At 39.4% G+C, this 60,948-nt stretch overlaps 1 long non-coding RNA gene across 1 annotated transcript; it reads left to right on the top strand.

Annotated features, from left to right (window-relative positions):
• Positions 1–1,367: 1,367 nt before the first annotated feature.
• LOC132686203 (uncharacterized) lies at positions 1,368–32,824 on the top strand. The gene is made up of 3 exons (XR_009613508.3): positions 1,368–1,455; positions 2,110–2,618; positions 32,682–32,824. It is a non-coding gene; the product is annotated as an uncharacterized LOC132686203 (long non-coding RNA).
• Positions 32,825–60,948: the final 28,124 nt, after the last annotated feature.

Below are 60,948 nucleotides of genomic sequence, written 5' to 3'. Positions count from 1 at the left end.
CATTCACAACTTTGTTTTTCTGGAAATATATATATTTTAAGCATCAGATTACCAGAAATTCATTTTTCTACACCTCAGCCATTTTCCAGTGTGACCCACTCTTCTCTTCCCCCCGATTTTGTGCTAGACGGGAATTGTCCAGTGATCTTGGGAGAGAGTAATGGGTGTGTAGATTTCTGTCCACCACATTTCTAACAGCCGCTGCTCCTGGTATGAAAGGGAAAGTGATTGATAGCTTTTAAGTCGGTTCTGACGCTGCAGGCAAGGTCTGTCCTGTGTAATGTTGGTGTATTTATGTGTGTAAATGTAAGTGATTTGTTCTATTGATGTTTTAGAAAATCACAAGGAAACACACATATCCCCAAACTTCATACATTTTTGTTAACTTGCAGCCCACAGAATTCTCGCCGGCTCCCTGCCCCCCCCCCCCACACGCCGCCCCCCAAAGAACGTGGCTGGTGAATAAGATTACTGTCCTTTGTTATTCCTCTCTTTTCTGGGGCACCTTGAGGGTAATGTTTATCTGCATAAAAATACTTTATTTGCCAAATTGAATCCTTGCAGTTCAAATGCCTTATCTCCTATGATATTTAATAATCCTGTGAAGTGGGTCCTATTTTACCACTCAAGAGACCTAAAGAGGTTATTAAGTTTGTGGGAAAACAAAACTAAGGCTCTGGTCTTGATCCCCAGTCCAAGATTGTCATAGATTATCACCCATCCCCAAGGAGAGAGTAAAAGGATTCAGGAGGCCAAGAAGCTAGACACTGGCCTGACAAGTTCTCTTCAGAATCCCCCCGGAACCCAATAGGGAAGTTTCCCTCTTTTGTGGCCTAGGACAACTCAGCACCTAAGGAAAAGTTGCTTATTTAACCTCATTTAACCCTTTGAGGTAGTCAGGGATTTGGCACTGGGGTTTCCAGCAAAACCTGCACTGTTATAATAATAGGGAATTTCTCTTCCGCTTTGGTTTTTCTCCCCCATTGGTGCATTTGCAAGGAGTCAGGAAAATGGCAGCTTCCCACAGTTACAGACTTTAGCGAAACACTGGGATATTCCTGAATTTTAAATGTGAACAGATCCTCTTGGTGTTGAAATCACAGCTGTGTTATCTAACTGAGCATTTGCTGGGCACATGCCCACTCCTTCCTGCTAGACCTTGGGCAGTCCACACGAGGGTGTTATCTGTCCTGAATGCCAGCTGCTTGTTTAATGGCCATATTCTTGGACCTAGGCCAGCAGAGGGTCATGAGGGTGCCCTGTGCTAGCCCACAATGCTTTGTCCCCTGTGTGGTCAGCCTCTATTGTACGCCCACACAACAGGCTGGTGGTCACTTTGCTTGAATCCTAGATATGTGGGGAAGGAACAAAGGGCCACCACTCTGATTTATAAACAGGTGTATTGAGTGTGGAGACGATTTTCCTTCTGAAACAGCCACAACTCAAAGCAGAGAGGTGAGTTTCATCTTGGCTCTGCCCAGCTAGTTTTTTCAGAGGCTGGGTATTCAATTTATGAGACGGTCAGGGTCTCCCTCCCTCCATGTGGAAATACCACACGAGCGTGGACTTGAATGTATCATAGTTTAATGGCATAGTTGAATTAATAAATGGAGGAAGCCCCTCATCGCTAGAATTTAAAGAATACGTATTCTTATTGAGAAGATTTACTGCAGATTCCACTTCCCAATCTGTTGTTATGAGAGCCAGAAGCCCAAATTAGCAACCTAAATCTTGTTCCAACATGTATCACAAAATTAGATTCTTCCCCCCTTGACGTGGTCACAAACTCTTTTAAGAAGAGAATATGTTGGTTCGGAGGAGTCTCACACTGATTTCCCAAATGTGGCATAGGTTGTAGTCAATGAAGAGTTATTTTTTAAACCAACGTCAGCCAATTTTTTTTTTTTTTAATCCCCAGATAGAAAATTTCTGTAGCTGTGGCAGAGATAGTTGACTGCTTACCCAACTGTTACTTCTTTCTTTCTTGCCTGGAGAACCCCACTTCTGTTCAGATGCTGGGTAGCGTTTGCTCAGGAAATATGGCCCCGCCCCCAGGGAAGGAATATAATTAGCATGAGTCAATCTGATGGTGCCCTTCTCTTTTGCCAGGGACTGTTGTGATAACCACTCTGCAGGGACCAATTCTGAGGCCGGAAATAAAGCACTTCCCAAACACAAGACTGTCAGATCAGAAAGATGGGTCCTCAATAACTTTGTTAAGCCTTCGAAGGGAACTTGTCATGTCAGAAAAAAACGAAAACAAACAAACAGGAACACATGATTCTTTTAAAGCAACCTCCAGTAGGAAATTCTTTTACTTCACCCACAAGCAAGCTGGTATAATTGCAAAGTCGGTTTTCCGATTTTTTGTTAGTCAACGTCTACACTCGTTACCCTCTCTCTGAGTTTGGCCTGCTACGTGAGCAAGAGAGCCCTTGGAAATCCATTCACTTAACCATCTTCTGTTCTACAGATCTGTCACAAAAAGCAATTCTGCTAAACTGGTACAGGACACCTGTCTAAAACCTAAGTTACGTGGGGAACGACATGAAAAAATTACATGGTTTTCTAATGCCTCTTGATGCAAATCTTTGAAGTCCTTCATTATTCTGCCTATGGTGAGTTCCCTAAACATCAGGTGATTTATAATAGCTGTAAGTACAAAATCAAATGACTTGTGGAGTATCCACAACTTCCGTTGTAACAACATGGTTTAATTATCTGGATTTTCGTACTCATCTTGAAGATGAAGAAATTGAGATCCTGGAGAAGAAACAGCTTGCTCTGCATCCCACGCTATGTCCTAAGACCTAGATTCCAGCTATTCAGAATGGTGCTTTCAAAAATTGAGCACGTGGCCAATTGAATATTTACACTTCTTCTTTTTTTTTTTTTTCTTTCTAGAAGTGATCATTCATGGCACTGAAAGGAATAGCAAGTTTGGATCACATCAAGAAAATTAGATCTTGTGTTCTGTGCAGACGGAATATTCCCCCCCTTCTGCCTTGGCCTTAAAGACCAGGGGATGTTACTAGGAAGCCCAGTAGGGAAACTATGATTAGGTTGCCAGCTGCACAGAGATGTCTGTGTGTGCATGTTAATGGAATAGCCATGGGGACAGACACCCAGGGCACGAACACCCAGCGTTTCTAGTGGCAGGACCAAAGAGCCTTAACACCTCCCTCGCCAGGCTTTTTCTGCAAGCCAAAGCTCACTTAACATGCTGCCTCTTTCTGTACCATGGGGCTTCTCTTTTAGGAGCTCTCCAACACAACTGTGTATGCCTTTTACACAATTTGGTTTTTAAATGAAAAAAATTGTTTTAGATACGACGTGTCCTCCTTTCTTCTCCCAGAATCCTACTTGAATTCGTTTCCATTTGTGAACACCAGAACAAAATCGGAGGATTAATATCAGCCTTTGCAAATTATTTCCAGGCATTTCCTTTACATAACGGTGGATGGGAGCCCCGCCATGTTACCTGAGAGACAATCAACCACTTGACAGAGAGATTGAGTTTTGGAGAGAAATTTAACCATAAGCTTAGTCTGAGTGTCATACCCAATGAAGATCAGATAGAAATACAGAGGAAGAGTCTCGGGTCATTAGAGAAGCAAAATATCTTTCAGTCAATATAATAATGACAGAGAATTTGGAAAATAGAAATTTTGTTTATAAACCCACCTTGGCTCAAAAATTATTTTTATCTGTAATAGTGATATGGAGAAAACATGGTTTTCTTATGTCACTTTTCATGACAGCAAAGAAGAGTTATCAACCACATACTCATATACTCATCCTATTTAGGTATTTACTAGAGTCTTCTCTGGACTCTCCCCCCGCTTTTTTGTTAATAAAGTAAAAAGGTAAACATTTTTAAAAGGCTTTTGTTTTCTGGGATCACATATTAAATCCTCCCTCTACCTGGTTTCTGGTCTCCAAAATATTTTTTTAAATTGTTGAGGTAAATGCCGGGCTTGTTAATGTTTATTTATTTATTTTGAGAGAAGGAGAGGAAGAGAGAGAGAGAGTGTGTGTGGGCAGGAGTAAGGGAGAGGCAGAGAGAATCCCAAGTAGGTTCCACACCCAGCAAAGCCCCAAGCAGGCTTGATCTCATGACCTGAGCGGATATCAAGAGTTGGTGGGTTAGCTTAACTGGCTGAGCCACCCAGGCGCCCCACCCCTGGGGGTTTTAAGACTGGTTGGCTCAGACACCATCATCATCTCACAGTCATTGACAATGGGTGGATGGTGATGTGTCAGGAAATGCTGACAGATGGACAGTGAGGGAAGGCACAGTGATCAGATGGGAAGAGGCATGGGAGGGAGAGGATTTCAAGGTTGAGATCTTGGCCCACAGGGGTCAGGCATTTCCTCTGTTGCAGTTTCAGCTCAAATGCAGGGAAGACCTGGTCCTGCCCCACAGCTATCCCTGCCGAGGTCCTTACAGCAGGACTGCAAACTCCGGGGCCCCTCCAGGGTTCCCCCACTATTTCACCAACGCCCACCTATTGTCCAGGCATAGTCATAAAGCCTCAACTTATTTAAAGAAGCTAGTAAAGAACTAAAAGTGGATTCCAACTCCAGCTCTGACTTCATTAACAATTTTAGCTTCTGCCACCACATTTTGGAGCAGGGATGCCTCCAGGATTGACCTGGACTGATGCAAGTTCCACAACCCCAGTCCTACTTAATCTTTTAAAAGTTCTTCTATTACCCTCTTCAGTCTGTCTTTATTCTGTTCAGCCTCCCATAGGCTGGGAGACCATTAGGAGGCAAATCATCAGATGCAGGAGACAGGTAACTTTTGTCACCTTAAAGTCAAATGTGTCATTTCTCTCTTTCACCTCCAATGGATTTCTCTCTCGTGTTCCTATTTCCATCCATTTCATTGCTTCTCTGCTGCTTCTGTGGGCAGAACTCCTCTGAATCACCTTGGATTCCACTCTTTTTCCCTCCCTTCCTTCTTCATATAATACCTTGTTTACACGCTTAAGGAGATATTTTGTGTAAAAGCTTTTGTCAGTGACTATTGTTCCCAATGGTCATTCTTCATTCCTTCTTCTTTTGTATTACAGAACTCCAATTTTTGGCTGGGCACTTTATTGCCATTATCAAAAATGTTTTACCTTCATTTCAATCTATAAAACACAGCAGACATCACTGCTTGAATCCCTCATTTTCTGTTCATCAGACATTGCTTTAAATTTTTAAATTTTTACTGTGTATCTTTTTCATGTTCACTCTCTCCAGATACAGCTTGCCAGAAAATTCTGTGTAAACTTGGTAAATCTGGCAAAGTGCCCTGCATGGAGAAAGCTTCGATAAGTAGTGGTTGATCAGCTTATAGCTGAATGATTAATTAAAATTAAAAGAAACCCTGAAATACAATTGCTCAGAATCTGAATATAGATTTTTTTTTTTCCAATCAGAGAATCAAGAATGTAATTGTGGTCTTTCGGATTTTTATAAAAAAGATGACTCCAGAGTTAAATGAGTTTGATTTTTAAGGCTGCAGTGGCCATGATCACCTCTCAAAACATTTTATTTCAGTATACCTCAGAACAAACATTCACTCCAGCCAAATTAGATGGCTAATGGTGTCCTAATTCACCCACTACTATTCTTGCTTCTAAACTATTTTTCACCATTCCTTGGGGTCATTCCCAATCCCTAGTTCTACCTAATCCTTCAAAACCAGGGTAAGCACCATCTTTTCTGTGCAGGCTTCTCTGACCACACACCTTGAGTATCACCTTCTTCTGGGAGTGACTAAGTGGCCTGTCATTAGGTTACCACCTCAATCACAAAAATGTAACTTATGCTATACTTTTATGTATATTCCTATTTCCTCATCTGAATTCTGTGACTCTTTGGGGACAGTAGAATATCCTATACCATTTTATACTCCCAGTTCAAACACAGGGCCCAGCCTATAAATACAAATACTTATTGATGATTATTGCCTTGATGACCATTGCCTTCTCTTTTTTATCAGGACACAAAAGGATGAGAAACTGACAGAGATGTATTGATTTCTCAGCCTTAGCCCTGGTTCATACTAAAAACCATCCTCTTGGTTTTGTTTTTGATAAAGCTAGACCAAAGTCTTCTTAGTCAGCAATCAGATGGGTTTGGTGAACATCTTACGCAAAATTCCCATGTGATTAATGTCTGTCCCAGAATCCACAGAGCTATTCCCATTGTCCAAGAGAATGGGAAACAGGAACTTTGCTCCCACTAGTTTGTTAACTATTTACACCCAGCACAGCTAACTGTCCATCTTTCTTTGAGAGGAATCAAAGCATATGGCTCAAGGATCCAATCACAGGGAAGTTAAGAAATTGAAGCCCAGGAGATTCGTATTCATTTCTCTTTTAACAAGATTACCTTATATGACTCTGCAAAGTACAGTAGAACTGAACGTATCCATTCCTCATACGTTTGAGATTTGTGAAAATGTCTTACATGCTTTAGATGGCCATCTGCTTGCGTTATCCAAGAATAGGTTTCTCAAATGAACTCTGAAAGATCTATAAGGTCTCAGGAGAATAGTTAATCCATGTAAATGTTAAAGTTCCTTTTGTAACATTCCCTTTTTTTTTTTTTTTTTTTTTTTTTTTTGCTTACAAAAAATGTCTTCCCTTTCATCAATGGTACTTTGTAGAAGTACCATTTATAGAGCAATTTTCCCTCCGCTTCAAACCTACCTTCCATATTCGCTTTGTGATGTTGCAAGCACTCTGGGACATATTTCTGCTTTGCCATCTGGCTCCCCGATAGGCCGTCCCAGGAATGGGTGTAGGAGGGCACTGGGGAGTTGGAGGAAGAGGGGAACTAGCTTCTTCTCGCTTGCTTCCTCTCAGCACTACCCTTAGCCTCACTTCTTGAGTCTGGCAGTGACGGTTTATTTCAGTAGCAGCATCTGGATTCACTTTACAATTTCCCAAAGTGCCTCAGCCTCTTTGTGCTCCCTCAGAACCAGCACCAGCGAGGCCCTTCCCAGGTTTTTCCATTTAATAATTTTTACATCTTCCCTGTTTTCCTTCAGTTTAAGGAATGGTAACTGCTTCTTGCAATCGCGAGGTCTGTGAATCCTTTGTGTTTTTTGGTTTGTTTGTTTCCTCTTCAGTTCTGCAATACCTAGGTAACAATTCTTTATTAAATTCACTCTGTTTAAATAACTGGTGTCATTTCTGTCTCCTGATTGGACCCTGACTGACACAGATCATGTAGGTTGTCTTATGTGTTTGGAGGTAATATTTTAAGTAAATTCTTCAATCCATATTTGTTTCATCTTTTAAGATTTCCACCAAAGGTGTCTGAATTAGTGACATGTTCTGGAAACCATATCTCCCCCCTATAATAATCTATTTACCAGTCTTGATGCTAATAGTTCAAGACTTAAAGAAAATTTTACAAATCCCCATTTTCAGCAAGCGTGAGTTGATATTGTTCTGGATTGCCCTATCCTCCTGCACCCCAGAAAGAGGGGATAACCTGGAACTGGAGTGTCCACATCAGCCCCACTCTCGTGACACCTTCCAGATCACAGAAGGGGGCAACACAGGACACCATAAGAATCATCATCCCCAGGAAACTGATGATCCTAGACTTTTCTTGCTCTTGGCTGGGGGGTGGGGGGGAAGAAGGCCCAGTGGGAACAACCAGAACTGATTTAAATATTCTTTTCAACATTGCTCAGCATGAGTGCAATTGTGTTTTAGGGACAGATGCTTTGGCTTGCAGTTGGCTATTCTGAGGTCAGAGGAAAATTTCTCCCTCGAGAACTTCTATGCTCAGAGGTAGTGCTTGTTGTCATTACTCATTGAATAGTTACTTCTGCTTTTCTAGCCGATTTTTCTTTGTCATTACGGGAGAGAGCAGAAGTTTTTAATTTTACTAAAGTCTAATTTTACAATTTTTTTAATTCCATGGATCACGCTTTTGGTGTTGTATCTCAAAGCTCATTGCTAAACTCATTATGATTTTTTCCCCTATGCTTTCTTCTAGAAGTTTTATAGAATTGTGTTTTATCCTTAGGTCTGTGATCCATTTGGAGTCAATTTTTGAGAAAGGTGTAAGGTGTCTAGATTTGTTTTTTGTTTGTTTGTTTTGGTTTGGTTTGGTTTTGCATAGAAACATGCAATTGTTCCAGCCCCATTTGTTGAAAAGACTATCCTTTCTCTACTGAGTTACCTTTGCTCCTTTCTCAAATATTAGCTATGTTTGTATGGGTCTATTTCTGGGCACTTCATTCTGATCCAGGTTCATTCGTTTGTCAGCTATTGTTTATTAAGCACCTTCTAGTGAGGGCATTCTGCTCATGCACAAAGAGGAAGACAAAGTCACCGCTCATAGGCAGCTCTCAGAGCTGCCTGATAACACAATAGTTTCCAGTACAGCTCGTTAAATGACACAATGGAAGTACACACAGAGTGCTAAGAGATCCCAGAACACAAGCACATAAAGCATCCTAGCATTTCTTCCCACCACTATTATGATTGTTTCCACCAGGGTCCAAGACATGGTCATCTTTTACCTGGATTTTTTTTTAGTTTTTAATTTTTTGTTTTACATTTACCTATTTTTGAGAGACAGAGAGGGACAGAGCACAAGTGGCGGAGGGGCAGAAAAAGAATGGGACACAGAATCCGAAGCAGCTCCAGGCTCCGAGCTGTCAGCACAGAGCCCAATGCAGGGCTCGAACTCACGAGCTCATGACCTGAGCAGAAGTCAGATGCTCAACCGACTGAGCCACGCAGGTGCCCCTTACCTGGATTTTTAAAGCCCCCTCCTAACAAGTTCTCTGATTCTGTGCTTGCCTTTCCTTTAAAAGAAAGAGGAATTGTGTCATTTCTCTGTTCAAAATCTCCAGTGAACTCCCTTCTACCTTAGAGTCAAAGTCACAGTCCTCACATAGCCCTCACGAGCTTCGCGCCAAGTTCTCCTGACCTCATCTCCTATTCTCACCTCATCATTCTGTTCTGGCCTCTCCAGCCTCCTCACTGATCCTCAGAGGTGCCAGGCACTCGTGTTTCAGGGCTTTGCATCTGCTTGGCTCTCTGCTAGGAATGATCTTGCCAGTTAGCTGCATTCCCCCCTCTTCCCAATTCCTTCAGAGTTGGATACAATCTATACCCTCAGTGCTCATTACCTGCTCAATATTTTACTTCTTCTTTGTCTTCTTCGTCTTCTTCATCTTCTTCCTCTTCTTCCTCTCCCTCCTCGTACTCCTCCTACTTCTTCTTAAACTGTCTCTCCCAAGTAAATTCCATGAGATTATGGACTGTTGTCTCTCCTTTCCTTTCCTCCTCCTCTCTTTTTCTCCCCTATGATCGTAGGATAATGCTCGGAATATATATGAACTTGTCAAATATTTATGGAATGAAGGAACGAAACCATGGAAGAAATGGGGACACTTTGGCGGTAATTCTGGTAAACTATCAGCTTCTCAAGGAAAGAGGACCTTATAAAGCCATCATTGATTCCCAGTGTCTGAGCATGAAATACATGCTTAATAAATAAGTAGATAAAAAAAATAATAACCCAATATGCTCAACTCCATTGTTGAGAACACTGAGGCACAAAACTTGAAATTATTCTGTAAGATTATGCACCCTAGGAGAGGCACACACAGAACCCCAAGGCATTTGAGACTGTAGGGATGTGTATATTTTCCTTTCACCTTTATAAAACTGTAATGTCTAAAGCAAGATGAACCAATTGGGTAAAGAGGATTAATTAGAAGACAGGAGGAGGCTTCACGGGTTAGAATATTTCTTAGGAGGATTTTGAAAAAAGGAAGCCTCAATTAAAAGGCAAAGTAAGGGGTGCCTGGGTGGCTCAGTTGGTTAAGTGTCAGATTCTTGGTTTCTGCTCAGGTCCTGATCTCACGCTTTGTGAGTTTGAGCCCTGCATCTGGCTCTGCACTGATGGCCCAGAGCCTGCTGGAGATTCTCTCTCTCTTCCCCTCCCCTTCTTGTGTTCTCTCTCTCTCTCAAAATTAAATAAATAAACTTAAAAAATAATAAACAAATAAAAGGCAAAGTAAGGGATGTCTGGGTGGCTCAGTCAATTAACTGCCCAACTCTTGATTTCCGCTCAGGTCATGATCTCACTGTCATGAGATCAAGCCCTGCGTGGGGCTCTGAGCTGACAGTGCAGAGCCTGCTTAGGATTCTCTCTGTCTCTCTCTTATCCTCCCCATCCCCCTCTCTATCACATGCACGCGCGCGCGCGCGCACACACACACACACACAGGCAAAGTAATAATTCCTCTCTTTCCCAAATGCCATATCTTGGCTGAGATGTCTGCTAATGCAGGAGTATGCACCTGAGGGTCCTGACAGCAGCTTTGACAAGTGGCTGTGGTGAACTTTGCTAGCACAGGCCACGGAGGGTAGGGGCTGAATGGATTCAACACCTTGGCAAGGACTTCTTTCATTTTCATCAACAGGATGATGTGCCTGATGTGCCTACGGTGAGGAAACAGTTTTCTCAGACATGGGCTCTTCTCAGAAAGCATGAGAGATTACCTGGAGAAAGCGATCCTTCTCAGAATCGTTCTCAGAGGGTATCTCTTGGCCTCCAGCCAAAGATCCCTATCCCAGTACAGCTCATTCAGAAAAAAGTGGAAAAGGATGAGATGTAGCTGACTTGGTACTCCCTGCTGTCCAGTATAGGAGGAGTGTACTGGGCGTGGGAACTGTCTGTATCAATCCCTCTCCCTAGGTTCAAGAGCAAGTTGCCATTGAACTGCTCTAATTATGCCATTGATGCTCTCGCTGGTGTTTGTGCAGATAAATAGGTGTGGCCAAGTCCAACCTCTCCATCAAATGGAATTTATAGCTTTCCCTTATTTCTATTAACTGTCTCGCTGCTAACTTATTCCATTAGAGAATAAATAATACCAACTTGTGTTTCAAGATTTATGTAACTGGTTCCATATGCTTTGACAATTCTATCACATTTTTAGACAGTTACATAAGATATTTTTTTTCCTCATGGAATGTCAGGATAGTAACTTGGAGAGTTAAGGGCTGTCTTGTGAGGAACGTAAAAAATTAGAAAGTCAAACAACTAACTTCAAATCTTCTTACCAAAACTGATCTAGGAAGAGATGAGAGAGATTCCTTATTGTGATGCCCTACAGAGTAAGAAATGCTGCTTTTTTTTGGTTCGAGACTGATATAAAAACTTTTGCTTTGTTTATTGTCTATCAGTAAACCATTAATATGTCTTAAATATGTTCCGAGTTTTGTCTTAAAAATTTCCATGCTTATCACTTGACACAATGCACTTGACCGAAAGTTTGACTTTGGAGTTTCAGAAGCTTGATGAACCGGATTCACCCTTCAGTAAAGTATAACCGAGAAAGAATAGAACATTTTGAAAATTCATGTTGTGCTTTGTGTTTTTAGACTCTTATACACGTTACGAGAGGAAGAAATTTCTTGTTAGGAGAAGCATCACGACACCAAATCTCCTCAACCAGCATTTGCATGTACTCTTAGGACCTCCTCAATAAGTCAACTGGTCTTTCAGAGTTTCATCACTTTCAGTGTTATGTTATTGTTTATTCTGGTCTCCATTGTATTTATTTCTGATTGTTCTTTGTTGTTTCCTTCTTCTGTTAAATTTCAGCTAAGGATTTTCTTTTTCTAGCTCCCTGTGGTGTCATGTTGCTTATTTGAACTCTTTTCCTTAATACATGCAATTACAACATAAATTTCACTTGAACATCTGCTTTTGCTGCATCCCATAGGTTTTGGAATATTGCGTTTTCTTTCCCTTTTGTTTTGGGACATATTGGGATTCACTGATTTCTTGCTGGCCCATTGCTCGTGCAGCAGTGTGTTGTTTAGTATTTACGTGTTAAGTACTTAATAATATGTATTGTAGGTTTTCCAGATTTGTTCTATTGTTGATGTTCAGTTTTGTACCATTGTGGTTGGAAAAAATACTTGGTCTGACTTCAGTCTTCTTAAGTTTGTAATATTTGTCGTGTCTCTTTTTATGTGATTTATCCAGGGGATTCTTCTGTGTGTACTTGAAGAAAATGTGTATTCTATTTTTCTTGGATAGAATGTTTTTTACACATGTCTTTTAGAACCATGTGTTCTGAAGTATACTTCAAGTAAAGAATGTTCTTGTTGGGAAAAAAATAGCTTTAACTGAGGGTACTCAGTTGTGCTTTAACATAAAGCATATCAGAGGAGAGGTGGTTGGGGGGATGGGTAAATAGGTGAAGGGGATTAAAAGAACCCTTATCATGATGAGCACTGAGTAATGTATAGAATTGTGGAATCGTTATATTGCACTCCTGAAACTAATATAACACTGTATGTTAACTATGCTGGAATTAAAATGAAAAAACTTAATTAAAAAAAGCGCAAGAAAGAACAATGAAAAAAAAAGTTTCAGAAATGGAAAGAGAGACTTAATTTTCACTCAACTGGGTCTGACTGACAACACTGGATTTTTCTTTGCACATGGATACATTTTCATGTACTCACCATGAGAAAACAATAAGGCTGGAACTCCATTTATTCCCTCTGAGGTTTCCTCTCTCTCTTTTCCTCCTCCATTTGGCGAAAGGAGCCACGATGAATGTGAATGGTTATTAAATAATCACTTGTTACAAATAACTGATTAGGATTTGGACTATGCCAACAGTTGCTCCTTGCCAGCCTCTTGGCAGAGCTCTGATCATGTTAGGTTTGGGGTAATCAATTTATTCTAATACAAACCATATTGGGTGATTGAGATTTTATGCCTTTTATTTCTTTTAAACAGACTTCTGAACCAAATGCTTATTATCTTGAAACGCAGCCAAATTCTGGCCACCACAGGAGTCCAGTGTTAAGACGGAGCTCCTAGTACTTTAGATATTTTCTTGGCTTACATCTAAGAAACGCTTAGAAACTTGGACAGAAAAATTATGTCTGATTTTCTTTCTTATCTGCTGATTATTCAAGCTTCATTAGGAAAGTACCAATAACTTTTTAATCTATGGAACTTTTTCTGTCATAAAACCTTCCTCCTCTCGTTTTACTTTTGCGTCAGTTTTAGTTAAACAAAGAGTACCCCAAATTTTAGTATTCAGGTTCAATAATAAACAGCCACCATGGGGTGGGCGGAGGCCCAGAGAAGGGAGCAAGTGAGAGGGGTTTCTGGGAAGACATCATGCAAATTGACAAGCAGCTGTGCAGAGGATTGAAAGGCGATTAAACTGAGAGATCCAGCATAGACGCTGGTGGGAGTAGGGCTATACCAAAACCATATTCTAAAGGCTACCTGAGGGTAACGTCCATGAGTCATGTATTTTGAAATGCGTGGGGTTGGCAGAAGAAAGGCAGGCACTTCAGATGAGCGCCTATGGATGAGATGGAGAGGTGGCCAAGGCTTGAGCAGAGATGGCAAACTCAGATGCCTGTGGGGAGTGGGCAGGTGGCCCCCAGGCAGGAATGCTATTAGTAACATTTAACAATTGATATGGCACCAACCCCTCCCCCATCAGAACAGACACTGACCATGGAGGTGGAGCAGGTCCAATTGCAGGGTCCCTTGTGCCACTCGACACTTCCCCTGTATTTCCTGGACCCTGGGACGTCTGTGACAGCTGGAGAGGCAGGGAAACGCTTGGAATCAACCAATAGAAAGTACTTCTTTTAAAAAAAAGTTTTTTAATGTTTATTTATTTTGGGGCAAGAGAGAGAGAGAGAGAGAGCAGGGGGAGGGTCAGAGACAGGGAGACACAGAATCCGAAGCAGGCTCCAGGCTCCAAGCCGCCAGCACAGAGCCCGACGCGGGGCTCGAACTCACGAGCTGTGAGATCATGACCTGAGCCGAAGTCAGACGCTTAACCGACTGAGCCCCCCGCCCCCAGGCGCCCCAGAAAGTATTTTAATAGCCTAACTCATTTGACAAAACTGTACTAGCAGATTATCAGCCCTTCCCACATGGGTTAAGTGGACTCTATGAAGAGACAACAGAGGGGCACAGAGTGTGGTAAGCCTGAACGGGCATGCAGGATTAGCTACAGTCCAGTGGATTTCATGTTTCTTGGAATCTCCTTTTTAAAAACTACTTTTTTTTTTTTTTAATTTTTTTTTTTTTTTTTAACATTTATTTTTGAGACAGAGAGAGACAGAGCATGAATGGGGGAGGGTCAGAGAGAGGGAGACACAGAATCTGAAATAGGCTCCAGGCTCTGAGCTGTCAGCACAGAGCCTGACGCCGGGCTCAAACTCACGGACCGTGAGATCATGACCTGAGCTGAAGTCGGCCGCTTAACCGACTGAGCCACCCAGGCGCCCCAAAAACTATTTTTTAATCCCAGGCGGCTGAAACAAAACACACCTGCAGGGTGATCATGGGCATTTGTCTTCATGGGCGACTTCGTATTCAGGTTTTTATCTTCATAGCTGACACATTATAACACCGATGTCCCAGGTGAGAAACCTCACTTGTTTTTGACCTCTTCATTCTTTCCTTTCTCCATTTATTCATGTGTTTATTCAACATTACTGAAGATCACTTTTGTTCTTTACATTTTGTCGCTTATTTCCTGATACCTTTCTTAGGCTATCCGTCTCCCAACTAAGCTCCTGGAATAGTACCTGAGCCTGTCTGTCCTGCACGTCCAACATCATACAGGAAGCCCCAAATTCATTTGCTTTTTTTGCTTATCTATTTAACATTTGTTGACAACTTCCATGTACCAGGTACTATACCAGGTGCTGATATAAAAGACTTAGGAGACAGTCTTTTCTTATTGCTCTTAATTAGCTTAGTGTCTAACTCAAACCAACCATCCACTGACAAAATATTATTGAGATTCTGGTTGACATCATCTTACTCAGTCCTTAGAGATGCTGATTAAATGGTCTCTCTTTTTTTATCCCCCCCCGCTGCTCATGCTACTAGTGGTTTCCTCAGCATCTCACCCCAGGACCTATTTCTTGGTCTGCGTTCCCGGCACACCCTTCTCCCTTCCTTATGTGGCTTTCGGACTTGCAAATCCTCTCTTCTCTACTGACCCCTCCTGGCAGTCTCAGGTCTCCAGTGGCACCAGGAAGACTTTAAGCAGCCTAGTTCATCAAGGACCATGGCCTTCTCTGAGCTGCTACCAAGATCATACTTGATCTGGGAGAGATTTGTGGCCTTTGCCCGTGGGCAATACATAATGTTACCAAGTTTCCTAAAAGTTTGATGCAATGCAAAATATCACATGAAACGGTGGAAGGATACTGTTTGACAAAAAGAAGCAATAGACACATCAGACTGACTTAGAAGAGGGAATTGGTGGGGGATGGGAAGGAAAGAAGGACAAGTGTACTTTTTTTTTTTAAAGGAAAGATTTCCCTTATTTAAACTTATGAGAGGCTGTGAATAGTGGTGAGTTCTGACAGTAGCATTGTGCAGGCCAGGCCATAGGGGCTAGTCCGGCTCGAAGGCTGGAGTTTTATTTAAAGTTGTTCTTTTTTCACTTCACTACCTAACCCGTGCTGAGCTGAGCAGAGAAGACACAGGGGAAGATTAAACATGATGGGTAGATGAGGGGTGCCTGGGTGACTCAATCAGTTGAGTGTCTGACTATTGGTTTCAACACAGGTCATGATCTTGTGAGTTCAAGTACTACATCGGGCTTTGTGCTGACAGTGTGGAGCCTGCTTGGGATTCTCTCTCTCCCTCCTTCTCTGCCTCTCCCTTGCTCATGCTCTTTCTCTCTCTCAAAACAAACAAACAAACAAACAAACAAACTTACAAAAATAAAAATTAAAAAAAACCATGAGTAGGTGAGATTTCTCAATATCTTCTGCTCAGAGTTGTATGGTCAAGGCTATTTATGTGGAAATGGGAGGCTGCTAGGACATCTGGCTTGGTCCTGCTGCCTTTCAAGGATTAGTGTGGGAGAAGGACCCTGTCAGCTTTCAGGGATCTGCCTACTTCCATACAACAACATTATTACTATGGCGAATGTTCTGTGTTGAATTGTGTCTCCCCCACAAAAAGGCATGTTGAAGTCCGAACTCCCAGTACCTCGAAATGTGACCTTATTTAGAGTCTTTATGGGGGTAATCACGTTAAAATGAGGTCATTAGGGTCGCCCTAATCCGATGGGACTAATGTCCTTATAAAAAGGGGAAATTTGGACCTAGGGACAGATACGCAGAGGGAAAGCAGTGTGAAGATGCACAGGTAGAAGATAGCCCTAGAACTCAGGTGATGCATCTATATGCCAAGGAACACCAAGGGTTGCTGGCAAAAACCAGGAGCTAAAAGAAGCCAGAGAAGATTCTCCTTTAGAGCTGTCAGAGAGGGCATGGCCCTGCTAACACTGTGGTTTGGGACGTCTAGCTTCCAAAATGTGAGACCACGCATTTCTATTGTTTCGGGCCACCCAGTTTTGGGTATGGCAGCACTTGGAAACTAATATTCCTTCTTAGTTCATCAACAGTGCCAATGCACACCTGCCTATGACCGACCACACGATGTATGAAAAAACAGTACGTTTCTTCTGCTTAGAGTGTGGAAAGCACCACTGTGTTTTGCAGACACATTTGCACACAAAGACAGTGTTTATCTATAGGCTAATAATACATAGTACCTTCTTTGCTGGTCTAGAACAGCACTGTCCAATAATACAGGAGCCACTAGTCACATGTGGCTCATTAAAGTCAAATTTAATTGAATTAAGTAAATTATTAACTTAAAAATCCAGTTCCATAGCTACAAGTGCTCAGTGACTAGTCATGTAGCTAGTAACTATATATGCAGAATACAGATGCAGAACATGTTCATCACTGCAGAAAGTTCTACTGGACTGCATCGCTCAGTTGGATGTTCTGGTTCACAGAGAGATGCCACCTGCCTAAAAAAAATAAATAAATAAAAAAGGAAAGAAAGAAATAGAGAAAAGGGAAAAAAAGAAGCCGATACAGTTGACTTAATCCTGAGACTATACTCTGATAGTTCTGAAGCGATGGTATAATCTTGAAATATTTTAGAGGTGGGAATATGAATTTCAACACTCACTGTATGGACAGAGGGCCAGAATGCTAGCAAAGTGAGAGTTGGGTTGATTGAATGTTAAATAAATCAGTGTTTGCTGTCTGACCTATGGCCCAAATACGAAGTTTAATCAAGTCTGGGGAATAACTTAGAAACATTGAAAGCCATTCGGATCATTAGATCTGACTTGAGCAAAAGGCAAAATAAACAACCCTCCCAGTCTGATTTGGAACCAGCTCTTCTATGCTTTCTAAATCAAAGCTAAATCCTCTGAGTTTAAATATATTACAAATATTTTTGTTTGGCTATGTTTGTCCTCACTTCTGTATTTTTCAGTGTTTGTTCCATTGTTTTCTGTACCTTAGTTACTGTCTCAGAGCCATAGGACTGTTTGCTAAGGACAGAATAGTCTAGTTGGCCTCTGCCTCCAGTCCAGAAGTCAACAGAACAGACTGTCTATATCTTCTGTGTTCTAGGTCCCATCTTTCATGGGAAATAATCAGCCCAGGAGGGTACTTAGCAGTTTGACATTGCAACCATGGTTTCTTGTGCCCCTTCATTTTTCATAATAGAATTTTTACATTCTTTCCAAACCTTTGGGTCAGAGTGACATTTAAATTGCCCTTCTGAACTCTTAGCTGCAATTTTCTTTGGCATACAGGGAGAGAGACTAAAGTTCCCTCTTTAGTGTGGTTAGGGGTTCACCAGGAACAATGGCAAGAATGTGGCTCTGAATTCTTAAATTATGGATAACTAAATAATACTTTACAGACAGAGAGGATTATAAAAAATTCTTAACTGACTGGTTGTCTTAAACAAATTATAAAAAAATAATTTATAAATAAATTTATATAAATTTATAATTATTTTTATAAAAAAATAATTTTGTCTGTATTTAAGAGATATGTGGTGCTCTATATTTGGAAATAAATTGCCAGAGAAGGACTTACCTTTCCAAGGCCAGCCATTGGAATACATGATTTTTATATTTTTATATCAACTAAGAGCAGAGATGAATAGATAAAACAATTGGTCTTAGGTCAATTAATTATTTTTTTCTTTTCCACCTAGGTTCTGGACACCTCATGATTCACTCATGCTGGTTTAAAAGGGACTGCTTTTTCTCTTGTATCAAGGTCCTTATTACAAGTTAGAGATAATTCTCAAGTCTCTGCTCCCAAGGCCAGATCTCTGTCTTGGACCCCAGATCCACATACCCAATCATGTGGGCAGTTTCCCCATTTGATGGTCTCATGGACATCTCAGACTGAGTGCCCCAAACTGTCCTTCAACCTCAAATCTGTTCTACCGATAGTCTTCCCTCTGGTAGTTTCAAAATTCTATTTGCTTAGGCCAAAACCTTTGAAGTCAACCTTAATTCCTACTATATCAGGAAATTCTCTTCTAAAATATCTCTCACCATCCCCACTGCTGCCATGGGCCGCCACGATCTCCTCCTTTGATGATTGTAGTAGCCTCTGAGCAATTTCTCTGCTTCCATCCTTTCTATTTATAGTTTCCTGGGCAACAGGCCTGAGTGTAGGCCCCACTGCAGGGTTCTGAGCAGAGGAGTGACAAGATCCGACTTATGTATTAAAACAATCTCCTTCCTTAAATATCACTTAATAAGGCCTACAGTAAACACCTGATTTAAAATTACAAGTTACCAACATTATCTTAAATAGCCAAGACATGGAAACAACGTAAGTGTTTGTTGACAGATGAATAGATAAAGAAAATGTGGTGTGTGTGTGTGTGTGTGTGTGTGTGTGTGTGTGTGTATATATATATATATATATATATATATATACGCAATGGCGTATTATGCAGTCTTAAAAAAGGAATAAATTCTGCCATTTGCAACAACTTGGGTAGATCTTGAGGACATTATGCTAAATGAGATGAGTCAAAGACAAATACTGTATGATTTCTTTTAAACTAAACATAAAAAAAAAACCCGAACTCAGAAAAAGAGAGCATATTTGTGGTTGCAGAATGGGGGTCAGGGAGGGGAATTTGGATAGAGTGGCCAAAAGATACAAACTCCCAGTTATAGGATAAGTAAATACTAGGCATGTGATGTACAGCATTATGACCATAGCTGACACTGTTGTGTGATATATTTTTAAGTTGTTAAGAGAGTAGATCCCAGAAGTCTCATCACAAGGAAAACACATTTTTCTTCTTTCCCTCTTTTTAGAATTAAAAATCTTATTTTTGTTTGTTTCATTTTCTTTTCCTTTTTTCTCAGTATCTGTATGAGATGATGGATGTTAACTAAACTTATGGTGATCACAATATACGTATGTTAAATCATTATTTTGTACACCTTAAACATACAGTGCTATATATATGTCAATTTTATTGAGGTATAAGATAGAATTACAAGCTACCCTCCCTTGGCATTCTTAATGACCTTAGCTCAATCAGTTCCTCATAGCACTAATCACTTTTATCATAGTATATAATTTACCTGTTTATCACATTTATGGTTTGTCTCTCATCCAAACTGCCCCTCCCCCTGCCCCAGTAGAATGTAAGCTACCTGAAGACAGATACTTGGTTTGTTCACCGAAACATCCCAAGTATTGAAACTATACCTGGAGCATTGTAGGTACTCCATAAATACTTGCTGAATGGCTAAAGACAATTTTCTTTGTAACTCCCCCAGGATTCTTCAACCCTGTTCAGTGAGATCTACATCTTTTTCCTGCTCCTATATAAATTCTTGATTAGGTCCTATTGCTTCTCTAGTTTGAATTAGATCATGCAAAGGCGGTGGGACACTTTTTGTCATACAGGCAGTCTTATTTCAGTGCTTTCAATGACCTGCTTCCATGTGATACATATAATTCAGACTTTCAGTCAAATATAAAGTGTTTCCTTTTCACCAGTTTGGGGATCCTGCAACAGGAAAGGGATCATGGTAGCTTCTGTTCCACATCTTTACCTTGTTCTACTTTTCGAAACCCTGCTCATTAGTCCAGACTTCTGACTCCTTCTGAAATAAGAAGAAGGAATTAAGGAAATGCACAGTATTCAGAGATTGGCATTTTTACAATTTGTCCTTGGTGTTTATGAGGCTTGGAAAATGTATCTTTGGGATACATTTGTGGTCTTTCCCTTGAGATACATTTTGGGGATTTTTAGGAAACTCCCTCATTGGGATCCTCCAATGACCTGTCCTGTGATGCGGGATGCAGCTGGCCATTTATCAGCACAAATGCTCAGTCCCTGGGCATTGGGCCTTCAACCTCACAAGACTCCCTGGTAAACCTCTTGGGCAAGATCCTTTTGAAGATGTCTCCAGCCTGGTTCCCACAAGACCCATAAATGGTTCGTGTGAATCTCTCCTACATCCTTGCCTGCATAAAAGTGTAGTTTTCTTACAATGCTGCCATTTCCTGCGAATGCTGCTCTTTGGCATGGCTTTAGATATTTCAGCTGAGTCAGACACTGGTCCATTGAATGGGTTCCCGGAGCTCCCTCACTAGGTCTCAAAATGTGGGATAAAACACCACTTTTTCCTTCCTTTTGGTGTGAGGTACAAGGCAAGCAAAAGGATGCAAGGCAAAATGACAGCTTCTCCAGAGAAATTCTTATCCTCAACCTTTTCAACTCCAGCCCTGTGTTATCCTCAGAATTGGTGATAGATAAGGGATTGACAAATGAATGTCTAGGGACCTTCTTTGCAAAGTCTTGTGGGGGCATGTGGGATATACTATTTTGTTGTCAGCCTATGTGAGAACAAACAGAATAAGCCACAGTTTAGCATGTTCTCACAACTTTAAAATAATAATGACATGAATTGGTGTTATCAGGATGTCTCCTGATTCAGTCTTGCTCCCACACCTGCCTCCTTCCAAGCTTGGAGCCTTCCTGTGTCCAGTATCTCCTCCATTTCAGGGTTCAGCTTAGCTGTGACTTCCCACAAGGTCCTGTCCAGCCTAAAGCAGGCTCCTGTTTTGTTCTCCCAGCTCCCTCTTTATTTCCTTAATGTATTTATTACAGTTTGTAATTGCATATGTATTGATGTGATTAATTTCTGTCTCCTATGCCAGACTATTAGCGCCAGAAGGTCAGTCTGCTTGGTTCATAGCAGCCTTGTTGGAGCCCAGGAGAATTGAGCATACAGCTCCTGCTCAGAAATGTTAGGGGACTCTACAGGGCAATTTAGTGCCACACTGCCTGGTGTGGAAGTTGGGTCCTGCTGCTTACCAGCCATGTGCTCTTAGGAAACCTCTTTTCCTTGGTTGTAAGGCTGGGAAACAATGGGACCAATCACTAGGGGATATTATATGAATTAGTATAAATACAGGGTTTAGAAGAGGGCCTGGCACATAGCAACTTGAGAAATGTTTGTGATTATTATTCACTGAATATAAACGAAACATTGTCTAAGTAGTAGGTGAAGTGTTTCTAGGGAGCATTCAGTTAAGAGTTATCTTTCCGATACAAATCCCAATACAAATTCAGAGAAAACTCACCAATGTGACATGTTTCAGGGACTATGAAGGCATCCCTAATGGTCTGGAGCTGAGAGGTGCTCTCTAGTTTCTGCATTACACAGACCTGGGCACAGAATTGAGAAGAGCTACCTAGTTTAGTGGTTCAAGTTAGCTTTGGAGACAGATCAGGATCCGATCTTGCTTCTTTCACTTATAACTCTTGATATGGGGAGGTTATTCAATTTCTCCAAGGTTCAATTTCTTTATATTTAAAAGAAACAACAACCTGTAATAAGAGTATTATAATAGTGCTGGCTTCACAGGGCTGTTGTGAGGATGACATGATTTTGTATATCATAAATTCTCAAAAAAGGTGGCCATCACTAATATTGTTATTGGTAACAGTAACTAAAGCCATAGAGAAACAGTGGACTATGATTCTATACGTGAGAGGTAAACTTATACAAATTGCATGTAGAAAGTGTGTTTTTTGCAATAAGTGCTGTGACTAGCATGTTGCTGTTGGATAAAATCCAATATACATATAAGGAAATATATATATATGCCAAATATATATGTATATATTTATGCCACATATATATATATATATACATATATATTTATGCCAAATATATATATATGAGGAAACCAAGCCAAAAAAATCTCGGTATAAATTAATAAAAGGTATTTCTATTCCCTGCTTGTTTCAGGTAACATTGACTGCAAATAATTTCTAGTTTATAACGTCAGTCAGATTGCAAGCATGACGAGCTGTTTGAATCCTGATAATCTCTGGATTTACAGGCTTGTGAAGCACCCTCCCTGCAAAAGCACTTTGAATTGTTTGTACAGAGTGAATCATCTAAATTGAAGGTGCTGGTGTTATTTCAACCAAAATCAACGTCTGGGTTATTCTCTCCTTACACAAATAAATCTTTTAGTTTTAAATCTGCAAAACGCATATAAGATCTGCAAAATCATATCAGATTCTCAGTGTCCGATTTAGTGGTACAAATATGTTTGGATTCAAAATAAATAAATCAACTTTTAAAAAATAAAGAGGGTGCCTGGGTAGCTCAGTTGGTTAAGTGACCAACTCTTAATTTCAGCTCAGGCCATATTCTCAAGGTTCGTGAGTTCAAGCCCCACATCAGGCTCTGCACTGACAGCATGGAACCTGCTTTGGATTCTCTCTCTCCCTCTCTCTCTCTCTGCCCCTCCCCAGTTCTCTCACTCTCTCTCTCTCTCTCTCTCCCTCTCTCTGTCAAAATAAATAAATAAACTTAAAAAATATATATGTTCGGTTTACTTCAGAAATGCAGAATTCTTGATAGTTTTCGGATAACCTGAATGAAAAAGTGAGATTTCTGTTCAGTGTTTCTTTCATTTACATTTATTTGTGTGTTTGTGTTTAAATTACATACCTGTTCATTTTCAGCAGGAAGCAAATAAAGTTGATAAAAGACATTCTACTCCAAGATTGTGTCTCTCTTCAGAACAGACCGGAAGGCTGCACCTTGGGGCCAGCGCTCCACAAGTTCCCGTCGTAATCAGTCTTCATGATTTAGCATCTTGAGGACACCCTCTTGGCTTATTTCTTTAGAGACAGTTATTCTCTTCGACTATGTATACTTGATACGATGTCATTTTCTTGTTTCCTCAGGAAAGCCAAAAAAATTAAGCTAGAGTTTGGATTTTTTGGTCAGTGCTTATGGAAACCCAAGTAATACATTTAACAGGACTCCAGGTCCGCGGTCACTAGTTTGCTCATGACAATTGCATGTTTCTGTGCTTCCCAGAAACCTGGGGTTATTGCAATTTCTTTTTTTTTTTTAATTTTTTTTTGACTTTTTATTTACTTTTGAGACAGGGAGAGACAGAGCATGAACAGGGGAGGGTCAGAGAGAGGGAGACACAGAATCTGAAACAGGCTCCAGGCTCTGAGCTGTCAGCACAGAGCCCGACGCGGGGCTCGAACCCACGGACCGCGATTCTTGACCTGAGCCAAAGTTGGCAGCTTAACCGCTTAACCGACTGAGCCACCCAGGCGCCCCTGTTGCAATTTCTTTGATCTCCCCAGGCCGCACTGCTGCACTGTGGGCTACAGAATGTCAGAAAAACTACGTTCCCAAAGTCAGGAAGCCCCATGGCCTCAGGCAGGGCAAGCCCTTGGGTTTTCTTTGTCCTGGGTCCATTTTCTCTGTGAAACTTCCTCTCTTTCTGCATTCGGCCATTGGGGTCCTACTCTAGATTCAGAGAGCCACAGCTTGGGAGATGGGGGGATGTGGTCGGGAAAAGACCTTTCATTCTACCTCTCAGTACAGTGATACGTCTGGCCAGGATGTTTGGGAAGGAGGCTTAGTCGCTCTTCTCTCTTGATGAAACTTTCTTATTGCCTTTTCTACTAAACCTCCCTCCCTCCACCCAAAGCTTTCTTTCTGTTGCAGAGTCGTGGTCTGTAGCACTTGAATGTTGCAAACGGCAGAGAGGGAATGGACCCGGGGATGACCTGGCTGCCACCTAAGTTAGTGCGGTCCGCAGTCCACGTTCACTGTGCTATCTGGATTTGTGCATACCTGCACCGCTGTATGAGGTGACCTTAACCGGGTATTACTGTGCAATAGAAATTTACCTGGAAAATGTACTGGTCTACTTTTAGTATTGACAGCTACCTAATTGTTTAGGTTTTGCTTATGAAAACACTTCTAGCACACTGGAAAAATGAAGTATTTTAACAGCAATTTCTTTTGAGAACTTGTAAAATCCATCATGGCTGTCAAAAGCATGGTTTATGGCATCTAAGAGAGAATATATAATATATATGCCAATATCACCCCCTTGTGTCCTTGAGAATGCAGATAAGGTGGTGGTGGTGTGAAAAGAGCATATGAGTGGGGCGCCTGGGTGGCTCAGTAGGTTGGGCTTATGACTTTGGCTCAGGTCATGACCTCATAGTTCATGAGTTCAAGCCCCACATCAGGCTCTGTGCTGACAGCGTGGAGCCTGGAGCCTGCTTCGGATTCTGTGTCTCCCTCTCTCTCTGCCCCTCCCCCACTCGCACTCTGTCTCTCTCTGTCTCATAAGTAAATAAACATTAAAAAAGAAAAGAGTGGGGCGCCTGGTTGGCTCAGTCGGTTAAGCGGCCGACTTCGGCTCGGGTCATGATCTTGCGGTCAGTGAGTTCAAGCCCCGCATCGGCCTCTGTGCTGACAGCTCAAAGCTTGGAGCCTGTTTCAGATTCTGTGTCTCCCTCTCTCTCTGACCCTCCCCCGTTTATGCTCTGTCTCTCTCTGTCTCAAAAATAAATAAACGTTAAAAAAAATTAAAAAAAAAAAAAAAGAAAAGAGCATATGAGCATCCAGTATTTTATCAAGAAACCTGTGGTATGATTCAAAGTGAGGGATGTTGCAGCTTACCAGATTTTAAAACATCTGAACAGAGAAAAGTTCTGCATTAAAAAAAGAAAACTATTAAAGTATTATATGTAGGAGGGTACTTTTGTAATCTTGAAGAAGGGAGAGGCCTTTCCAAGAAGTTATAACACCAGAATTATAAAGAAAAACTTGGTGGAACTGACTTTAAAAATTAATTTGTCATTAATTTTTTCTTGGTCAATAAACTTTCCATTTTGAGATAGTTGTAGAAAGAGAGCTGATGGACATTTTACCCAATTTTCTCCCACGTAACATCTTGCAAAACTATAGTACAATATCACAGCCAGGATAATGACTTTCATGCAGTCAAGATATATAATATTTCCACCACCACAGAGAACTTCCAAATTATCTTTTAGAACAACACCCACTTTTCTCTGAGCCTATCCACTACTTAATATTTTGCAACCATACTCTGTTCTCCATTTCTGTATGTTTTTCATTTCAAGGATGTTATGCAAATGGAATCATATAGCACCTAACCTTTCGGGTTTGCTTTTTTCTTTTTTTTAACTCAGCATAACTCTCTGGAGATTCATCTAAAGGTTGTTGTGTGCATTAACAGTTTATTCCTTTTTATTGCTGCACAGTAGTCTAGGGTATGGATGTACCAGTCTGCTTCAGCTTTTACTCCTGGAAGGACATCTGGGTTATTTCTAGGTTTTGGCGACGAGTAAAACTATTCATAATAGATGAATATGTACATACAAATATACATATAATATTATATATATACATATAAACATAAACAAATATTAAATATAATATTTCCACATAGAGGCATTGGTGGATATGTCTTTGTGTGAACATAAATTTTCACTTCTCTGGGATAAATGCCCAAGAGTGCAATTGCTGAGTCATGTGGTAGTTGCAGGTTTCATTTTTTAAGAAACGGCCATACTATTTTCCAAAGAGGCTGTAATATTTTACATTCCCAGCAGCAATGTGTGAGTGATCCAGTTTCCCTGTATTCTTGTAACATTCAGCGTCTCCACGATTTTTCATGTTAACCAACCAGTGTGTACTGATACCTCACTGTGGTTTTAATTGGCATTTCCCTAGTGGCTAGTGATGTGGGCATCTGTTTGTGTGCTTATTTGCCATGTGTATATTTTCTTTGGTGAAGTGTCACCTCATGTCTTTTGCGATTCCTTTAAGCGGATAGTTTGCTTTTCACTTGTACTTGTGCATTCGCTTACTGTGCTCTTTCTTCCTTTTTGACATCCCAACGTTCCTTCTTTAATTGTTTACTCTCTGTTTAGAGGATTTCGTTTAGCCATTTTTGAGGGTAGGTCTACAGATGACAAATTCTCTTAGTGTCTTTTTGTCCGGGAATGTCTTGGTTTCCCCTTCATTCTTGAAGAATATTTTCACTGGGTATAGGATTCTGGGAGGACAGAGTTTTGTTTTGTTTTGCTTTTTTTTTTTTTCAGCACCTGCAAAATATGGTGCCCCTTCCTTATGATCTCCGTGCTTTCTGATAGGAAATCAGCTCTCTTTCTAATTCTTTCTTTTTTTTTTTTTTTTTCCTGTAGGTAGGCATTATTTTCTTTGGCTGCTTTCAAGATCTTCTCTTTGTCTTTTGTTTTCAGAATTTTTATTACAATGTGTTTTTTAAAATTTTTTTACTTTTTTATTTATTTTGAGAGAAATGTTAATTTTTTTATTTTGAGAGAAAGAGAGAGAATTTAGTTATTTTGAGAGAGAGTGAGAGAGGGGCAGAGAGAGAGGGAGAGAGAGAGAATCCCAGGCAGGCTCTGCACTGACAGGCGCAGGGCTTGAACTCACAAACTGTGAGATCATGACCAGAGCTGAAATCAAGAGTCGGATGTTTAACTGACTGAGTCACACAGGTGCCCCATATTACAGTGTGTTTTAGAATGCATTTTGTTTTGTTTTGTTTTTGGATTTACCTTGTTTGGGATTCATTTAGCTTTTTGGTTCTATAGGTTTATGCCTCTTGCTAAATGGAAAGTTTTCAGTCATTATTTATTTGAGGACTTTTTAGCCTCACCCTCTTTTTCTTCTCCATCTAGGACTACATTGATATGAATATTAGAACTTTTGTTAGAGTCTCACAGGTGCCTGAAGCACTATTCATTTATTAGTCTCTTTTCTCTTTGTTGTCCAGATTGAGTAATTTATATCGTTCTGTCTTCCAATTCGCTGCGTCTTTTCTCTGTCCTCTCCATTCTGCTGTTGATCTCATTCACTGAGCTTTTTATAATGGTTATAGTATTTTTCATTTCTCTTTTAAAAATTTATTTATTCATTTTGAGAGAGACAGAGACAGCAGAGTAGGGAAGGGGCAGAGAAAGAGAAAATCCCAAGCAGGCTCCGCACTGCCAGCACAGAGCCTGACATGGGACTTGAACCCATGAAACTGTGAGACCATGACCTGAGCTGAAACCAACAGTCCGATGCTTAGCTTACTGAGTCACCTAAGCACCCCAGTATTTTTCATTTCTAAAACTTCCACTTGGTTCTTCCTTGTATCATTTTTATTCCTCTGATGAGACTTTCTATTATTTTCTGAGCCTTTCTTCTTTCATTTGTTTCAAGCATGTTCCAAATTGCTCATCATTATCAAAGTTGCTTTAAAGTCTTTGTCAGACACTTTTAACACCTTTGTCTTCTTGGTATTGACGTCCGTTGATCTTTTTTTCTCATTCAGTTTGAGATATTCCTTAGTCATGATCTGACAAGTGATTTTCACAAGGAACTTAGATAATGTTGTATTATGTTATAAGACTCTGAATCGTATTTAAATCTTCTGTTTTAATTGGCTTTTCCTGACACTACTCTGGTACAGACAGGGAGCTCTGCCTTGTTATTACCAAGTGGAGGTAGAAATCTAGTTTCCCTGCATGGCCTTCACTGACATGTGAGAACAGAGCCTCTTTGTTATTGCTGAGTGAGGGTGAAAATTCTTGCTCCCCGGATAGTTTCTACTGACACCACAGTGGGGTGATTTTACTACTGTTGGGTGACAGAGAAAATCCTGAGTCTCCCCTAGACCTCCGCTGATGCCACCCCAGTAGAAAAAAGTGTTTGGGTGCCTTGTTACAGTCTTACTAGAGCAGAAACCTGGCTCACTCACTCTTTGCTGGCATGGATAGGAATGCAGTCTCAGAGTTTTCTGCAGTGTTTGGTAGAGTAGAGTGATTACTGCCTAAAATAGTTCCACTTTGCTAGGCTCTCCCTCTCCTGGCTCTTTGACTAGAGATAGCAGACTTTTGTTGGGACTTCTTTTGTCTATTAGCATTTATGGGTTGGCATTTCTGGGTTGGCAGCTACTTCAACTTGAAGTCTGAAATATCCGAGGCAAAAAGAAAACAAGGGAAACTCATCAATGTGCTGTTCTGTGCATCCCATGGTCCTTAGTCAATCTGCCTTTCTCTATCTTTTGGAGTCTTCTTGTGTTTGTTTTATATACAATGGTGAGTTTTTAGTTGTTCTTGGTGAGAGGAATAGGGAAAAGTAAATCTATTTCATCTTTCCAGGTGTGAAAGTATTCCTCATTGGTTTTTAAAATTTCTTGTAATATCCGGATATGAATACTTTTTCTGTTACTTGTATTACAGGCAATTTCTTCCAGATGCAACTTGTCTTTTAATTTTGCTTTCTTTGTTTTTTAAAGTTTTTTATGTTATATTATGCTATGTTATGTTATGTTGAGGTTATTTTATTTGATTTTATTTGAGAGAGACAGAGACAGTGCGACTAGGGGAGGGGCAGAGAGAGGGAGAGAGAGAGTCCCAAGCAGGCTCCCTGACACCAACACAGAGCCCGATGTGGGGCTCAAACTCACGAAACCATGAGATCATGACCTGAGCTGAAACCAAGAGTTGGTAGCTTAACTCTTGGCCATCCAGGTGCCCCTTAATTTTGCTTTCAAAATCTTTCACCATTTCATTCACAAGAATTTTTCGGAAGACAAAAAATTTTAAAAACTGTTAAAAGAAAATCGGAAAATTAAAAAAGAAAGAAATATGACTGGCTAACAATTAGTATATGAAATTTGGTACCAACAAATTCATTTTGAAGGAAAATGGTGGAGAGGTGCTACAAATGAAAGAGTTTTTTTGTTTGTTTGTTTTTCAAATGAAAGGTCTTAAGGTTACATTTTAAGGTTCAAAATGTAAAAGCCATGATGAAAAAACTTGGTGAAATATCAGTCAGTTCATGGTTTCCTGTACTTTTAAAGAACTTAAAAAACTGCTTAAATTTTTTCATACTACTATGATGTCACTAGCTGTTAAAAACACAAAAAATATTTATAAAGTCAAATGAAGACGTTCAATTTGTAAGAAATACCATGGAGATGTTAACGATTCTTCTAAAACTAGAGGTGTAAAGAATCTATTTTCTTCTACTTTGTTATTTTTGTGCAATTTATAAAAGAGATATACAATTAAAGCATTGGAAGTATTCCTTTCAAAGGCATAGAATTCTTAGTGATCTAGGTAAGACATATTGTCTCTATGAAGGCTGAATGATCTTCTAAGGGTATAATAGAACCAAACTGTAATTTACTAAATGCCTCAAAGTACTAGGCCCCAATAAAGAAATAAATATTATCTAAATATAAGTTTCCTTTTAGTGTAATGGCCTCCTTTTCCTGTTTCCTAAGATGCCTTCAGCCTCTTATGTGCTTTTTGTATATAGTATTAATTCTGTGAACATAATACTCTTGAGAAGTCACAGCATATCTAGTTTCCTCTGAAAAGTATTTTAGTGGATTACTTTGCTTGGTTTTGTGTTACTGGCCTCACATAATCACATATCCTATATTTGACTGGATGAAAATTACCTTGGAAGGTTTGGGAAATTTTATGGATGCTAATGTAGATATCTATTTCACCATTATAGCTGCAATTGGCATTCAATTTTTCTCCAAGGAAAGGGGACATTGGCACTGGATTAAGCTCTAAACCGCATTTCAGCCTTGTTCATAATAAAAAGTTACCTGAACTATAAACTACCAGGAAAATTAGTTTGATTTATACTTGCCATTTACTTGTCTATTTCCTGAGATACTTGCTAATGCAATATGCAAGATGGGTAGGAATAATAACAAAGAGAAGCAAATTAGCCACAGTTGGCTAGAAAATTCTCTCTTCAAAGTATAGTCTGAAATACCAATTAAATGTCTTCATGTCATGATGTAGGTACAAAATTAAAGAATGCTATGTGATTAATGAACTGTGGAAATGTAATGCTAATACAATATTCGATAGCCTGAAAAGGAACATTACTAAAACTAACAGTATATTTCACTGCCCTGGAAGGTAGTATTTGAATAGAGGTTTCAGGCTGGAACCACATGGAATTGCCATTTTTGTAGGGCCAATATGGACAATTTCATAGGGCTCAATCTATAAAAATTGCCTAGACAGACCACACGTATTAGGCAAGACATTTTTAAATAGCAAAATCCTAGACTATTCTCATTATAGTGGGTGAGTGGGGATAAAGTTGAGGAGAGCAGGTGTAGCACGTTGGATCACATGACACAGGAAACAAGAAAACCAGCCCTTCGGCCCAGCAGGAGGGCAATTTTAAAAAGGTTGAACTTTACTGCCAGGCCAACTATCAAAACTTCACCACTGCTCCACACCCTCCCCCCCCCCCCCCGCCCCCCACCAACAAGTGCATTGAGGTGTGAGAGTCTGGATCATTCCAACGACAGAGGAACAAGCCATTCCCAGCGTGACAGGGACCTGCAATTAATGCTGAAGAAGCAGGAAAAATAACGTGGAAAATATAGAGAAAGGAATCGTGGAAAGATACAGGACTACAGAAAAAGGAGCAGAGCCTCACATCTATTTCTATCCTGGTGTATGACCTATTCTATTTATTTGGTGCTTTATAGAATAATTCCCTGGAATGCTCTGGTTTTCTTCCCTCATAGACAGATCTGTGTGCTGGGCTTGTATCGCTTGAGAAGTGGTTTGAATTTATGAACAAACACGCGTCTGGGAGGAACAAAGCCGCAGTTCTCTATTGGAAACATAGTTGGGTTTCTAGAATTAGCTGTTCCAGTTGCTGGCACAAGTAGCCCGCGTACGTTTTAAAAATCCTACAACCTTTTGAATCTAAGTTTCTGACAGCCGTTCTCTGCCAAATACCATCTCCTTGGTGTATTATTAAGAAGTACATCACAGACTACAGAATGCTCCTGAATATGGAACAGTGACTGCACGCGATAGGCAGATAAAAGGAAAAGCAGCAGGAAACACGGTCATTTGTTTCTTGTACTGTGTGCGGTAATTGTCTCTGGGTCTGTTCACTCTAGTCGAAGAGGGGAAACATAAAAGATATGGAACTCTACAGAGTTTTTAGAGTTATTCTCCGGGAGTGGTCCTTGTTCACTTGGGAACATGCATGGACAATAATGACTGCAATAGTAAATAAAATAAAAACATACAGGTATAGATTCCAAAGAACGTGTGTCACAATGTGTTGGAGAGAGAGGTGGCATTTATACCTTTGGCTGACTCCAAGTGACTATAAGGTAATGCTGAGAGCTGACTTTTAAGGGAATACTCAAATGGCAACAACTAGTTGGAAAATTAGCACTTGTATGGAAGAGAGGCTATTAAAAAGGAAAAACAATTCTGAAGTGAGTCCAAGAGGGGGGGACAGCATGGCATTTCTTTCTATATAGTTCCTCTTTGTCAAGAAGATTGACTGGTTTAAGATTTCAACTTATTTCTCCTTAAATGACTAATCACTGCTTACTAACGTCATTCAAATTACAATGTAAGCAACCACTGAAAATATCGGTTCGATACTGATCAAGACCTCATAAAGAATCTAAGATATCTTTTTGCATTTAGTGCTCTTTCGAAGTGTGTCGACTGTGATTCAATTTTCCTACATTGTGTACATTCCCACCTATCTATCATGTAAAAGAATATAAAACCAGCCATCAAGATGCTGACATTGTCTGTGTGTGAAAAGATAATGCCAGGGAAAGACAAGTTTTGGCAAATGTTCAAAACAGTAGAGTCAACCTGATGTCTCCACAATTTGAATACATTTAAAACCATATCACATTCATTTCAGGCATATCCTCTGCTTCTGCTTTGGTTACCAGAAAACAGTTCAACTCACATGAATATTATTAGGAAATCTCGAGGCAGTGATCACTACTAAGATGCAAATACATTATTTTAGATAAAATGAAATTGGTTGCAAACACGTTTCCTTGAGGACAGATTTCTGGTTTGTATCTTAAAGGTCTCGTCCCTGTGGTCAAAATAAGTGCAAACGTTTATCATCCTACTGCATTTTAGTTACTGATCACGCCTCTCCAGAGGCAATGCTAACTCAGTAAATAAAGCCAGCTTCTTCCACGCTGTCTGACGGGGCATGCAACCCTGCTGGCCAGATAGCCAATATGCCAACTGCAATACATATGTTGCACATTGAATAAAGGAAGTGATTGTTTGCAAGAACAGTTTAGCAAACTGCTGCATATTACCCACATGGTGGGATTTCAACCGGTCGCTTAATATTTTTCTATATATAACATTCATTTTCAAATCTCTAAAACAGGGCTGATGAGACACTGTCGCTAATGAGATTTCAAGACTTTTCTACTTTTTAAATGGTTTCAACTAATCTCTCCTCTTCTGTCTCTTGACAAATAACCTTGGCTTCAATATTATAGACAAGATTGAGCTCCGTATTACATGCATGTCTCAGTTTTCTTCCCTGTCACCTCCAAAACCCCCATGTATATTCATTAGACCCTCGTTCACTTCTTTTCTAGGTACAAACGTCCCTCGTCCTTGCTGAATCCAAAGCTGATTATCGGAGCTCACGATTCCATCCTGCTTATCCTCACGTGTGATCACACATCATGTGCAATGTCTCTTGCTCTGCCTCCTGTGCCTCCAAACGTATCAGGTGCATGGGATCAACATGCTTCTCCTCGATCATGCCACTGTTTCAAGTTCTAAGTATCCCAGTATAAGGCAAGGGTTAAAATCTGGAATCTAGCTGGCCTGCCTGAGTTCAGTTTCAGCTTTGACTCTTTTTAGCTGTGCGATCTTGTGCAAGAGCCCCTCTTCTGTAAAATGGGCATGATAATAACAGTGGTGTTCTGTTAAATCAGCTCTGGGGGCAGGTGAGAGAGGAAGCCCAGATTTATGTGTCTTGCAGGTTCTAGCTGGTTCTAGCTGGTTCCAGCACACATCTTTCGCAGGGTTGTTGTGGCAATCAAGGTAATATAAGCAAAGCACTCAGAATGGGACCTGTCACATTGTAAGTATTCGGTAAGCTCTAGTTATTATTATTTCCTTACAGAGAGAATTTAAAAATTATTTTTAACCATTCATTAATTTCTTAAACCCTGGAGAGCTTTTTGGGCACAGAACGTGGATTTTGTAGTTAAAAAGACCTGGTTTGAATTCTTCACTGTGAGAGTTTATGACAGTTTTTTTCATTTGTTTAGTTAACTTTTAAATTTTTTATTATTTATTTATTTAAAAATTTACATTTATTTTGAGAGAGAGAAACAGTGGGGAAGGGGCAGAGAAAGGGGACCAGAGGATCCGAAGCAGGCTCAGTGCTGACAACACAAAGACCAACATGAGGCTTGACTTCACAAACTGTGAGATTATGACCTGAGCCAAAGTCGACACTTAACCAATTGAGCCACCCAGATGCCCCATTAAAAAAAAAATTTTTTTTTAATTTAAATCCAAGTTAGTTAATATATAGTGTAATAATGCTTTTAGGAGTAGAATTTAGTGATTCATCCCTTACATATAACACCCAGAGCTCATCCCAACAAGTGCCCTCCTTATTGCCCATCACCCACTTAGGCCATCCCCCCAGCAACCCTCAGTTTGCCTCCCTCTCTGTTTTTATCTTATTTTACCTTCCCTTCCCTTACGTTCCTCTGTTTGTTTCTTAATTCCACATATCAGTGAAATCATATGGTATTTATCTTTCTCTGACTGACTTATTTCGCTTAACATAATACATTCTAGTTCTGTCCACATTTTTGCAAATGGAAAGATTTCATTCTTTTTGATCGCTGAGTAATATTCCATTGTGTGTGTGTGTGTGTGTGTGTGTGTATACTCAATATACACTGTGTATAGCTCAATACACACACACACACACACACACACACACACACACACACCATATCTTCTTTATCCATTTGGATGACAGTTTTTTCTTAATCCATAAAATAGTGACAATAACGTCTACATTTTAGGGTAGAAAAATTCAATGAGATAATATATGTAAAATGCTTAGAAGAGAAAAATATTCACTAAATGTTTTATTTCCTTATTCTCCCATCCTCTATTGAAATTGCCTTCAGATACTTAATACAATGCAAAACAAAAATATATAAATCCGTTTGGAATTTCTTAATCTTTATCTCCTTGATTTGTCTTATTTTATGTATTTGATTACCATCTCTCTGAACTGCCACAATAGTGAATCCTAATTTTCCTACTTTTTTGCTTTTACCGTCTCCATTGATTTCTCTCCCCCATTCTGCCCTCTAAAGATATTCTCCATAGTTCTTTCTTTTCTCTTTTTGCTTACTCATCAGTTTTGTTGTTATTGAAGTATAGTTGACACACACTCCTACGTTAGTTCCTGATGAATAACATAGTGGTTGGGACAACCCTATGTAGTATGGTCACCACAACTATAGCTCCCATCTGTCACTATAGTGTGTCAATACAACACCATTACAATTCCATTGGCTATATTCCCTATGCTGTGCCTTCTTCCCCCTGTGACTTATTCCTTCCATAACTAGAAGCCTGTATCTCCCACTCCCCTTCACCCACTTTGCCCACTTTCCCACCCCTCCTACCCTCTGGAAACCACCAGTTTGTTCTCTGTATTATGGGTCTGTTTCTGCTTTTGTTTGTTCATTGTTTTTTTAGATTCCACATATAAGTGAAATCATATGGTATTTGTCTTTCTCTGACTAACTTATTTCACTAGCATAATATCCTCGAGGTCCATCCATGTTGTCACGATGGGAAGATTTCATTCTTTTTTTATGGCTGAATAATATTCCATTATACATACATATATATATATAATATAAAATATATATAATACCGTGTCTTCTTTATCTGTTCATCTAGATGGACACTTGGGTTGTTTCCATGTTTTGGCTATTGTGAATCATGCTGCAATAAACATAGGGATGCATATATCTTTTCAAGTTAGAGATTTCCTTTTCTTTCAGAACATCTTTTTGTTTCTGAACATACCAGCTATCACACTTTTGTTTTATCACCTCTGGACCAGACCATAAGTTCCTGGAGGGAGACATTGTTTCATTTTTCTCATCGTAAATCATTAAAACACCAACTACAAATATCTACACCTCTATAAGTGCTTCAGTGTACTTCTGTGATAAAACTGATAATCTACAGTAGAAAATTACTAAATTGATGTTTACATAGCACTGTTGTCATGGCTGGTTATAATGACTGCATTTCTTTGTGCCAGACTGTAAAGAATTGTCCTCTTGGGAGAGTCATACCCTAGACAATGTCCAGCTGAACAGGTCCATCGAGCAAGCAAGAAGCTTAAGAATTGCAAGTAAATGATTATATTCTTCCTTTTGATGTGGCTGATATGTTGACCTAGGTCATTGAGCAACTTTCCCTCTCTTTCTCTCCTTTCCCCCTTGAGCATGTAGATGCATGCTTCAAGCCTGTAAAATAGTAGAGAGCTAATGACAGTGCTTACTCCAACTCTGCATTTATTGGTTTCCCTAATCCCATGAAGCTAAATAACTTAGAAAGAACAAAATCACTACCACTTCTTATTTTTTATCCCATAGCTCTATGTGTATGTCTACTTCACTGTTTGCTGAAGACACTTAAAACTCCTCTCTCTTCACCTCAAATAGATTGTGATATTTATCACTTTGCTAGAAATGATAAGTGAAAGGGTGCCTGGGTGGCTCAGTCAGTTAAGCACCCAACTCTTGATCTCAGCTTGGGTCTTGATCTCAGGGTCATGAGTTCAAGCTCCGTGTTGGGCTCTGTGCTAGTCTAAGTGCCTACTTAAGAAAGAAAGAAAGAAAGAAAGAAAGAAAGAAAGAAAGAAAGAAAGAGAGAAAGAATAAGAGTCATTATTTCTGGATCCCTGAATTCGTTAACATGTATAAATTTCCACTTTTAAAAACTCTTAGTTCACTTAAAAAATCAGAGGCTAGGATACGAATAAACAGGCATATATTAAGTCACTCACTGGCACAGGACATTCATAAATTGTTTTTTTTTTTAATTTTTTTTTAACGTTTATTTTTCAGACAGAGAGAGACAGAGCATGAACGGGGGAGGGGCAGAGAGAGAGGGAAACACAGAATCGGAAGCAGGCTCCAGGCTCTGAGCCATCAGCCCAGAGCCTGACGCGGGGCTCGAACCCGCGGACCGCGAGATCGTGACCTGAGCCGAAGTCGGACGCTTAACCGACTGAGCCACCCAGGCGCCCCCATAAATAGTTTGATCTAAGTCTTTCCATCGCTGCTTTGTCCTGATCCTAATTCTTATTTATCGATGACACCCTAAAGAATGTATCTATTGGTCATAGTGAAGAAGTCACTATGGAAACAGTGATCTCTTCTCCCTTCCCTCCCCCACCCTCTTACCATTTACCGTTCAACAGCTTCTGGATGCATTCACAAACGTTGCATGGTCAACGATAATTGTAGAAAAGATGACTTTAATTTTGAATGCAGATCAAAATTCCTTGGAGGAAAGAAGTATCTTTGGTTGATGCATGGAGATTGTTTGGGAAAGACGTATCTTTGGACATATATTTGAAAAAGCCTCGCCTAGTCCAAATCATCTAGAGAACCCTCTCCACAGATAAGAAACATTTATATGTCATTTAAATATAGTTGTTTTAAACATTATGTTGGTGCTTTATTTTCATTTTTTTAGGTATAAAATGTGTTTCCAGACATATCACACCTACAGGGAATAACAGCTCAGCTTACAACACTTGGACTTGTTGCTGTTGTCCAAGGAATCGATAAAGTAGGTTGGAGGTCATTTGCATCTGAATACCAGTGTTCATTTTTCTTGGTACAGAGGCATACCTCATCACAAACAATGTGCCTTTTGTCCCATGAGCATTTTTAGTTCATGCATTTGTTCATTCATTCATTCAACAGAAGATGCCACTGCTCCCCTCATATTTCTACCAGAGGAGAGTGCTATGTCTTTCCCACTGGGTGAAACACTAGTGGAGTGAACCTTTCAGTTTCTTTTTCTTTTCACCTAATTAAATGGACTAACCAAGTTCAATGGTCAGTGCTGTTCCCTGACAATGGGAAATTTCTCTCTCAGGAAATGCCTATGGCCTATGCTCATGCAAGATGGGCCTGCATGACTATTCTCTACATCATAGGCCCACTGGAAGGAGATTTTTAAGAGACTAGGGGTAGAGAGGGAAAAGTCTGACAGTTCAGTTTTGTTTTGCAGGCTCAGTAGTTTTCAAAGGCTCCCAGTTTGGCCTCAGGTTCCATCTATATTCTTCGATCCAGCTTTATCAGTCTTGTCTCTTTTTTGTTGTCGTTATTAGATCACGATTAACAAAACTAATTTTCAGATCTCTATACACTTCCACCGTCTGCTCTTTACTGTGAAGGGCCTGGATGGAAGAAAAGGTGAGTGTCTGACACTCCAAATCTCTAATATTATGAGATATAAAACATGTAAGGCAGCAGCCCTTGGGGAGCTTATCCTGTAGCTGAGGAAGCCAGGAATGAACAAATAAATTCAATTAAAAATTTAAAGTATTGTAAGTTTCAATTTACTGATGCAGACAGGGACTCATAAAAGACCATAATCATTGAGTGTTGGACTGCTCAGAGTAGGATTTACAACAGAGAAAGTGAAACTCTGGAAGCAAGGTGGTTTCAAATAAGTAGAGAAGTATCCCAGAAGGCAGGAATAGAGCCAAAAGAGATTACCGAGGGCAGGTTTGGGTCTAACATAAGGAAGCTCTTTCTAATATGGAAGAGCCATATTAGTTTAAGATTATTGATTCTGGGAAAGGACCAATTAAAGTAATACTACTTTGGGGGCGCCTGGGTGGCTCAGTCGGTTGAGCGTCCGACTTCGGCTCAGGTCATGATCTTGCGGTCTGTGAGTTCAAGCCCCGCATCAGGCTCGTGCTGACAGCTCAGTGCCTGGAGCCTGTTTCAGATTCTGTGTCTCCCTCTCTCTCTCTGACATTCCCCCGTTCATGCTGTCTCTCCCTGTCTCAAAAATAAATAAACGTTAAAAAAAAAATTTTTTTTAAAGTAATACCACTTTGAACAGAAAATATACTAAATTAAAAAAAAAAAGAGGTTTGATTGAAATCTAATACTGAAACTGAAATTAGGAAAATAAACTTATTTTATTTTAGAGTTGACAAAATTCTGGTTTTAAATGTACATAGGTACTAATTCTTAGGGTAAAAAAAAAGTCAAATAATTTTTTAAAAAATATTTCTGATTACAATATGTGATGGCATGATCTGATAGTCTTTGCAAGAAGTTTGACTTTTGTAACCCGGTCAAAAAATTTAATGCTTGAAAAATTATTCTCTTCTTTTCTTTTTCTTTTCCGAATTTGGACGCCCCATGTACAGTACTGATTTAGTCATTATCCTTACTCATTATATGTTTAGTTTAGTCATGGGCCTTTGGAGCTATTTATTTAATAATATAATGAATAACCCTTGAATCCATGACCCAATTCATGGGTCATAGTGCAAATTTCATTTCTGTGCCTCTCTCTATTCTCTCTGTTTGCCTCTACCCTTCCTGTTGTCACTGACTTGAATTTTATGCTGATCATTCTCTTGCCTTATTTTTTTAGTTTTTGTACTCACATTTGCCTCAGTGTTTAGTTTTATTTGCTTATGAACTTTAAAACCAAAAGTTTTATATTATATGTAGTCTTTTAGGACTTGCTTATTTTTCTAAATGTACTATCACAAAAATTCAGCCATATTGCTGAATGTGGCTTTGATTCATTCATTTTATTGCAGCAGACCATTCCATTATATGACTTTACCAAACATGTATCTATCTGCACTTCAAAGTACCGAAGCTGTTTCCAGTTTTGTTATTAGCATTTCATGCTGCTACAAAAATTCTCTCTCTCTCTCTCCCTCTCTCTCTCTTTTAACACAGGTCTTGAACTCACAACCCTGAGATCAAGACGTGAGCTGAGATCAGGAGTCAGACACTCAACCTACTGAAGGACCCAGGTGCCCCACAAAAACTTCTCTTTAATATCCACATGTGCAAGATTGTCTTTTGTTAAACTATGTGTCTCAGAATAGAATTGCTGGGATGAAAGGTAGGCATACCCTCAATTTTATAAGATAAACCTAAAGTTTTTTTCTCAAAGTAGTTGTACCCATTTATAGTCCCACTGGTAATGTATAAGAGCTGTATTAATCCAACATCTGGATCAATCCAACATCTGCTGGAACACTTGATGTTGTCAGGCTTCTTCATCTGTATCAGCCTATAGTTACAAAATGGAACCTCATTTGGCCTTGACTTGCATCTCCCTGATCTCTTGTGAAGCTGAGCTCTTCATATATGTAGGTCATACATGATCCATCCCTCTGAGATGGCTGTTCTGTTGTTCTCTGAGTCTTAGTTTTTTCCTTTTCTTTTTTTTTAATCTAGAAATTCAGAGAACAATGCCTATTTTATGGAATGCAGCCAGATACTCTATACAAAGCCTTTGGTTCAGTGTCTGTCATGTAGTAGATCTTTAATATAAATTGTTTTCTTCCCCCTTTAATAGAAATTGATATTCTGTTCCTGACATTATTTTCTGGTCTTCTTACACATTTCTGGATACTTTCCTCCCTTCTTCTTTCCTTCCTTTTGTCACCCCACCTCAGAGCCCTTCTCTCATGTTTCAGCTCAGTATCTAAAGGTCTGTAACCTACATGGACCATCTGAGACGCCAAAAGGTGCTTACTACCTTTTTGGACTTCCAAGAAGTCTATCTGAATTGACCATTGCTGTCTTTCTCACACCCTTTGGGAAGGACTTCTACTCGGTCTTCAACCATACTATTGACAGTTTGCTCAGCTTATGACCAGAGACCTTTGTTCTGTTAGATTCTGTACCTGCTCCTCAGACTGACTCTACCATATCAGCTGTGGGATCCACTTTCCCAAGGCCTTTAATTTTCAACCCTTCCTGTGATAGGTGATCACATTGACCCCTGGGTCCCTAGATGTGATTCTGCTGTGAGCTTCAGAGTCATTTAAGTCTGGGCTTTGTGAACTTGACTGTGCACGTGAATCACCCGGTGGGGGGGGGAGGGGTTGCTTAAATGCAGATTTGGATTCAATACATCTGGGTGAGCTGTGACATGCTGCATGTCTAACCAACTCTCAGGGGATACCAATGCTGTCGGTTTGTGATCCATAGGTCACAAAGGTCTGGGTGATTTTTGAAGGTTTCTTCCAGCTCCAGATTTTAATGATCTGTGAGTAGAAAACCATCATGTTCTATTTCTGGGAACATTTTGCTATCTTTTCTCTGTATCCTCTCAGTGATTTATCAGTGACTAATTCATTTATTTAACAAATGTTTTTTGAGCACCTACATTGTGGCTGGCATTAATAAAGTGATAGAACATACCAGTGAACAGAACAGACAAGTGGCCCTGTCTCTAAGGAACTACCATGGTTTAAATATAACTTCTAAGTACGGGGCACCTGGGTGGCTCAGTTGGTTGAGCGTCTGACTTCAGCTCAGGCCATGGTATCACAGTTCATGAGTTCGAGCCCTGTGTCGAGTTCTGCGTTGATGGCTCGGAGGCTGGAGCCTGCTTCGGATTCTGTGCCTCCTTCTCTCTGTGTCCCTCCCTCTCTTGCACTCTGTGTCTCTCTCCTTCTCTCAAAACTAAATACACATTAAAGGAAATTAAATATAACTTCTAAATATAAGCAAACGGTATTTACCTTTCATATAAACTTTTTTCTGTTCTTCACTAACACTTTAAATTATTTATACATGACAGAGACAAATAAGACTACTCTTTTTTTTTTACCCTTGGTTCTATGCGTGGGTCTCTACCTAATACAATTTTAAAATTTATTAGGATTTTTAAAAATACTCAAACTGTTCCCAATATAATCTTATTTAGAATGAACAACTTGTATCTTTCAGTTGAAAGTTATTCATAGAATAAACAATGAAAAAAAAGCATGCTAAAACCTTTGCAAAGTAAACATTTAGGTGTTTTTTTTTTTTTTATAAGGGAAAATTTGATTTCCATATCTCTTCAAGTTTTCTTTCAGACGGGCTTTCCCGCATTTATTATTTTGCTTTTATTTTTCACCACAGGAAGTAATTCTCAATAAACCTTAAAATTCAGGATGTCTTGGTGTACGTTTCTCTCCATAACACACTTCAAGGCAAAGCTTTTGAAGTGGCATGAACTTCAAAGTTGGGCCATAAGCTTTGGAAGTGGATCTACCCTGAGACTGATTTTGAAAACAAGAGAATGATAATGCTCATTCTTCCTTATGCTTCACACATGACAGAAGAAATTCGTAGTGACCAACAGCACCTCCACCAACGCCTGAAGTATTTAAACCGATAAGCACAATATCCACGTGCTGTAACTTAAGACTTTGGAGGCAGAAGTAAAAAACGTGTTGAAAAATAGGTAAAAGGAAGATTGGAGGCTCTTTTTACTCTGCGCAATGCAGTGGATGAAAACAACTAATTTTCAAGCTTGGTTTGGAAGTTACACACATTTCTTTTTTTTTTTTTAATATTTACTTATTTTTGAGAGTCAGAGAGACAGAACATGATCGGGGGAGGGACAGAAGAGAAGGAGACACAGAATCCGAACAGGCTCCAGGCTCTGAGCTGTCAGCACAGAGCTTGATGCGTTACTCGAACCCACAAACAGTGAAATCATGACCTGAGCTGAAGTTGGACACTCAATCAACTGAACCACCCAGGTGTTCCAGATATACACATTTCTGTGAGGTGACCACAAAAAAGCAAATTTAAGATATTTCAATTAACCCATCTCATCAAGCCCAGTTATTAATATTTGTTTGAAATGCCATCAAATGTCCTGTGAAATAGAATAAGCAATGTAGATTATCAGAAAAATAAAATAAAAAACAATATCTAGCTCCCTAAAAAAAGGAAAATATTAATGGGATATTGGTTGTGACACAGTAGTTATAACAGGTACAAATTATAAGTGTATGTCAGGCTCCCCTGTTTTCTAAATAAAGTTCTAATATTTTAAAGCTTTCAAAATCTCTAAATACTTACATTAATCAATGACCTGTCAGGCCGGAAAGTCTAGAACTTGATGTCTTTTCATTTCTTTTTGTTTTTAATTTTATTTTTTATAAATAAAAATTAATTAATTAATTTTTAACTATAAATTAAAAATTTACATCCAAATTAGTTAGCATATAGTGCAACAATGATTTCGGGAGTAGATGCCTTAGTGCCCCTTACCCATTTAGCCCATCCCCCCTCCCACAACCCCTCCAGTAACCCTGTTTGTTTTCCATTTTTATGAGTCTCTTATGTTTTGACCTCCTCCCTGTTTTAATATTATTTTTGTTTCCCTTCCCTTATGTTCATCTGTTTTGTCTCTTACAGTCCTCATCTGAGTGAAGTCCTATGATATTTGTCTTTCTCTGACTGACTAAGTTCACTTAGCATAATACCCTCCAGTTCCATCCACGTAGTTGCACAATGGCAAGATTTCATTCTTTTTGGTTGCTGAGTAATACTCCATTGTATATATTTCCCACATCTTCTTTATCCATTCATCCATCGATGGACATTGGGGCTCTTTCCATATTTTGGCTATTGTTGATAGTGCTGCTATAAACATAGGTGTGCATGTGTCCCTTCAAAACAGCATCCCGTGGATAAATGCCTAGTAGTGCAATTGCTGGGTTGTAGGGTAGTTCTATTTTTAGTTTTTTGAGGAACCTCCATACTGTTTTCCAGAGTGGCTGCACCAGCTTGCATTCTCACCAACAATGCAAAAGAGATCCTCTTTCTCCGCATCCTCACCAACATGTGTTGTTACCTGAGTTGTTCATGTTAGCCATTCTGACAGGTGTAAGGTGGTATCTCATTGTGGTTTTGATTTGGATTTCCCTGATGATGAGTGAAATTGAGCATTTTTTCATGTGTCGGTTGGCCATCTGGATGTCTTCTTTGGAGAAGTGTCTATTCATGTCTTTTGCCCATTTCTTCACTGGGTTATTTGTTTTTTGGGTGTTGAGTTTGATAAGTTCTTTACAGATTTTGGATACTAACCCTTTACCTGATATATTGTTTGCAAATATCTTCTTCCATTCTGTCGGTTGCCTTTTAGTTTTGCTGATTGTTTCCTTTGCTATGCAGAAGCTTTTTATTTTGATGAGGTCCCAGTAGTTCCTTTTTGCTTTTGTTCCCCTTGCCTCTGGAGACGTGTTGAGTAAGAAGCTGCTGCGGCCAAGATCAAAGAGGTTTATGCCTGCTTTCTCCTTGAGGATTTTGATGGCTTCCTGCCTTACATTGAGGTCTTTCATCCATTTTGAGTTTATTTTTGTGTATGGTGTAAGAAAGTGGTCCAGGTGCATTCTTCTGCATGTCACTGTCCAGTTTTCCCAGCACCACTTGCTGAAGAGACTGTCTTTATTCCATTGAATATTCTTTCTTGCTTTGTCAAAGATTAGTTGGCCATACGTTTGTGGGTCCATGTCTGGGTTCTCTAGTCTGTCCCATTGATCTGTCTGTTCTTGTGCCAGTACCATAGTGTCTTGATGATTACAGGTTTGTAGTATAGCTTGAAGTCTGGGATTGTGATGCCTCCTGCTTTGGTTTTCTTTTTCAAGATTGCTTTGGCTATTTGGGGTCTTTTCTGGTTCCATACAAATTTTAGGATTATTTGTTCTAGCTCTGTGAAGAATGCTTGTATTATTTTGATAGGGATTGCATCGAATATGTAGATTGCTTTGGGTAGTATAGACATTTTAACAATATTTGTTCTTCCTATACAGGAGCATGGAATCTTTTTCCATTTTATGGTGTCTTCTTCAATTTATTTCATAAGCTTTCTATAGTTTTCAGTGTATAGATTTTTCACCTCTTTGGTTAGATTTATTCCTAGGTATTTTATGGTTTTTTGTGCAACTGTAAATGGGATCGATTCCTTGATTTCTCTTTCTGTCACTTCATTGTTGGTGTACAGGAATGCAACAGATGCATTGATTTTATATCCTGCAACTTTGCTGAATTTATGAATCAATTCTAGTAGTTTTTTGGTGGAATCTTTTGGGTTTTCCATATAGAGTATCATGTCATCTGCAAAGAGTGAAAGTTTGACCTCCTCCTGGGCGATTTGGATGCCTTTTATTTCTTTGTGTTGTCTGATTGCAGAGGCTAAGACTTCCAATACTATGTTGAATAACAGTGGCGAGAGCGAACATCCCTGTCTTGTTCCTGACCTTAGGGGGAAAGCTGTCAGTTTTTCCCCATTGAGGATGATATTAGCATTGGGTCATTTATATATGGCTTTTATGATCTCAAAATATGTTTCTTCTATCCCTACTTTCTTTGGGGTCTTTATCAAGAAAGGATGCTGTATTTTGTCAAATGCTTTCTCTGCATCTATTGAGAGGATCATATGGTTCTTGTCCTTTCTTTTATTGATGTGATGAATCATGTTAATTATTTTGCGGATATTGAACCAGCCCTGCATCCCAGGTATAAATCCTGCTTGGTTGTGGTGAATAATTATTTTAATGTATTGTTGGATCCAGTTGGCTAATATCTTGTTGAGGATTTTTGCCTCCATATTCACCAGGGAAATTGGTCTATAGTTCTCCTTTTTAGTGGGGTCTCTGTCTGGTTTTGGAATCAAGGTAATGCTGGCTTCATAGAAAGAGTTTGGAAGTTTTCCTTCCATTTCTATGTTTTGGAACAGTTTCAAGAGAATTAACTCTTCCTTAAATGTTTGGTAGAATTCCCCTGGAAAGCCATCTGGTGCTGGAGTCTTGTTTTTTATGAGATTTTTTGATTACTAATTTGATTTCCTTACTGGTTATGGGTCTGTTCAAATTTTCTATTTCTTCCTCTTTCAGTTTTGGTAGTGTATATGTTTCTAGGAATTTGTCCATTTCTTCCAGATTGCCCATTTTATCGGCATATAATTGCTCATAATATTCTCTTATTATTATTTTTATTTCTGCTGTGTTGGTTGTGATCTCTCCTCTTTCATTCTTGATATATTTATTTGGGTCCTTTCCTTTTTCTTTTTGATCAAACTGGCTAGAGGTTTATCAATTTTGTTAATTATTTCAAAGAAACAGCTTCTGGTTTCACTGATCTGTTCTACTGGGTTTTTTTTTGTTGTTGTTTCAATAGCATTGATTTCTGCTCTATTTCCTGTATTTTGCTGGTTTTGGGTTTTATTTGCTGTTCTTTTCCAGCTCTTTAAGGTGTAGGATTAGGTTGTGTATCTGAGATCTTTCTTCCTTCTCTAGGAAAGCTTGGGTTGCTATATACTTTCCTCTTATGACCCCCTTTGCTGCATCCCAGAGGTTTGGGGTTGTGGTGTTATCATTTTCATTGGCTTCCATATACTTTTAATTTCCTCTTTAACTTCTTGTTAAAGAAGTTAAAGAATACTTCTTCTGCCCATTCATTCTTCAGTAGGATGTTCTTTAGTCTCCAAGTATTTGTTACCTTTCCAAATTTTTTGTTGTGATTGATTTGAGTTTCATGGGATTGTGGTCTGAAAATATGCATGGTATGATCTCCATCTTTTTGTACTTGCTGAGGGCTGATTTGTGTCTCAGTATGTGGTCTATTATGGAGAGCGTTCCATGTGCACTAGAGAAGAATGTATATTCTGCTGCTTTAGGATGAAATGGTCTGAGTAAGTCCATCTGGTCCAGTGTGTCATTCAAAGCCATTGTTTCCTTGTTGATTTTTTGATTAGATGATCTGTCCATTGCTGTGAGTGGGGTGTTGAAGTCTCCTACTATTATGGTATTACTATCGATGAGTTTCTTTATGTTTATGATTAATTGATTTATATATTTGGGTGCTGCCACATTTGGCGCATCAATGTTTACAACTGTTAGGTCTTCTTGGTTGATAGACCCCTTGATTGTGATATAATGTCCTTCTGCATCTCTTGAGACAGTCTTTATTTTCAAGTCTAGATTGTCTGATATAAGTATGGCTATTCCGGCTTTCTTTTGTTGACCATTAGCATGATAGATGGTTCTCCATCTCCTTATTTTCAATCTGAAGGTGTCTTTAGGTCTAAAGTGGGTCTCTTGTAAATGGCATATAGATGGATCTTGTTTTCTTATCCATTCTGTTACCCTATGTCTTTTGATTGGAGCATTGAGTCCATTGACGTTTAGAGTGAGTACTGAAAGATATGAATTTATTGCCATCGTGATGATTGTAGAGTTGGAGTTTCTGGTGGTGTTCTCTGGTCCTTTCTAATCTTTGTTGCTTTTGGTATTTATTTATTTATTTATTTATTTATTTATTTATTTATATTTTCATCTTTTCTCCCCTCAGAGAGTCCCCTTAACGTTTCTTGCAAGGCTGGTGTAGTGGTCACAAACTCCTTTAATTTTTGTTTGTCTGGGAAACTTTTTTATCTCTCTTTCTATTTTGAAGGACAGCCTTGCTGGATAAAGAATTCTTGGCTGCATATTTTTCTGATTCAGCACATTGAATATATCCTGCCACTCCTTTCTGGCCTGCCAAGTTTCTGTGGATAGGTCTGCTCCAAACCTGATCTGTCTTCCCTTGTAGGTTAGGGACTTTTTTCCCCTTGCTGCTTTCATGATTCTCTCCTTGCCGGAGTATTTTGTGAATTTGACTATGATATGCTTGTTGATGGTCAGTTTTTGTGGAATCTAATGGGGGTCCTCTGTGCTTCCTGGATTTTGATGTCTGTGTCTTTCCTCAGGTTAGGAAAGTTTTCCACTATGATTTGCTCACATAACCTTTCTCCCATTTCTCTCTCTTCTTCTTCTGGGACCCCTGTGATTCTGATGTTGTTCCTTCTTAATGAGTCACTGATTTTTAAGTCACTAGTTCTTAAATTGTGCTCTTTTGCCTTAATCTCCTTCTTTTTTTCTGTTTCATTATTCTCCATAAGTTTGTCCTCTATATCGCTGATTCTCTGTTCTGCCTCATCCGTCCTTGGAGCCATGGCATCCATCCGTGATTGCAGCTCAGTTATAGCATTTTTTACTTCATCCTGACTAGTTTTTACTTCTTTTATCTCTGCAGAAAGGGATTCTAATCTGTTTTCGACTCCATCTAGTATTCTTATTATCGTGATTCTAAATTCTGGTTTAGACATCTTGCTTGTATCTGTGTTGGTGAAATCCCTGGCTGTCGTTTCTTTGTGCTCTTTCTTTTGGGGGTGAATTCATTCGTTTTGTCATTTTGAAGGGAGAAAATGAATTAATCAGGTAGAAAAATTAAAGTTAAAAAAATTAAAATTAAAAAATTAAAAAAATATTAAAACTAAAAAATTAAACACACACACACACAAAATCGAATAAATGATGCTAGATCCTAGGTGTGTTTTGGTCTGGGTGTTGAAAGTTGTTTGATAGATTAGAAAAAAAAGGGAAAGGAAAGAAAAAAAAGGAAATCGTTTTAGAATTTGAAAAAATGAATACATGGAAGTAGACTAAAATGAAATGATGGAAGTGAAATAGAATTTGAAAAAATTTACACAAAAGTAAAGAATATAGTAGAAAAAATTAAGGAAAATATTTTTAATGAAAATTAAAAATAAAAATGAATTTTTTCTCTTTCTGTATTCAAGAAAAAGAAAAGAAATGAAAAAGAGAAAAAAGAAAGAAAAAAAGGAAATCATTTGAAAATTTGAAATAGTACACTGTAGTAGACTACAATAAAATGAAAGTAAAATGGAAGTAAAATATAATTTGAAAAAACTTACACAAAAGCAAAAAAAATTGTAAAAATATTTAAAGAAAAGTATTTTTTAACAAAAATTGAAAATAAAAATGAAGTTTTTCTCTTTCTGTATTCAAGAAAAAGAAAAGAAACGAAAAAGAGAAAAAAGAAAAAAAAAAAGGAAATCGTTTGAAAATTTGAAAAGTGAATACACTGAAATAGACTAAAATAAAATGATGGAAGTAAAATAGAATTTGAAAAAATTTACACAAAAGTAAAAAATATAGTAAAAACTTTTAAAGAAAAGTATTTTTATAAAAGTTGAAAATAAAAATGAATTTTTTCTCTTTCTGTATTCAACAAAAAAAAGTGAAGAGAAAAAAAAAAGAAAGAAAATTGAATAGATGGACCTGCTAACAGATTGAAATAGGACTGAAATTACTTCATTTTCCCCTAGAAGTCAGACTATGAAGCGCTTTTTGGTCCATAAACTAAGCCGGAGGTGAGACTTGTGTTCTTGCAGAGCGAGGTTGACTCAGTTGGGCGGGGCTCAGTGTAACCGCTCCGTTCTCCACTAGATGGCGCTGCTAGCCTACTGGGGTGGAGTATTGTGGTGCTCGTAGGTGAGTATGCGCATGCGCGGGAGAGGTGAAAATGCGCCACTCAGCTACCCAGTCTGTTCTCCCAGATCAGCAATCGCGCACCGTTCCTCTGTCTTCAGCTCTCGTCCACTCCCCGCTTCTTCACTCTCCGTGACCAGGCCCCAGGCGGCACCTCTCTCCTGACTTCTGTCTCAGATGCGGCTGTTTTCCCCGGCCCCTTACTTCTGAAGGACTGCGGCTTTGACCCGTTCCGCCCCTCTGCGGGAGGGTCTCAGGGAGCAATGGCCGAATGTCGGCTGCACCCAGGAACGCTTGCTGGACCCTGCTGCTGCCGGTGCCCCGAGACCGCGGCCAGGTGCCACCCGCCCCAGAAAAAGTTCGCAAGATAGTGTAGCAGCAGCTTTTCAGGGATTATGGAAAAATCACAACACACATCTGGGACCAGGCATCTCCCTTAAGGACCATGCCCCAGCAACCAGCGAATGTGGCCGTTTTCTGGGGTCTGCTGGGACCAGGTGGCTTCAACAGTCTCTACCAAATGTCCTTCCAGCAGTGGAACCGCTTTTCCCCGTGTGGCCCGAGATCCTCCCGGACCCCACTCTGTTCCTGGGGATTCGCCCTTCCCACCAGAGCACCGCCAGGTATGGAGCTGCAGAGTTGCAGCCTTTGCGCTCCCTTGTTAACAGTCTTAATGGAATTTAAACCCTCTCCTTTCTCCCTTTTTAGTTTAGTCCCTGTGGCCGTTTCCAAATTTCCACTTTCTCTCCGGCTGCTTTTGGGGAGGGGTGCTTTTCCCGTATTCTTCCCCCCCCTCCCCAGTCTCTGTACTCTCTCCGCGCACAGAATTGGTTCCCTATCCTCTGGGGTTTCTCACTCCCCAAATTCACCTCTCCGCGCCGCATATCTGCTGAATTCTGTGGTTCAGGTTCTGTAGATTGTTGTGTTAATCCTCCAATCAGTTTTCTAGGTGTGCAGGATGGTTTAGTGTTGGTCTGGCTGTGTTTCAAGGATGTGAGACACACACGCAAAAAACTTCCATGCTGTTCTGCCATCTTGGCTCCTCCAATGTCTTTTCATTTCTATTTTATGGTCCCCAACTAGGGCTAAAAGAATTTCATATAAAGGAAATAAAAGTATATACATATTACAATGCTATGTAATATGATAAGATATATTTATGAGAGATGACTATGTTGCTTTCACCTGAGCATTACCTTAGAGCAGAATTTTTTTTTATGTTTATTTATTTTTGAGAGAGAAACAGAGCATGAGCAGGGGAGGGGCAGAGAGAGAGGGAGGGAAACACAGAATCTGAAGCAGGCTCCAGGCTCTGAGCTGTCAGCACAGGCCCACCTCGGGGCTTGAACTCATGGATGGCGGGATCATGACCTGAGCCAAAGTCGGACGCTTAATCGACTGAGCCACCCAGATGCCCCAGAGCAGAATTTTTATACTGTCACTTCCAGTCATGTTTTTTGGTTTCATTCCTCTTACCTCTCACTCCTAAAACTTAGTAAAGAAAATATATTTTATTAAAGTAATTTGAATTCCTGTAGCTTGGTCGTGTTGATTTCTTAAAGAAAAACCGACATTTTGATTCATCACTACAATGTTTTGATGTATCAACCTCTTACACTTTTATTTATTAATTTATTTTAATTTTTTTAATGTTTATTTTTGAGAGAGAGAGAGAAAGTGCAATTTGGGGAGGGCCAGGGAAAAAGTAGATCAGAGGATTGGAAACAGGCTCTCCCCTGACAGCACAGAGCCTGATGCGGGGCTCTAACTCACGAACCCCGAGATCATGACCTAAGCCAAATTCGGACACTTAGCTGACTGAGCCACCCAGGCACCCCTCAACCTCTTATAATTTTAGAAAGAATTTCACACTTGGTGTTCCATGGTCAAGTCTGTCACAGTCTCTATTTGATAATTATTGACTTTTTTGATTTCAGGGCTTACAATCTAAATTTTGTAGTTATCTTGAGATAACTGACATTTAACTCAGCATAGTACCTTCCATTCCATCCACATTACTGCAAATGGCATGATTTCATCCTTTCTCATTGCCAAGGAGTATTCCATTGTATATATAAACCACATCTTCTTTATCCATTCATGCTAAGTGAAATTAGTTAGTCAGAGAAGGACAGATATATGTTTTCACTCATATGTGGATCTTGAGAAACTTAACAAAAGACCATGGGGGAGGGGAAGGGGAAAGAATAGATACAAACAGAGAGGGAGGCAAACCACAAGAGCTCTTAAATACAGAGAACAAACTGAAGGGGCGGGGGAGAGGGGAAAGTGGGTGATGGGCATTGAGGAAGGCACTTGTTGGAATGAGCACTGGGTGTTGTATGTAAGCCAATTTGACAATAAATTATATTAAAAAATTTTTGTAGCTATCTTACTAAAGGCAATTGTAGGGCAAATTAGATAATAACGTAAATAATCATAGATCCTATGCTTGATTAGACTGAATTTGTATTACCTGTTCAAGGCAACAGTTTACTCTCCCACTCAGTTCCTCCCTGTTAGCTGATAGGTGAGATCATACTAATTTGAATATTAACATAAGATATATACCCTTATGAAATTGACCCAACAGGCTGAATCCTGCACACTTTTCCCATTATTCCCTGGAAGAGTTTAGAGTCACATGAAACCAGGGTCATAAATTCAACTGCTACATAAGTTGTTTAGCCTCTCTGTCTTCCCCAGCCCAGTTGCATCATCATCATTTGATCACAGTAGAAACTAGGCGAAAGACTGGACGTAGATTAGCCCCTATCAGTGACACCAGATGGTGAAAAAATTGAGGACTTGTGAGCTGTTGATGAATCAGTGACAGGAAATTTCTAAAAGAAGAGTAATTTTTGTATTGCAGTTACTGCTGAATAGCAAACAACGCCAAAGTTTATTAGCTTAAACAACCATTTTGCGTTGCTCGCAATTTTGTAAGTTAGGATTTTAGGATAGGCTCCTCTGGGCAGTTCTTCTCCCATCCCTGTGGTGTTAACTGGGGAGGCTGGGGCTTAAAGGTCCGTTCCGGAAATGGGTTTTTCACTCACATGGCTTCTCAGCGCTCCTTGGTACTCTGTCTCTTTAGCTTCTCACCCTCCAGGGGCTCTCCAAGTTGCTCGGGATTATAACATCAGTGACGCCAAAGGAGTGAAACTTCTCATGTGGTAGCTGGTGTTCCACAGAGCCAGTGTTTTAAGAGAAGGCAAAAGTGTATCAAGCTGGAAGCTTCTAATTACTTAACTTCAAAGGTCCCAGAGTATCAGTCATCTGCATGTCATTTGTCCAGAGCCTCCCAGTTCAGTCTACTTTCAAGGGAAGGGTGAGAACAAATTTCACTTTCTTTAAAAAAAAATTGTTTTAATGCTTATTTATTTTTGAAGAAGAGAGAGAGCGTGAGTGGGGGAGGGGCAGAGAGAGAGGGAGACACAGAATCCAAAGCAGGCTCCAGGCTCGGAGCTGTCAGCACAGAGCCTGATGCGGGGCTCAGACTCACGAGCCATGAGATCATGACCTGAAACAAAGTCAGATGCTTAGCCAGCTGAGCCACCCAGGCGCCCACAGATTCCACTTTCTTATGGGTAATGACATCAAAAATAGATTTCATTGATGGGGAAATGGTACCAGGATGGTAGAAATTAATGTCAACTATCTGGAAACAAGCAATCACAAAGACTATTATTTGTATGGTATGTGAATCAACTATTGCATGACTCTCGGGGCCAGAGTCTACACTGTGCATTAAAGAGTTTCCTGCTGGAGTTTGCATGCCTTCTTCATGGGTGAACTCCTTTGGGGAGAGTGTATCTGGAGGCTCAATTCCTTCCATTTGAAAACCATTAAAATTCACTTTACAGGGTCGCAAAAATATTTCAAACAAATCACGTTAGCAACTTTAACATTATAATTGATTTTGGTTCATTACGCTTTTATTAACAAAATATGCTCTTGAAATTGTACAATCTGCTGGTAACCATTTCATTAAGGAAGCATAACTATAATTCTGAACTTAAACTTCTTATGAATACTATTAGTGTATGAACACAAACTGCCCTCACTGATACCTGCCCAATGTTTTTGAAGTTAAACACTAATATGACTTCCCTAACATTCTTCAGCCTGGTATCTATGTCATGAATAGTAAAAGTTATTCTATTTTTAGGAAACTAGCAGAGGGGAAAAGAGGAAGAAAAACTTAAATACCAACAAGGATTTCCCCCCACTTTTATTATTCTAGCATCAAAAGTTCTTGAAATATAATTTTGACTGAATCTAGATCTGAGAAGTCCTTAGTAAGTTTAAACAGTTTTAATTCCATTGGAAATGAGTACTTAATGGCTGAAGAAAGACTAGGCAGTACAGCCCTGGAGGAAGAGCTGGAGCCTGGAAGAACTCGAACTAGGGAGGGACCACAGCCCTAATGGAATGCCTTTCTAATTGCCACCTCTTTCCACCACACACAGAAGCCCATAAGAGTTCACCCTGCTCCCTGGTTTCTGATCTTGGCATCACAAAATGCTGAAGTGTGCTCATTCATCAACAAATGAAGTGTGCTCACTTATCAACAAATATTTATTTGGTGCCTGGTGTTTTCCTAGAAGGTTAAAATATTTAGGGGAGTTGAAATATGGAAGATGCGTTCTCTCTGGTTCTTGTACCCAGAGATTAAAAAGAAATTGTGCTTCATGTTTGAAATAAACAGAATGCCTAAAGACTTAAGGGAGCACCTGACTCAACTTTCATTTTTATGTATTTTATTTTTTTAATTAATTATTATTATTATTTTATTTATTTTATTTTTTTTTGAGAGAATGAGAACAGGGGAGAGGCGCAGAGGGGTAGAGAGAGAGAATCCCAAGAAAGACTGATGTGGGGCTTGATGCCACAACCCTGGGATTATGATCTGAGCCCAAATCAAGAGTCTGATGCTCAACTGACTAGGCACCCCTCATTTTTATTTTTAATTTTGATGTCAGGTCTGGCGTAGGTTGGAATCAAATTTCATGCAAGAACCATTGACTTGCAGTCAAATGAGACATGATCTAGTTAATTTTGTTGGCAAATTGCCTCCTTGACTAAGGAAAAGTCAAGGCCTCAGCATGTCTGTGGCCAGAATGATCCCTTTGTATCCTGGAGGACGCGGCCTTGCTTCCTTTAAAGCAAGTAACAAACTCATTCTGGAAAAGGACTTGAGGGGGAAGAGCTTTCTTTTTGCTTGTGGTGGTGCGGAAATTGATGCAGAAATAATAGGTCAACATGAAGAGGAAAAACACGCTTGGGAAGGGGTGGTGTTATTTCTCAATCTTTCCCGACTTCTTTGATTTTTGAGATATACCTGTAATTTGTATTTATACAACTAAGACACATATGGCGATACTTAAATCTTCAGGCCCTTGTTACTTTTTGCAGCACCCGTTTCTTTTACAGTTGTGGTAGGATTCTGAGGCCGTGGGCTTGGGGTGGGGGTGTGGGTTGGGGTAGAATGTCTGTCATTGATGTTTGATTAATGTTAGAGGTAAAAGCACATCTACACAATAGAAATGGTATTTTGGGGAAATAATGACATGAAAAATGCTCATGATACAAAAACACTGAAAACTCAGAAGACAATACCATACTCTAGACTGAGACCACCAGACTAGAAAAAAAAGACTGGAAATACAATACAATAAATACAATATTAACTGTGTTATCTTTGGGTGGGGATGTTCACTGTGATTTTAACTTTTTCTTAGTGCTTGTCTGTGCTTCCAAACTCTCTGTGGTGATCATGAATGATTAGTTTAATAGAGAAGAGATTCATCAGGAAAAGCAAAGTTGTTTCCTGGTTTTCAGGCTTGAACAGTGAGATTTCTATTACGTTCAGATCTAGTTAAAATGTGACCCCACAGCTGTTTTCCTTACTGGTTTGTTGTTCCTTTATCCCATTAGTGAAGTCTGTGTATTCATATGTTACTACCCATAGGAGACAGAAACTGATGACACACTTCACATAACACCCCCAAAGAGAAAAGAGCAAAGGAAGTGAAGAACACAGTGGTAAAAGCAGAGGAATAACTGGGGCAAAGCTCAGGATTCTTGCCCTCCATTTCAGCACATACAACCCAAGAGATTTTCTCAAAGTCCTATACTCTACCTTCACTTGCCCCTTTCCTTTCGGTATTTCCCTTTCTCCTTCCTTCTCATAAACTTCTTTTCTCTTTCAAACCTCTGTTTTCTGGATAATGCTAATAATTACAGCCAACCACGATGTGCATGACAAAATAAGTTTATGGGCAGGGCCAGGATTCAAATCTAAGGTCCTTCTGACTCTCAAATTCTACATCATATTGCTTCCATATGGATGTATCCATAACTTCTCCATTTATCTATGAGCCAAGGGGGAAGAAAATAGTGTTTGATTTTTTTTCTTGTTAAAAATAAAAGAAAATGCAGATTTCAAAAATGCTTGTGAGTTTTCCATGTCATTTTGGTTTGTGTTCAAACAAAAAGAAAACCAAGCCCAAAGTAAGCATATCCTCCAGCTTTTCCAAGTGTCAAATGGCAATTGGGATATGTGAAACAAAGATTCAGATGGAATCTTCATATCAGAATATAAATACAAGCTAGGGAAGCCAAGCACATAAGCTGTTGAAAACAAAGGATTGACCATAAGCCATAGGACATTTATATTCATGTTTCTAAATAGCTCCCATTCATTACACACTTATATATAATTCTCATCTTCAGCAGAGTTTAAAGTAGGAGAAATTTCCCTCTTGCTATGGTAGCAGTGTTGAATCAAAAAGCAATTTGTATTTTGTTAGAGGACAAAGGTGCTTCAAGGCTTCTCTGTACAAATGTGGCCGAGTTTTAGCAACCAGGAAACCCTCCCCCCACTCTCCTGATAATTTGTGTTTCTTCAGTAAACTGCAAACAAATTTGCAACTTTGCTTGTTATGTTAATATTTTAGCAATGATGAGTGTCATATACTGTGGATCTAATCTTTTGGAAGTCTTTCTGGAGAAAATAAATTGTGTTAGTTATTACAAAGCTTAATTAGAGCTCAGCTAATTAACAATTCACATTTAAAGCTGGATTACATATGGCATCTATTGTTTTTGTCTATTAAATGTTTTTTTCAAATAACAAATTAAAGTGAAATTCGCATAACAAAGCAAATCATTTGAAAGTGAACAATTTAATGGCATTTAGCGCATTCACGATGTCTGCAATCACCAGCCCTATCTAGTTCCAAAACATTTGTATCACTCAGAAGTTAAACTCCTATCCATGAAGCAGTTTCTTCAAATTCCTTCCACTGCCCAGCTCCTGGCAACCATCAGCTCCTGGCTTTATCTCTTCCGGATGGTTCATATAAATAGAATCATCCAATACGTAACCTTTCGTGTCCAGCTTCTTTTGCTCAGCATAATGTACTTAAGTTTCCTCCACATTGTTGCATGTATCAGTACTTCATTCCCTCTTTTGTTCTGCTTTTTTTTTTTTTTTTTTCCAGCCAAGGTATAAGGGATACATGAAATTGTAAAATGTTGAAGTGTACAATGTGGTGGGAGGGCACCTGGCCAGCTCAGTCAGTGGAACGTCCAACTCTTGATCTCAGGGTTGGTGAGTTTGAGCTCCACACTGGATGTAGAAATTACTTAAAATCTCAAAACAAAAAGTGCACAATGTGATGGTTTCATATCCATACACATTGTGGAAGGATTTCCAGAATTGAGTCAACACATCAATCACCTCCATCACCTCATATGTTTACCTTTGTTGTTGCTGTTGGGTGACAACACTTAAGATCTATTGTCTTAGGAAATTTCAAGTATTCAATAATTTATCCACTCTAGTTACTGTGCTATACACTAGACCCACAGAACTTATTCATCTTATAACAGAAAGTTTGTACTCTGTTACCAACCTCTTTTCCTTCCTTCTCCCCAAGACTCTGGCAACCATCATTCAACTCTGTTCCTGTGAGTTCAATTATATTTTTAGATCACGCATACAAGGGGGATCATGCAGTGCTGGTCTTTCTCCATCTTATTTCACTTAGCATGATTCCCTCTTGATTCTTCCTGTTGTTGCAGATGACAAAATTTCCTTAATTTTTGAGACCAAACACTATTCCATTATATATATATTACCTTTCCTTCACCATTTATCTGTCAACGGACACTTATGTTGTTGTTACGTATCTTGACTATCGTGATTAAAGCTGTGAGGTACATGAGAGTACTGATAACTCCTCAAAATAATAATTTCATTTCCTTTGGATATACACCCAGAAGTGGATTGCTGGGTCATATGGTAGTTCAATTATTAATCTGTTGAGGAAACTGGTTTCTGTAGTGGTGGTAACAGTTTACATTTCCATCAACAGTGAAGAAGGGTTCCTTTTTCTTCTCATCCTCACCGACGTTTGTTATTTCTTGTCTTTTTAATAATAGCCATTTTGACAGGGGTGAGGTGATCTCTCACTGATTTTGATTTGCATTTATCTGATGAATAGTGATATTGAACATCCTCTTATGTACCTGCTGGTCATTTGTTTGTCTTTTTTTTTTAAGTTTATTTATTTTTGAGAGAGAAAGAGAGAGAGAGAGAAAGAGAGAGAGAAAATCCCAAGCAGGCTGTACTGTCTGTGTGGAGCCTGACACAGGGCTCAATCTCATGAACCATCAGATCATGACCTAGCCAAAATCCCAACCAACTGAGCCACCCAGGCCCCCTCTCCCCCCCCCCCCCCCCCCGTTTGTCTTCCTTGGGAAAAAAATGTCTACTAGGGTCCTTTCTCCATTTTTTAATTGGATTATATGTTTTTTAATATTGAGTTGTAGGAATTCTTTATATATTTTGGATATAACTCCTGATCAAACTCCTGTCATTTGCAGATAACTTCTCCTATCCATAGGCTGCCTTTTCATTTTTTTATGGCTTCCATTGCTGTGCAGAAGCCTTTTAGTTTGATGTAGTTCCATTTGTTTATTTTTGCTTTTGATGTCAAATCCAAAGAAATCATTACCAAGACCAACAACAAGATTATCTTCTGTGTTTCCTTCTAGGTGTTTTACAGCTTTAGGTCTTACATTCAAGTCTTTAATTAATTTTTAATTGATTTTGGTGTATGGTGTAAGATAGGCATCGAGTTTCATTCTTTTGCATGTGGATATCTGGTTTCCCCAAGACCATTTATTGAAGAGACTATCCTTTCCTCATTGTATATTCTTGATGACTTTTTCAAAATTAATTGACCATACACACATGGATTTATTTCTGGCCTCTCTATTCTGTTCCACTGATCCATGTATCTGTTTTATGCCAATACCATACTTTTCTGATTACTATAGCTTTGTAACATAGTTTGAAGTCAGAAACTGTGATGCTTCTAGCTTTGTTCTTCTTTCTCAAGATAGCTTTGGCCATTCGGGGCCTTATATGGTTCCATAACATTTATTTGTGTCTTCTTCAATTTCTTTCATCAGTCTTTTATAGTTTTCAGTTTACAAGTATTTCACCTCCTTGGTGAAATTTAATCCTAAATATTTCATTCTTTTTGATGCTATTATAAATGACAATGTTTTCCTAATCTCTCTTTTCCCATAGTTTGTTGTTAGTGTATAGAAATGCAACTGAGTTTTATATGTTGATTTTCTTTTCTGCAACTTTACTGAATTCTTTTTTTTAGTTCAAACAGGGTTTTTTTTTTTTTTTTTTTTGTAGAGTATTTAGGATTTTCTATATATGATATCATGTTATCTGCAAACAGAGACAATTTTTCTTCTTCCTTTCTGATTTGGATGCCTTCTATTTCTATTTCTTACCTAATTGCTCTTTTGGGCTCCTGATCCCAGGAGTCATGCTGGCTAATTAGAAGCCAGACCTTCATGGAGTAGCTAGCAAGGTATATAGTCAAATCCCTTCCATGGTAAAACTGGAGACTGGAGTTTTTGTCTGCTTTCTCTGTGCTTAATGGGATAGCCACAGAGAATGCTGACACGTCCTTTTTAAAAACTGCTTCTTGGAGGCACCCAGATGGCTTAGTCAGTGAAGCATCTGACTCTTGATTTTGGCTCAGGTCATGATCTCACAGTGAGATAGAGTCCCACTTCTGGCTCTGTGCAGACAGTACAGAGCCTGCTTGGAATTCTCTCTCTCTCTACTCTTCCCATGCTTTCTTTCTTTCTTTCTCAAAATAAATGAAATAAACATTAAAAAAAAAAAAAAAAACCACTGCTTCTTTGTTGTAGTCCTGTTAGATTTGTGAATACAAGCTCCATTTGCTCTCAGAACTGATGATTATGGGGCTCTTGGGGTCAGCCTTGAAAGTTGGGGTGCTATATGTGTAGTCCAAGCCCTTAGCTTCTCAGAAAGAAGCTGAGATTTGGGGGTTCCCTCCTGATTGTAAGATACTGTACCACAGGTTGATGGTGAGCATATATCTCAGTCTTTCCCACCTGTTTGGATGTGGATATTTTCTCAGTCCCCTGGTATGTGAGGGTCAGTCAACTAGTTTCTGGATTTCTCTCAAAGGGAATTCCTCTGTATAGCTTCATAGCCCGTGCTTCTGTGGGAAGAAGGAAATTCGCAATCCTTCTATGATGCCATTTTGGTGCTATCACTCAAAAATCATCCCTTCATTACTTTTATGGCTCAATGATACTCCATTGTATGGCTATACCATGGTTTGTTTCTCTATTCATTTGTTGATGGACTTTTGGAATATTCTACTTTTTGGCTATTGTGAATAGGGCTACTGTACTAAATGTTTTTAAGCTTTTTTTTTTTTTTTTAAATCTAAGCCATGTAAGCACATAGTTTCGAGAATCAAATAATTCTACAAGCCCTCTTATGCAGAGCAGTCATTACGGAAACAACGCTCCTAACACTTTTCTGCTGAATTTCCCTGCTCCCTTAAAGTCGGTAGAATAGTAAAGATTTCTGAATCTTTATGATCTTTGAAAATTGATCTGATCCCTTCTTGATAGTTCTTTTCCTGGCCTTTCATACCTGTGCCATTAATTCTCAGCCTGCAGGTTCCTGGGGCTCAGGTGCTCTCTCTCCATGTGGCTGGTCCTCTCCTGCAAATTCTAAGCATCTAACCATCCCCTCCCTCAACTCCATCTCCAACTCCTTGACTCAGGGACCTTCAGAGCACCCCACCTCCCATTTCATTGCAGCCTGAAAGTACTTCAATCAGGGCCAGCTGTAGGGCTCATTTGTCTCTCTTCTTTCAGAGACCACAGTCCTGTACTGCCTGTTGTCTGCCGAATACCATATTTTCCTGTCTGTTTTTTCTCGGCATTTAATGCAAGAGTGTAAATATATCCAGTTGCCTCGACTCTATCATGATGGGGTTCAGAAGCTTCTTTCTGAGAATGTTGGTGATTGTTTTCTTCTTGAGTTTCTTTCTTCCAGGCCAGGCCTTTTGTTTTTGTTTTTCTAATTTTTCCCCCCATGTTTATTTTGGTCTTTGTCTTTGGTTATAATCAAGGTTTTCTTCAAGCTCCTGGTGACTCTAGGCTATTCATATGTAAGAGGAGGATACTAGAACTGATTGGAAACTCCATGTTTGTGGGTGGAGTTTGTCACCCAATGGGTTTCCCTGGAGAGTGATTTGATTTTAAAGCTGTTTAATAACTAAGATTGATCTTTGGTTAAGTGATAGTATACTTTGTTTAGAATTAGGAGCTGTGCTTATATCCTCGAACTTGTAGTGACTGAAGCAATGGCCAGTAGAACTTGTAAGGGGAAGCTGATGGGAACAAAGAGGCTTTCTTGTATATGTTAAATTATAAGCTGACCACTCCTTATTCTGTGTAAGTACAAGAGTATTTTGTTTTATGTAAACTCTTACTTTATTTTGAAAGGGTGATTGTATGCATCAGCTCAGGCTGCCCTAACAAAACAGCACAGGCTAGGCAGCTTAAACAGAAATTTCTCACAGTGTTGGAGGCTAAGAAACCCAAGATCAAGATGCTGGCCAATTTGTTTTTTGGTGAGAGCTTTCTTCTGGCTTGAAGAAAGATGCCTTTCCACTTTGTCCTCATACAGGGGAGAGAGGGAGAAGGAGAGGGAGAGGGAGGAGGAGAGGGAGAGGGAGGTAGAAAAGGGGAAGGGGAAGGGGAAGGGGAGGGAGGACACCCTGGTTCTCCTTTATAAGGGCACTAATCCTATCAGATCAAGGCTCCACCTATATGATCTCATTGAACTTTATTACTCCCTTAGTGGCCCTGTCTTCAAATGCAGGCATACTGGGGGTTAAAGATTCAACATATGGATTTGGGGGGCACACAATTCACTCCATAACAATGATCAACCTTTTTTCTTGTCTAGAATATAAGCTCCTTTGAAGGCAGGAATCATGTTTTGTTTTTTTGTTTTTGTTTTTGTTTGCTTTTGCTTTGTTATGTTCTCTCTTCATTAACACCTCTTCGGCTGCCCAACCCCTAATCATGTC

The sequence above is a fragment of the Panthera onca genome, chromosome F1, assembly GCF_046562875.1.
Source record: "Panthera onca isolate mPanOnc1 chromosome F1, mPanOnc1 haplotype 2, whole genome shotgun sequence".
In the NCBI taxonomy this organism is placed as follows: domain Eukaryota; kingdom Metazoa; phylum Chordata; class Mammalia; order Carnivora; family Felidae; genus Panthera; species Panthera onca.
The sequence above is the reverse complement of the archived record's forward strand: the minus strand, read 5'-3'. Positions and strand labels throughout refer to the sequence as shown.